Here is a 72,089-nt window from a genome sequence, read left to right on the forward strand (position 1 = left end):
AAGTGAGATGTTAATTATCCTAGGTCCATGTGTTGGTATGAAAACTAAATATAGTAGACGGGCTAAACTGAGTTAGTAGTGGCCCGTAGTTTGGAAACTCTTCCATGTGATAGAAAGGTTAGCCCTTAATCTATATTAGAGTTGGCAGCGAACTAAATATAATGGATGAAAGTTAAGCTTGAACTACTTTAATGAGGTTAATGAGAATGATAATAGTTTGTGCACACAGGTTTGGCGAGTATATTTTCTTAGGAGCACGTCTTCTTCTTGTTAATTTTTTTTATATTATGTCGTGGGTATCGGGTTGATCAATGATGCTTATCAGTATGTGTTATTTGTACTTATACTATTTTTGCTATGCCACTTTGCATAGTCTGGTTGCAGGGTCAATGATATTTCTTTGGTGAAGAAGAAGATGATTCTCCAGCAACTTCTACTCTTCCTTCCTTATGGTGGGAGCTGTGTTATTACCTTATTTATACTTTGTATATTTAGAAGCTCTTATACCTAATTAGGTTATTATCCTTGGGGGTGTTAGTATATTTTTGGTAATAAATCTTAGAGTTCTAAAAATTAAATTATGGTATATTCCTAACTTTTAGGCTGGTATTTGGTAATTATTAAACTTTTGCAAGATATTTCTGTAAGGGTTGTCCTATCTAGGTGTTAGAGTAGGTGCCCGCATGACCTGGTGTGTTGGGTCATAAAAAATTGATATCAGATCCCAGGTTACTGGTATTCCAGTACAAAATCAAGTGTGTATTAGTGTGTTGACGTCCACATCTAATCTTCACGAAGCTATGAAACATTCTAGGAAGTTATTCCATTTCTTCTCTCCTTTTGTGCGGGTTGTCACTTGTGGTATAGGTTGAGTTCAATTGGTATCTTTGAATTCCAACTGGTATCTCAACGAAGTAAACTTGATGTTGTTGTCGTGGTTGAAGGGACACAAGCAAGAAAAATTAGAACCAAGAAGGTTCCAATTGGTATCTAGCCATAGAGGCTATGTAAGTGTATGATGATCAATGAATAGTCATCCAAAAAGCGAATTAAGTTAATGAGTTTGACTTGCTTGTGTTATGTAGTACTAGATTTTTGTAATTTTATGCATAGTGATATTTTCCTGATGGACGATGCGTGAATTATGCTTACATGAATAATATGATGTGTGAATTGTGCTTGCACGGATAATATGATGTGTTATGAATTTTATGTTGCCTGAGATAAATATCTATGTGTGAAAGGTACTTTCCTGAATGGTTGAAATTATGTGAGATATGATTGCTTGGATTTTTGTGAACTTATTATCAAAAAAAGGGTCACAACTTGGTTACGTGTAATGGTTTAGTGATAAACTGTAATGTGATTAATGAATGAATTTCTGATGTGTTACATTATATACTTGTATAAGGGAATGTAACTCTTAATTGTGTGTGGACTTACCATTGATAAAGATGGTTAGGGAAAATAATGATTTATGACTTTGGAGAAACTTTGGTTTCAGGACAGTCGGGATTGGTTGGGAACCATGTGAGAAAAAGGCTATTGTTGCATAATAGCGAAATTTGTTGTCATGAAATATTTCCTTAACATGGTTCATAACTGATTTCAAACAATATGATGCTGAAAGTTTGTCTATGCATTGTTTGGGTTGATCTTGAAATTATGTTAAGGGCCTTAATGTGATGTCATGTGTTTATTAAGTCAAGACTTGAGACTGAGAGTCTGGGCTATGTTGTACTTGTGATGATGATTGTTTTAACTATTGGATTGAGTTTATGGGGACTCAATGCTTTAGTTTTTGCTAAATTCTGTGTCTATCTTTCATAATTGTTTTAACTATTGGATTGAGTTTATGGAAACTCAATGCTTTAGTTATTTTTTTAAAATGGTGTTCCTATTTATCACAATGTTATTTGTTTAAGGTGGGTGATGAACAAATATTTGTAGTGTATATATTTTGTTTATTCTAAGACAATGGGGAAAATTCTTAAGTATGTGACTGGTTATGGTTGTCTAGAGTTTTTAGAACCTAGTTGATAATGGGCATAAAGGTTATCGATTTAATATGGGTAATGTTGTCAGGTTGAAGTGATAGTTTGTTTCCCGAATGTGATTCATGTACCTACTAAAGTACTCCGCTATATGCATATTTGTATAAGAATGAAATGATCTATGTGAAATGACTACTTGCTGACCATGACCTGTGATGAACCTATTCTTGGTAGGTATATAAATGTGACTATTCATTGTGATTTTAGCTGAATTGTATGCTTAGATCGCGTGTCACATTCTGACACACATTTGAATTGGGTGTCACATTCCAACACAAATCTTAGATCAGGTGTCACGTTCCAACATATACTAAGTTCTTGTAGGTCCCATAAGAGGACCCTTATGTTAAAATGCTTGATATTGACATTGATGTGAAACTTATGATATGCTTTGATAGTCCCATGATTGTAAATTGCTTGAACTTGTTGTTTTCTCATTATTGTGTGAACTTACCGAATTATATTTTTTTCTTGGACATTGTGATGATATGGAAAGTGTGTTGCCGAGGTCATTTTCGACGAGAGTATAATGCCGAGGTCATTGCCGGCGAATGTGATTGATGCTCGATTATTGATTTTGAATGAGCATACTTGCATACTTATTTGAGGTGTTTTGATTCTTTTGTTTGATTCGTGAGATAATTTGCAGTTATTACTCTTTGGGTGGGGATGATGTGCTCGTTATAACATTTGTCAGGGTGTAAGTGCTCGGGTAAAGTTCCCCTAAGTATGAAAGTTGACAAGATTTTAGTTAGAGTAGATTCTAATGAACTTTATGAATTGTGGGATTTAGAAATATTTGGTGACTCAAGGTATAGTGTTTGAGAAAAATTAAGAAGGAATCATGATATATGAGGGACATAATATCCCATAAAAACTTCTGAAATGGATTTCAGATTAGTAGAACTTTGCATATAGCAATTGACGTAAGAGTGGCTAATCTGGGATGTGATTTTTCGTAAATCATAATGTGTCTCATCATTGGTTTTGAAAGATTCGTAGATCGGCTTGTGCCCTCTCATCCATGTTATCGTTCGGGGATGAACGAATGGGTAAATTAGTATCTATTGTAACGACCTAGCCCATCGTTACTAAAAACATCTATTGTAAAGGTATACAAATCTCTTTCATCATAAGACTATGTCAGACCCCAAAAGTTGGAAAGTTGGAAACCAAAGAGAAATCTTCAAAATGATCACTGGAACCAAGTTTTCGATCTTCTCTACGATCCATAAAAGTTTCTACGACTCATAAAAATAAGTCGTAGAGGAAGTGTTGGTAGTTGAACTTGGACAACCTCAGAGAAAGGTCCTACGACCCAGGTGGATGACCCGTAAACTCCTAGACGGCCCATAGACACAACTCATAGATAGACCTCAGAGACCATGTTTCAGAAGTCCCTCAAGGTCAAATCTATGACTGATAGAATGGTCTGTAGATGTTGTTATGGGTCGTCGGAACGACTTGTAACTAAAGATTAGTGGCTCTCAAAGTTACAAGTTTTGGGACCTACTGTCACGCCCTGGGAGGGTACCCTAGACGTAACTGGCACCCGAAGGCCATTTCTGACCTCCGAGCGAACCACTTGGTACGGTCATTCATTCTCTCAAGCACATTCTCTTAACGGAAACTCAATTAAGGAAATACTTCTCATAACATAAGGGCCGAAGGCCAAACATTTCAATCCAACAAGAGTAGTAAATTAAGACTCATCAAAATATCAGTTCAATCTCCCACACTCCAGTCTATGAAGCCTCTATTCAAGTCTAATAGGTTCCAATGACAAGCCCATGGCTACCGTCAATCTAAATAACAAAAGGACAATCAAAAGCTGTACAAGAAAGCCCAATATCCTCTGGGAACTAGGAGGACTCACCGACTGGATGGGGGAGTAGTGGATCTTCAACGGAGTGCCGGTTGATGATCTCTAGTACCTGTCTCTGCATCATGAAATGATGCAGGCCAAATAGCGTCAGTACATGGAATGTACGAGTATGTAAAATGGCCGAATACAACGAACATCAAGAAAGAATCAATCAACTCGGGATCTCAATCTAAAAAGGGTGACAACTCAATCAAATGTCCTAAGTCTAAACAAGGATATGATTTAGACGGGACCAATCATACACAATCAACTCAATCCGACTCAGAGTACTATCAACACCTATTTGGGAGTTTCTCTTAACCGACAACCATCACTTATTAGCCAGTGAAAGTACAACAAACCGACGTTGTTGCCGCGACCGCTCATACCTTGCCAGGGCATGAACGAGTCATCAAATCATGGATCCAATCCAACCAAGTCCTATAATGTCAGGATAAATCTCTCGAGGAAGCATCCGACTTTAACGGTTCCATCCCCCTACATTTGGCGACGCAGTTATTGGGTTCGAGTATGGACTATACTCTTGCCCAATTCGGTGCTCGATACTTCTCCCAAGACTCAATGCTCATAAAACTCCATCCAATCAATTGAATCAAATCACATCAACAAGTTTCATTACAACCTTGTCGACTCATCAACTCTATCACAATCAAGTCTCAATCTCAATGCTCAATTTCAATCATATATTCAAGGAAGTGTTAAAATGCATATATACACATCATCTAGATATAAAATCAATCATTACCTCCATCCATTTGAGAAAAATCTTTATGACTCATCACATCTTCAAGACTTCAAATCAACACTCTTATAATAGGCAACATGCTTAAGAAGATAATATACTCTATCAAATCTACATAATTAATAAGACCAACAAAATTATTTATCAACTCATTCCTTCATCATCTCATACTCATATAAGGGCTCATTTTAGGGACCTCTTAGCTCAACAACATTAACACATCAATAATTAAATGAAATGGGAACAATACTCATTCAAACATGTACCATGCCAAGAAACTCCATTTTCATGGAGTATCTAACCTCAAAACAAGAATAGGGCACATGGGTGGACTCAACCCATGTTTTGGTTAGCCTTACATACCTTAGTGAAGACTTGAAGAAAACCTTGAGGTTGGGTCTTCAATGGAGAACCCTAATCTTGAAGCTCCTTGGACTCCTTTGTTGGAAATGGAGAAGAAGAGTAGAGAGAAGGGAGAGGAGCTCTTAGGGCTTTTTAGAGAGAGAGTGAGGGCTGACAAAATGAGTTCCCAAAAGGCCAAGGGCTACATATATATAATTGGGTAAGTTCCCAAATTGCCCCTCCTTAAAATGTTCTGAAAATAGGCTAAAACGCCCTTGGCGCGATAGTGGCGCGTCGCGCCCTTACAGCGCCAAGGCCAATTACGCCTAAAACCTGCACAACTTTTAGTGGCGTGTCGCGCTAGGGGCCAAACTACTGAGGCATGTTCCTGGCTCGATAGTGGCGCGTCGCGCCCTTACAGCGCCAAGCTTATTATTCCAAATTCTGGGAAATTGGCCCCAAAAACCCTGCACACTTTTAGTGGCGCGTCGCGCCAGGGGCCAAACTACTGCGGCATGTTCCTGGCGCGATAGTGGCACGTCGCGCCCTTACGGATCCAAGGCCATTTCCCCAGCAGTTGCAACCCAGGCCAAAGTGAAATCCCTGTCGTGCTAGTTCATCTTCGGATCGTCATATCTTTTGGTCCCGAACTCCAAAATTTACATTCTTGGTGGCGTTGGAAAGAAGAATCGACGACCCTTAATTTGATAGGTCGTGGGCCACCCAGACTGACGTCTTTCAAACGATAGGGTCATTGAAAGTCGACCCTTACGTGGACTCATCCTAAACTTAGCCACGACGGATCTTTTGGACCTAGCTCGGTTCTAGGGGTCCTCAATGACCCCACCTCACCTCCAACGCTCTTAAACTCCTCAGGGACTCATCTTAACTCAAGCACGTACTTCGAAATAAATACGATGGGCCCCACACGTGTACAAAAAGGGCCCGAATCTTAGGAAAATTTTTGAGGGGTGTTACATTATCTCTCCCTTGGGATCATTCATCCTCGAATGACGAGAAAACAAGAATAGAATCGGGGTACAATTCACAATCAAAATTCAGTCATTCAATCAATCAAATTCTCAATCCAATATCAATCAAAACTCAAAAGGTACAAATGAATTCGAGTCAAAAGAATGGTCATTACCTTCAATATTCCCCTCGGTAGGCACGAATAGGTGTGGATATTTAGATTTCATGGCTTCCTCCGCTTCCCACGTGGCTTCCTCAACAAATTGATTTCTCCACAGAACCTTGACTGAGGCGACTTCTTTGTTCCTCAATTTGCGGGTTTGGCAATCAAGAATTTGGATTGGGACCTCCTCATAGGATAAGCTATCCCTAATTCCAACATTTCCAATAGGGACTACCAATGAGGGATCGCCCAAGCACTTTTTCAACATTGAAACGTGGAACACCGGATGAATAGAAGCTAGCTCCGAGGGTAGGTCCAACTCATAAGCAATACTTCCGACCCGCCTCAAAATTTGGTACGGGCCAATATATCGAGGACTAAGTTTCCCCTTCTTCCCAAACCTCATGACGCCCTTCATGGGTGACACTTTCAAATACACCCAATCATCCACCTCAAACTCTAAGTCTCTCCTCCTCACGTCGGTGTATGATTTTTGGCGACTTTGGGCTGTATTTAGCTTCTCTCGGATAACTTGTACCTTCTCCATGGCTTGGTGAACGAGGTCAGGCCCAATCAACTCGGCTTCACCAACTTCAAACCACCCAATGGGAGATCTACACCTCCTCTCATACAAGGCTTCATAAGGAGCCATGTGAATGCTTGCATGGTAGCTATTGTTATACGCAAACTCTATGAGAGGCAAGTGATCATCCCAATTTCCCTTGAAGTCAAGCACACACGCCCTCAACATATCCTCTACTGTTTGAATTGTGCGCTCTGCTTGGCTGTCTGTCTGGGGGTGGAAGGTTGTACTCAAGTTCACCCTCGAACCAAATCCCTTCTGAAAGGATTTCCAAAATTGGGAAGTAAATTGGGCTCCTCTGTCTGAGATGATAGACAAAGGGACCCCATGTAATCTGACGATCTCCTGTATATACAACTTTGCATAATCTTCTGCGGTGTCAGTAGTCTTAACCGCCAAGAAGTGAGCTGATTTCGTCATTCTATCCACAATCACCCAAATGGAATCATGTTGCTTTCGGGACTTCGGCAAGCCTGTAATAAAGTCCATGTTGATCATCTCCCACTTCCATTTTGGAAGTTCTATATTTTGGGCTAGACCACATGGTCTTTGATGCTCAACCTTCACTTGTTGACAATTCGGGTATTTGGAAACAAATTCCGCAATATCCCTCTTCATCCCACTCCACCAATAGATCTCCTTCAAATCATGGTACATTTTTGTGGAACCCGGATGAATAGAGTATCTAGAACTATGCGCTTCGGCCATAATCCTCTCTCGAACATCATCAACATCCGGCACGCATAATCTATTTTGGTACCGTAATACACCATCTCCCCCTTGGGTAAAAACCATTACCTCCTGTTTGTGAACGACTCCCTTTAATTGGAGAAGGACAGGATCTTGGTCTTGCTTCTCCTTCACCTCTGCTACAAGTGAGGATGTAGACCCATCCTGAACTGTAACTCTGCCTTCTTTTCTCTCTTCCAGATGAACTCCTAATCGGGCTAATCTGTGTACTTCTTTCGCCAATTCTCTCCTTCATTCCTCCACGTGGCTAGTGCTACCCATAGACAACCTGCTAAAAGCATCAGCAACAACATTAGCTTTACCTGGATGGTAGAGGATGCTCATGTCATAGTCCTTGAGTAGCTCAAGCCATCTCCTTTGCCTCAAGTTGAGTTCCTTCTGGCTAAATATGTATTGCAAGCTCTTGTGATCGGTGAATACATCAATATGCACTCCATACAGGTAGTGGCGCCAGATTTTAAACGCAAACACCACAGCTGCCAGCTCAAGGTCATGAGTTGGGTAATTCCTCTCATGAAGCTTAAGCTGTCTTGAAGCATAGGCCATCACCTTCCCCCTTTGCATCAACACACAAACCAAGCCAATTCTGGAGGCATCACAATAAATCACAAAACCCTCTATTCCATCGGGCAAGGTCAGAACAGGAGAAATGGTTAGCTTGGTCTTCAATTTCTGGAAACTCTCCTCACAAGCATCAGACCATTGGAACTTAGCCTTCTTTTGGGTCAGTTTAGTCAATGGTGATGATATGGATGAGAATCCCTCTACAAATCTTCGATAGTACCCGGCCAAGCCCAGAAAGCTCCTTATCTCTGTTGGGGATGTGGGTCTAGGCCAATTCTTCACAGCTTCAATTTTCTGAGCATCCACCTGAATACCATCTCCAGATACAATATGGCCTAAGAAGGCCACTGATGCAAGCCAAAATTCACATTTAGAGAACTTTGCATACAATACCTGGTCCCTCAAAGTTTGTAGAACGACTCTAAGATGATAGGCGTGTGCCTCTTCATTCTTGGAGTAAACCAGAATATTATCTATGAATACAATCACAAACATATCAAGGTACGGTTTGAATACTCGGTTCATGAGATCCATAAAAGCGGCGGGAGCATTAGTAAACCCAAAAGACATGACCAAAAATTCAAAGTGGCCATAACGAGTCCGGAAAGCAGTCTTCGGAACATCGCATTCTCTCACCTTCAACTGGTGGTAGCCGGATCTCAAGTCAATCTTTGAGAAATAAGTGGCACCTTGAAGTTGGTCGAATAAGTCATCTATTTTGGGGAGAGGGTATTTGTTTTTCACAGTGACTTTATTCAACTGCCTGTAGTCGATACACATCCTAAGGGACCCATCCTTCTTCCGCACAAATAGGACCGGAGCACCCCATAGCGAGACACTCGGCCTAATGAACCCCTTATCTAATAAGTCCTTCAGCTGCTCCTTCAACTCCTTCAACTCAGCCGGAGCCATTCTATATGGAGGAATTGAGATAGGCTGGATATTAGGAAGAACATCAATCCCGAAGTCGATCTCCCTATCAGGAGGGACTCCAGGCAGATCTTCAGGAAAGACATCCGGAAACTCGTTGACAATCGAGACCGACTCAAGGGATGGAGACTCAATGCTGTCATCTTTCACTCGGACAAGGTGATAGACACACCCTTTTGAGATTAGCTTCCTAGCCCTAAGGTATGAAATAAACTTACCCTTAGGCGCAATAGGACTACCCCTCCATTCTATGACAGCCTTATTCGGGAATCTAAATGTGACAATTTGAGTTCTACAATCAATAGAGGCATAGCAGACATAAAGCCAGTCCATACCAAGGATCACGTCGAAATCAACCATGTCTAACTCAACCAAGTCAGCCAAGGTGTCCCTGTGATGAATTGACATAGTGCAATCTCTATAGACTCTCTCAGCTAAGACAGGATCACCGACAGGAGTGGCCACACAAAAGGGCTCAAGAAGATGTTCAGGGATTTTATTAAATTTACTAGCCACATAAGGAGTCACAAAGGATAAGGTGGCACCTGGATCCATCAATACATAAAAATCAAAGGAAGAGACTCAAATCATACCCGTCACGACGTTTGGAGAGTTCTCCTGATCTTGGCGACTACCCATGGCATATAGGCGGTTCGTACCTCCACTCATACCTGGAGTAGTGCCCCTCTGATTTCCTCTAGCTGGTGGTGCGATGGCAGCAGATTGGGCCCTGTTCCCCCATGTTGGACACTTCCTCAGAAGATGGCCCATTTGGCCGCATTTATAGAAACCAACCCTTCCTGCTCTACATTCTCCCAAGTGGAGCCTACCACACTTGCCGCATGGTGGCTTTCCTTTCGACCCCTGACTTACACTGGCCGGGGATTGAGAAACCTGGGGTCTAAAATTCTGGCGACTTTGTCCCTACCGATCATACCTGTCCTGCGGCATCGGTGCGCTAGCGGTAGATGAGGCATAGGTGGGAGGCCTCTTCTGGAAGAAGGACTTGTTGCCCTTGCTTTGCCTCTGCTCATTCTCAAGCCTAGATGACCTTGCATTTTTGCTCAGGTGCTCTACTTTATCTTTCCTCTTCTCCTCCTCTACCTGTTGAGCATACACCATTAATCTGGAAAGGTCCATATCTGAGATCAACAATGCCGCCTTGCATTCCTTCTTCACATGCCTCCCTAATCCGGAGACGAACATCCTCATCTTCGACCTCACATCAGGAATCATTTCTGGAGCATACTTGGACAGCTGGATGAACCTTAGGCCATACTCCTTAACTGACATACCTTCCTACTTTAGATTAACAAATTCCTCCACCTTCACTTCCCTCAATTCTCGAGGAAAGAAGTGGTCAAGAAAAGCCCCCTCGAATTCATCCCATCTAGCAGGTTCAGCATCTTCACCCCTACTCTGCTCCCATTGGTTATACCAAATGTTTGCCACATCTTTGAGTTGATAAGACACCAACTCGACCCCTTCGATTTCTGTAGCGTGCATAGCTTTTAGAATCTTCCACATTTCATCAATAAAATTCTGGGGATCTTCATCAACCTTAGAACCCGTAAATACCGGTGGGTTCATCCTCAGAAAGTCTCTAATTCTAGTGGCAGCAGATGGCTCCTGGGAACTAGAGCTGAGAGTCGGCGAACTCTGATTACCGCTTCGAGCAGCCATTAGTTGAGTGAGCATTGCAATTGCCCCTCGAAATTCAGCTTCTGATGTGGGTGCAGGTGGAGTAGATGACACTTGAGGTGCCTCCGCATATCTCGCGGGTCGGCCTCTAGACCTTGCTGGGCGTGCGTCTGACTGCGGCATCCCTGCATTATCAACATTCCTCTGGCTAGCGGTACGTTTAGGAGGCATTATCTGTAACGTATACACGCACGAATTAGAAAGGAAATTTCACGGAGTTCAACTCCATCGCACGAATTCAGAGTATGAAAGAAGTGAAACAATTCCTAATGTCCTATAGCCTCCTGCTTATAAGTGTGGTGCACAACACACCCATAAGCAAGACTCTACTAGACACGGCTTCATAGACTCCCTAGGACACTTGAACTCTGGGCTCTAATACCATATTTATCACACTCCGGGAGGGTACCCTAGACGTAACCGGCACCCGAAGGCCATTTCTGACCTCCGAGCGAACCACTTGGTACGGTCATTCATTCTCTCAAGCACATTCTCTTAACGGAAACTCAATTAAGGAAATACTTCTCATAACATAAGGGCCGAAGGCCAAACATTTCAATCCAACAAGAGTAGTAAATTAAGACTCATCAAAATATCAGTTCAATCTCCCACACTCCAGTCTATGAAGCCTCTATTCAAGTCTAATAGGTTCCAATGACAAGCCCATGGCTACCGTCAATCTAAATAACAAAAGGACAATCAAAAGCTGTACAAGAAAGCCCAATATCCTCTGGGAACTAGGAGGACTCACCGACTGGATGGGGGAGTAGTGGATCTTCAACGGAGTGCCGGTTGATGATCTCTAGTACCTGTCTCTGCATCATGAAATGATGCAGGCCAAATAGCGTCAGTACATGGAATGTACGAGTATGTAAAATGGCCGAATACAACGAACATCAAGAAAGAATCAATCAACTCGGGATCTCAATCTAAAAAGGGTGACAACTCAATCAAATGTCCTAAGTCTAAACAAGGATATGATTTAGACGGGACCAATCATACACAATCAACTCAATCCGACTCAGAGTACTATCAACACCTATTTGGGAGTTTCTCTTAACCGACAACCATCACTTATTAGCCAGTGAAAGTACAACAAACCGACGTTGTTGCCGCGACCGCTCATACCTTGCCAGGGCATGAACGAGTCATCAAATCATGGATCCAATCCAACCAAGTCCTATAATGTCAGGATAAATCTCTCGAGGAAGCATCCGACTTTAACGGTTCCATCCCCCTACATTTGGCGACGCAGTTATTGGGTTCGAGTATGGACTATACTCTTGCCCAATTCGGTGCTCGATACTTCTCCCAAGACTCAATGCTCATAAAACTCCATCCAATCAATTGAATCAAATCACATCAACAAGTTTCATTACAACCTTGTCGACTCATCAACTCTATCACAATCAAGTCTCAATCTCAATGCTCAATTTCAATCATATATTCAAGGAAGTGTTAAAATGCATATATACACATCATCTAGATATAAAATCAATCATTACCTCCATCCATTTGAGAAAAATCTTTATGACTCATCACATCTTCAAGACTTCAAATCAACACTCTTATAATAGGCAACATGCTTAAGAAGATAATATACTCTATCAAATCTACATAATTAATAAGACCAACAAAATTATTTATCAACTCATTCCTTCATCATCTCATACTCATATAAGGGCTCATTTTAGGGACCTCTTAGCTCAACAACATTAACACATCAATAATTAAATGAAATGGGAACAATACTCATTCAAACATGTACCATGCCAAGAAACTCCATTTTCATGGAGTATCTAACCTCAAAACAAGAATAGGGCACATGGGTGGACTCAACCCATGTTTTGGTTAGCCTTACATACCTTAGTGAAGACTTGAAGAAAACCTTGAGGTTGGGTCTTCAATGGAGAACCCTAATCTTGAAGCTCCTTGGACTCCTTTGTTAGAAATGGAGAAGAAGAGTAGAGAGAAGGGAGAGGAGCTCTTAGGGCTTTTTAGAGAGAGAGTGAGGGCTGACAAAATGAGTTCCCAAAAGGCCAAGGGCTACATATATATAATTGGGTAAGTTCCCAAATTGCCCCTCCTTAAAATGTTCTGAAAATAGGCTAAAACGCCCTTGGCGCGATAGTGGCGCGTCGCGCCCTTACAGCGCCAAGGCCAATTACACCTAAAACCTGCACAACTTTTAGTGGCGCATCGCGCCAGGGTCCAAACTACTGAGGAATGTTCCTGGCACGATAGTGGCGCGTCGCGCCCATACAGCGCCAAGCCTATTATTCCAAATTCTGGGAAATTGGCCCCAAAAACCCTGCACACTTTTAGTGGCGCGTCGCGCCAGGGGCCAAACTACTGAGGCATGTTCCTGGCGCGATAGTGGCACGTCGCGCCCTTACGGATCCAAGGCCATTTCCCCAGCAGTTGCAACCCAGGCCAAAGTGAAATCCCTGTCGTGCTAGTTCATCTTCGGATCGTCATATCTTTTGGTCCCGAACTCCAAAATTTACATTCTTGGTGGCGTTGGAAAGAAGAATCGACGACCCTTAATTTGATAGGTCGTGGGCCACCCAGACTGACGTCTTTCAAACGATAGGGTCATTGAAAGTCGACCCTTACGTGGACTCATCCTAAACTTAGCCACGACGGATCTTTTGGACCTAGCTCGGTTCTAGGGGTCCTCAATGACCCCACCTCACCTCCAACGCTCTTAAACTCCTCAGGGACTCATCTTAACTCAAGCACGTACTTCGAAATAAATACGATGGGCCCCACACGTGTACAAAAAGGGCCTGAATCTTAGGAAAATTTTTAAGGGGTATTACACCTACAGAACAGAAAGAGTCTACGACTCGTAGACAAGTTGACAGATCATAATAATGACCCATTCTAAAACTTTAGAGGCTTGATTTCTAGCCTATTTCTCATACCTATAGGACGAGTCATTTTGACAACTCGTCAATACTTGTACAACCCGTAGAAAGGGTCCCGTCGGTCTAAGATCCGAATTTTAGTAAGGGATAATTGTGTATTTTCCAAAGTTCGATTCAATAAGCCTATACACATTTATGGTGAAGTTCAAAGCCTATATATATATATATATTCAATTATTCAAATTCCCTTCCTATTCAATTCATTCTCCTAAAATTTCTCTTAGGCAAAAACAAAGTCTCTCAAGGTTTCTTCTTCAATCCACTAGGTAGGGTTCCAGATTTCTTCAAGGTTCTTCATCAATTCTAAGTGTATTCAACCAAGGTATGTGGAGATTGATTCAAGGGTTCCTTTCACCTATGGAGTCCCAATTTTTCTCAAGTTTTCATTCAATTTCATTTAAATTATAAACCCTAGTTTTGGTGAATTGCATTGGGCTGATTTAATTCCATTTTTAGATGTTATCAAGGATCATAATATGCATGTTTTTATATGAATTGCATGATTTTAAGTTAAATTAGGAATTCCCATGCATAAAACTACTTTAAAGTTACTATTATGAAAGTTACAGATGATTTTATGAGTTGATCATGAGTTTAATGATTTTCAAGCAAAGCTTATATGATTCAAAGTTGAGATTACGATTTTATGATGAAAATTATGATGAAAATCAAAGTTAAGATCAAAGAACTTATTATGGTGTGATAAGTCCAATTCTCACATAATCTGTTTAAAGATAGTGATAAGTATAATTTTCACTAAAGTTATAAATTCTTATGAATCACTAAGTTAATGAGCTATTCCTAATATTTTAAAAATTGATTGATAAGCAGTTACTATCTTTCCCTATTATGATATGATCATGTTTTATGAGTTTCCATTGGGATATTGACTAAACACCGAGAGGAATTCTAGGTGGGGTTTGGTCCAGTAACGCAGTTAATTCCCTAGTAGCAACCTAAAGTCCTAAACTACGTTGCCTGCATAGGTTGCCGTTATGGCTTAGCTAGTGGATCCATATATAGAACAGTTGAGTTGAGTTTAGATGAGTACCATGACAAAGTATACCCTATCAAGGTAGCCTCCCCCTTCTCGATGAGGGTTTCATAGGATTCCATGTAATAGCTGGCATGGTCTTAGATGTTGGTTAAATTTCTTATCCCACCCAAGTTGAAGTTAAGTTATGAGTTTATGATGAAGTTTTATGATATACATTGACCATGAGTTTCATATGTTTTCAAATTTGTTTAAGCTCTATTCATGTTTATTATGATTGGTCATGCATCTTATGGCATATTGTTCATGTTTCTTTACTTGTTCATGCATATATCACATACTTAGTATATTCAAACATACTAACACATATTTTATTTATATTGTCTCATAATGTAGGGATGGATGACACCCATCTTATTCGTGACTAGAGTTGAGTAGATATCAAGAGTTGGTGAATCCTCATCTTATAGAGGGCAATGAATTTGTTTCATATTTCTATTACTTGAGTTAATTCTCTCGTTCGGGTGATCTAGGATCTTGTCCTAAGCCCCCATCAAAGACTAGACTACATGCATGGCTAGACAGATTATGATGTAGTCCGGTTTGGGCATCTATTGAGTTGATTTCCCTTAGTCTCATTCCCTTGTGATGATTACTTCCGCTTAGCTTTATCACGATCTTTACCTTATGTATGCTATATATGATAAGATGGGTTATGGTTGGGGTCCCTCACATCTCAATCGCCATCTCACGGCTTGGACCTATTTCGGGTCGTGACAAACTTAGTATTAGAGAATAAGGTTTAGGAGAGTCCTAGGGAGTCTAACATTTTGCGTTAAGTAGAGTCTTATTCATTGGTATGAAGCAATCCACATCCATGAATAAGGGGCTAGAAAATTCCTTTGGAAAAGTCCACTTCTTTCATGATCTTTGTCGTGCGGTAGAGTGGTTAAGTATTTTCCTCTAACGCTTGTTCTTTGCGATTTTCAAAATATGCCTCCACGAAGATACCCCAGTTGAAGAAATGTGGTTGAGAAGGAGCAACAACCACCAAATGATCCTATGACTGATCAAGTTTCCAATGCCGAGTTCGAAAGGGCCTTCTAAGTACTTGAACCAACCATTATGGATCAAGTTAACCGTGAGGTAGTGGCCATCGTGAACCCAAATATGGGTACGATGGCGATAAGAGTTTGTGATTTCCTGAGGATAAATCCTCTAGATTTTTGGGGTTCTAAAGTTGGCGAGAATCCACAAGAGTTCATTGATAGAATCCAAGAGATTGTAGACATCATGGGGGTTATCCCAACTAAGAGGGCGGAGTTGGCCACGTATCAATTGAGGGGTGTTTCTCAAATTTGGTTTGATCAATGAAAAAGTGAGAGGCCTAGAGGTGTAGATCCCATGACTTGGGATGAGTTCTAAGGAGTATTTCTTGACCGCTTTTTCCCATTGGAGTTGAGAGAGGCCAAAGTGCAAAAGTTCATAAACCTTAAGCAAGGTGGTATGAGTGTAAGGGAGTATTCCCTCAAGTTTACTCAATTGTCAAAATATGCTCCGTTCATGGTTGCCGACTCAATAGCTCATATGACATAGTTTGTATCGGTGTATTAGATATGGTCTAAAAGAAGTGAAAAACGGTTACGTTGATTCAAGAAATGGATATATCTAGACTCATGACCTATGCGGAGAAAATAGAGAGTGAGAAGTTAAAGGTGAAGAATAAAGGGTATAAGAGGCCAAGGACCTATAGTGGTGAATTCTCTCATGCTAAGTCCGGAAGTGGTGAACCTTCTCGTTTTTGCCAAAAGTACTCCGACCATGTACTTCTAAACACACTACTCCAAGGTTTGACAAAAATAGGGTGCCCAACCCTAAGCCTCAAGGAGGTTGTCACAACCCGACCTAGGGCCTAGTCGTAACACGACGATCAAAATCCCAAAGGACTCCAACCAAGCCTCTTGTACATATCATAAGCATACATAAAGGTAAAATATAAAAGCGAAAACATCATAAGAGAGTCTAAAATATGAATAGAAATCTGAAAATGTCTTATGACAACATAGACTCAAACATATGTCCAACTAGATGCCTCTAAACATGAGTATGGGAAGGCGCTAAGACATGTCCTTAGCTCACCTTCAATACACAACATAAGCAAAAGTCTTTTGACAGGAAAATAGTAAGTAACTTTAAACTAGTCCCTGGGCAATGAGGACTCACCACAACACCTTCAAATAGGAATGCCTACTAGTTACGTGGACGATTAGGATCTTCAACCTCAACCCCTACATTATGAGACAATGTAGGCAAAAAGTATGCATTAGTACATTGGAATGTACTAAGTATGAGGGCGTGACATGCAACATAAATTATGGAATACAAAGGTCAAGTAAAATACATGATAAGATGGAATATGTAAATTCATGAGAAAATCATATTGACCAACAACAACAACAACAACAACAACAACCCAGTGAAATCCCATAACGTGGGGTCTGGGGAGGGTAGATTGTACGCAGACCTTACTCCTACCAAGGTAGGACGGCTATTTCCGAGAGACCCTCGGCTAAAAAAAAAGCATAAAAGAGGGTCAGATAAAGTTAAAAAAAATTCAAAGCGCTATAGAAAAATAAATAACGAAGGCATCACAGATAAAATAGAGTAATCAAAAGTACTGAAAGCAATAAATAGTAACAGAAATAGCAGAAATGAGAGTACAAGGAATTGTAATGTGCTAGTGCGCCTATGAATAGGGAAGAATAACGAGACTATGTACTAGCCTTCTATCCTAATGTGGGTCCTCCACAGCCTCCTATCTAAGGTCATGTCCTCGGTAAGCTGTAACTGAGCCATGTCCTGTCTAATCACCTCTCCCCAATACTTCTTCGGCCTACCTCTACCTCTTCTGTAGCCATCCATGGCCAACCTCTCACACTTTCTCACTGGGTCATCTGTGTCTCTCCTCTTCACATGCCCAAACCATCTTAGTCGCATTTCCCGTATCTTGTCTTCCACCGAGGCCACTCCTACCTTGTCCCGAATAGCCTCATTTCTAATCCTGTCGCTCCTGGTGTGACCACACATCCATCTCAACATTCTCATCTCGGCAAATTTCATCTTTTGAATGTGAGAGATCTTAACTGTCCAACACTCTGCCCCATACAACATAGCCGGTCTAACCACCACTTTGTAGAACTTGCCCTTAAGTTGTGGTGGCACCTTCTTATCGCATAGTACTCCGGAAGCGAGCCTCCATTTCATCCACGCTGCCCCAATACAATGTGTGACATCATCGTCAATCTCCCCGCTGCCTTGCATGATAGACCCAAGATACTTGAAACTACTTCTCTTTTGAATAGCTTGGGCACCAAGCTTAACTTCCACGCCAACCTCCTGAGGTGTCTCACTAAACTTGCACTCTAAGTACTCTGTCTTGGTCATACTCTGCTTAAACCCTTTAGACTCCAAGGTATGTCTCCAATCCTCTATCTTAGCATTAACTCCACTACGAGTCTCATCAATCAGGACTATGTCATCCGCGAAAAGCATACACCATGGCACCTCACCTTGAATTTGTCGCGTCAATGCATCCATTACCAAGGCAAATAAAAATGGACTTAGAGCTGATCCTTGATGCAACCCCATCCCAACTGGGAAATGCTCTGAGTCCCCTCATACTGTCCTTACCCTGGTTTTGGCTCCCTCATACATGTCCTTGATCACCCTAATGTATACCACAGGTACATCTTTAGCCTCCAAACAATTCCATAGTATCTCTCTTGGAACTTTATCGTAGGCCTTTTCTAAGTCGATGAATACCATATGCAAGTCCCTCTTCCTCTCCCTATATTGCTCCACTAGTCTCCTCATAAGACGGATGGCTTCTGTAGTTGAGCGTCCCGGCATAAATCCGAACTGGTTCTCTGAAATAGACACGCCTCTCCTCACCCTTATCTCCACCACTCTTTCCCACACTTTCATAGTGTGGCTTAGTAACTTGATACCTCTATAGTTGTTGCAACTCTGGATATCCCCTTTGTTTTTGTATAGAGGGATCATTACACTTGACCTCCATTCTTCGGGCATCGTTGCCATTTTAAAAATGACATTAAATAACCTAGTCAGCCACTCCAAACCTACCAAGCTGGCACTCTTCCAAAATTCCCCAGGAATCTCGTCAGGTCCGGTTGCTCTTCCCCAGCGCATCCTACGAACAGCACCCTTAACCTCTTCGACCTTAATACTCCTGCAATATCCAAAATTGCGACGCCTCTCTGTATGTTCCAAATCTCCCAACACAAAGTCTCTGTCCCCTACGTCATTCAAGAGTTTATGGAAGTATGACTGCCACCTCTGTTTAATGAGAGTCTCTTCTACCAATACTTTTCCATGCTCATCCTTAATACACTTCACTTGATCCACATCGCGTTCCCTTCTCTCCCGCGCCCTGGCTAGCTTGAACAATTTCTTATCCCCACCTTTTTCTTCTAGTTCAGCATAGAGGCGTTCAAAAGCTATCGTTTTTGCCGTCGAAACAGCCGACTTCGCCTCCTTCTTCGCCATCTTATAAAGTTCCTTATTCGTCCACTTCTCCACCTCATCCGTGCTTTCTATCAACTTCGCGTACGCCATTTTCTTTGCTTCCACCTTCCCTTGCACTTCTACATTCCACCACCAGTCCCCTTGATGTCGACTACGACTGCCTGTCGAGACTCCCAACACTTCCCTTGTTACAACCCTAATACAACTAGTCGTCCTATTCCACATACTGTTCGCATCCCCACTATTATTCCAGGCCCCCATGTACTTCAGTTTCTCTCCCATCTCTAGAGCACTAGCCGTGGTCAAACTCCCCCATCTGATCCTAGGTCGATCATTCCCGACCCTCTTCTTCCTCGTCATCTTGATCCCTAAATCCATTACCAAGAGCTTATGTCGGGTTGTAAGGTTGTCTATCGGAATGACCTTGCAGTCTTTGCACAGACCTTTATCATCCTTCCCAAGGAGTAAAAAGTCTATTTGAGTCTTAGCCACCGAACTACTGAAGGTTACCAAATGGTCCTCTTTTTTTGGGAAATTCGAATTAACTATCACCAACCCAAAAGCTCTTGCGAACTCCAAAAGTGAAACTCCTCCTCCATTTCTGTCCCCAAAGCCAAAGCCTCCATGCACATCGTCATACCCTCCCGAAATAGACCCGATGTGCCCATTGAAGTCACCTCCCACGAAAAGCTTCTCAATAGGCGGTATGCTTCCCACTAACTCGTCCAAATCCTCCCAAAAGCTCCTCTTCTCCTCCTCTGCTAAGCCCGCTTGCGGTGCATAAGCACTAATAATGTTCAAAGTGGTCCCTTCAATGACCACCTTAATCGATATCATCCTATTAGTGGTTCTCCTAACCTCCACCACCTGATCCCTTAGATCACTGTCTACTAAAATGCCTACCCCATTCCTATACTTTGATCTACCAGAGAACCAAAGCTTATACCCGTCTACCTCCTTAGCTTTAGTACCTACCCATTTGGTCTCTTGGACACAAGCTATATTAATCTTCCTTTTCTTAAGAATCTTAACTAGCTCTATTGACTTTCCTGTTAACGTCCCAATGTTCCAAGAACCTACTCTTAGTCTAGAATCTCCTTTAACCCATTTACCCCTCCTTACCCTCGTTCCCGACCCTAAATGAGAACATGACCCTAATCCACCATCACTATCCAAAGCCACGAAAACGCGTATGAACTACTAAAGTATTCAATGGTCTAAAGTCAGCAAAATATAACGACAAGTGTATGAACAAAGAATATTTGGAAACTGGAGGTACCAACTCCAGTTGAAAAGAACCTGGTTCACGCCGGAAATATTGTTCGCGTGCTGAAAATATTGTTCACGTGCCGGAAACACTGTTCACGCGCCAGAAACACTGTTCACTCGCCGGAAATACTGTTCACTCGCCGGAAATACCGAAATACCTGTGCAAAAACTGCCTGAAAATCTACTGGTGGAGGATTTTCGATCGCAGTCAAAGAGGAAAAAGGAAAAGAAGAAAAAAAAATACAAAGAAGAAGGAAGGAAGAGATGAAGAGAGAGAACAGAAGGGGGGGAGATCTGGCCGGAAATAGTCTTCGCCGGTGGCCGCTAGGGGAGGTGTTGGCCTGGGTGTAGGTGGGATGGAGGTGGGGGGGTCAGGGGGGTCAGGGGTGGGGGTGGGGGAGTCACTTACCGTTGGAAGATGAGAGGAGAGAGAAGAGAGCAGAAGAAAGAAAAAAAGAAGTTACTTTATAAATTTCTCAATAATTCAAAGGATATTATTATCGACATATCCTGGATGACAATGGTGCTTCTCTGAAATTTACACAAATACAAAACGACAAAAGACAATATAAAAGGAGAAATAAATACAAAAGCTTACAGAAAAAGAAGTATGAACTATGAACAAAAGTGTGTTTTATTGTTTAAACATATCGATGGAGCTTCAACGCATAAATTCATATTGACCAAAGTATTTAAACACATAAATTCAAGTCATAACATACTTAAGAAATCATACCTATGTGGGATAGGAACCATAATCGACAATAAGACCATATGAGCTATAACATGGAATCCGATGATATCCACATCGAGAAGGAGGAGACTACTTTGCCAAGGTAGACTCCTAATCATGGACATGTGCTATTTGTGGATCCACTAGCTAGGCCATAAAGGCAACCTATGGTGGCACATAATTTATATGACATGAGGCTGCTATTAAGGCTTTTGGTAGGGCCCCCACCTCAAGTCCACTCGGTGCTAAGTCAAATCTCATGAAATACATATATAACATAAGATCATATTATCATATATCATCATAGTCATGATCATAGGCTTGAAATCATAGAGTAGCTCATTTTCATAACATACTTGTAATGTGAGAATTGTCATTTCATCATTACAATCATTTTTGCATAATTCATATCAATAGGCCTTAGGTAACCACATAGGATCCTAAGTCACCTTACTTCATAACTTGCATGAAATTCATACCTTGAAACATACTTATAATTCATGATCATCATGGAAACACATAGTCATAATTAATACTTTGAAAATTCATGACCATAACTTATACTTGAAATTTGGGTATGACATGAATGCATGATCAATTGACTTGAAAATCATGAAATTTACTTGAATCCTAGAAATCAAACTAGAAGAATTTACAGAAAAACTCTTCAATTTAATTCAATAACCATCAATTTATATCAAAATAGTCTCATGATCATATTTTAAATCAAAATTCATGCAATTGGAATAGAGATAAAAAACTATAAAATACCATACTTTAATTTGATAGAAAACCTTGAAAAATTGATTGGGCTTCATGAATGAAAGGATCCATAAATCAATACCCACATACCTTGAATGAGAGCACCAATTAATTTGGAAGAACTTGAGAATTTTGATGGAGAAATTGAGTGAATTTGCTTGAAGTTTTCAATGGAAACCCTTGAGAGCTTTTTTGTAGAGAGAGAAATATTTGATAGATGAATTGTAGAAGAATGAATAGAATTAGAGGTTTAGGTTAATTTATAGAGTAGAATTACGTCCTAAAAACGTCTAGGTTCATTAACTAATAATTTAGGAAAAGGCTAAAACGCCCTTAAAAACTTATATTCGGCCAGAACTACTTTCCAGGTCCGCGATGCGGTCCTATCGCAGACCACTCATCCAAAAAACTGTCTCCAGGTTCACGACGTGGTTCTGTCGCGGAGCACACTATTGTGTGGGTTCTTCAAAAATCTTTCTTTCATTCTACGGGTCCTAAAAATCCACCGAGACCATTTTATCGCAGATTTTGATCCCTGATTGATATTCCGAACTCAAAATTTTCAAAAAGATTAAGGATAATGCATTACATGAGCGGCCTATTTCCAAGGTATTCTTAAGGTATTTTTGTGGGCTTTTTTAGGGATGTTACAATAACTCCCCCTTGGGAACATTCCTCCTTGAATGATATTCAATTAATAAAGGAAAGACATGAAAAATGAATTTAGAAACACGACATGGACATGAGGACACTTTAAAAAATGCATAGAATATGTAAACTTTGTACTTAAAATAAAACATAGTCCTTTAGAGAAATCTTTTTTAATGAAGCATGCATGCATATGAGTGACATATAGAACTGAAGCATAGAATTTTAATCAATTTGATCATGAGAAACTTAGTACCTTTAGGATTGAGTGAAAGGAAAGAGATAAGGATATCTCTTCATCATGTCCGATTCTGCTTCCCACGTAGCACTCTGTACTTGTTGATTCCTCCATAACACTTTGACAGATGCAAAGTCTTTATTTCTCAGCCTCTTTACTTGGCGGTATAAAATCTCAATTGGGATCTCCTCATAACTCAAATTCTCTTCAATACTCGCGTTCTCCCTTGGTACAATAGAATTTGGATCACCCATAAATTTTCTCAACATCGACACATGAATTATCGGATGAACCAAAGCCAACTCAAGTGGCAAGTCTAACTCATATGCTACCTTGCCAATGGTCTTCAATATCCTATACGGTTCTATATATCTAGGGCTCAACTTCCCTTTCTTACCAAAGAGAATTACCCCTTTTATAGGTGAAATCTTCAAATACACCATATCAAGCTCTCTCCTTCTAGTGTACGAATAGGACTATAACGACTTTGAGTCGTTTTTCAACCTTTCTCTTATGAGCCTTACTTTGTCCATTGCATCAATTACCAAATCTGGACCAATCAACGCCATCTCACTAACTTCAAACCACCCCACCGGAGACCTACATCTTCTCCTATACAAGGCTTCAAAAAGAGCCATTTGGATGCTAGAGTGATAACTATTATTATAAGCGAACTCAATAAATGGAAAATGGTCATCCCAACTTCCTCTAAGGTCAATCACACATGCCCTTAACATATCCTTCAAGGTTTGAATTGTTCTCTCAGCCTGCCCATCGGTTTGAAGATGAAAGGCGGTACTTAGCTTGACTTTAGTGCCAAGACCTTTTTGAAATGACTTCCAAAAATGTGAACTAAATTGAGTACCTCTATCCGATATAATTTACAAAGGAACACCATGAAGTTTCACAAGTTCACGAATGTACAACTTAGCATTGTCTTTGGCACTATAAGAAGTTTTGACCGGTAAAAAATTCGCTAATTTGGTCATTCGGTCCACAATGACCCAAATGGAATCATGTTGTCTTCTAGTACGAGGCAAACCCATGAAAAAGTCCATATTCACATCTTCCCACTTCTATGTAGGAATTTTGATTTCTTGAGCTAGACCTCTCAGCCTTTGATGTTCAACTTTCACTTGTTGGCAATTAGGACACTTAGCCACAAATTCCGCTATATGCCATTCCACCAATACACTTTCCTCAAGTCATGATATATCTTGGTGGATCCTGGATGAATTGAATACCGAGAACTATGGGCCTCATTTAATATCAATTCTCTTACTCCATCAATATTTGGAACACATAACCGACCTTGGTAACATAGTACCCCATCTTCTACAAGGGAGAAAGCCTCAATGGACTTTTTGGCAACCAAATTTTTCAATTTGACCAAAGTTGGATCATTTTCTTGCTTGGCCTTGACTTCTACCGCAAGAGACGATTATGAAACATTATGTATAAGAATGCCTGTATCATTGGAATCAACCAAACGCACACCTAAATGTGCCAATCTATGGATCTCTTTTACCAATTCCCTTTTACCTTCCTCAATATGTGCTACACTACCCATAGACAACCAACTAAGAGCATCGACTACAATATTTGCCTTACCCAGATGGTAGAATTCACTCATGTCATAGTCTTTTAGGAGTTAAAGCCACCTCCTTTGCCTAAGGTTTAAAACCTTTTGACTAAAAAAATATTGCAAACTTCTGTGGTCGGTAAACACATCAACATGCACCCCATAAAGATAATGGCGCCAAATTTTCAATTCAAACATAACCGCCGCAAGTTCAAGATCATGGGTTGGATAGTTTCTTTCATGTACTTTAAGTTGCCTAGAGGTATAGGCTATAACCTTACCATGTTGCATCAAGACACAACCCAAACCAACACGTGAAGCATCACAATAAAAAACAAACCCATCTGAACCTTCTGACAATGTCAAAATTGAAGCTGACATAAGACGATATTTCAATATTTGGAAACTTTTCTCATATTCTTCTAACCATTGGAATTTTACCTTCTTTTGTGTTAACTTAGTTAAAGGCGAAGCAATAGATGAGAATCCTTCAACAAACCTTCTGTAGGATCCATCTAAGTCCAAAAAGTTTCTAATGTCTGAAGTAGATAATGGTCTAGGACAATTTTTAACTGCCTTCATTTTCTTTGGATCTACTTTAATCCCATCACCGGACACCACATGGCCAAGAAATGCAACCTCTCTTAGCCAAAATTTACACTTACTAAATTTAGCAAATTGTCCCATTTCCCTCAACGTTTGAAACACAATCCTCAAGTGACCCATATGATCTTCCTTATTTTCAGAATAAATCAAGATGTCATCAGTAAACACCACTAAAAACATATCCAGATATGACTTGAAAATGCGATTCATCAAATCCATAAATATAGAGGGAGCATTTGTCAACCCAAACGACATCACTAAAAATTCAAAATGACCATACCTTGTTTGAAAGGCCATCTTGGGAATATCACACTCCTTTACCCTCAATTGATGATAGTCAGAACGGAGGTCAATCTTAGAAAAATATATTGCTCCTTGTAATTGATCAAACAAATCATCTATCCTTGGGATTAGATATTTGTTCTTTATAGTGACCTTATTCAATTGCTGGTAGTCTATACATATTCGGAGTGACCCATCTTTCTTCCTAATAAATAACACAGGAGCACCCTAAGGTGAAATACTTGGTCTTATGAAACCCTTGTCCAACAAATCCTTCAATTGTTCTTTGAACTCCTTAGGCTCTGTCGAAGCCATATGGTAAGGAGGAATAGAGATAGGTTGGGTATCGGGAAGGAGATCTATGCCAAAGTCAATCTCTCTTTTGCGAGGAATACCAGGCAAATCATCGGAAAATACATCGGAAAACTCATTAACTATAGGGACTGACTCAAGAGTAGGAGTTTTGGAATCAATGTACCTAACTCGTACAATTAATAAATGCACCCTTTGAAAATCATTTTCTGGGCCTTAATACAAGAGATGAATCGACCCTTAACCACTGAATCATTACCCTTCCATTCAAAAATAGGCTCATTAGGGAAGTGAAACCTAACCACATGAGTTCTACAACATATAAATATGTAAGCGGCATGTAACCAATACATACCAAGAATGATATCGAAACCAGTCATATCAAGTTCAACAAGGTCACATGAAATAACTTTATGCAAGACCCATATGGGATAATTTCTATAAGCTCTCTTGGCTAACACCAAACCACCAACGGGATTATAGACCGAGAAAGGTTCTATTAACACTTTGGGGCACACATCAAACCTCATAGCAATATAAGGAGTAACAAAAGACAAGTTGGCACCCGGATCAAGCAATGCATATACATCAAAGTTAAAGACTCGTAACATACCCGTGACCACATCAGAAAACTCATCAACCTCTTGCCTAGCATGAAGGGCATAGACGTGGTTGTTGCATTGGCCATCCTTAGGTTGAGATTGGGCGTCTTATTTCACTTGGCCTCTTATAGAACGATCATATCCAACCTTGTGGACTACAAGAGGGAACTCAGATCGCTTATGGACTATTTTTCCATATCCATAGCAAGCACCCATTTTGATCAAGCACTTTCCTCTATGATTCCTTCCATACTTTGCACATATTTTGGAGGTGAAGGATTACTAGATTTTACACCTCCTTCACCTTGAGCTTTAGGGTATGGCACCCTATCCTTAGCAAACTTCTTCCCCAATCTTTGGCCTTGATGAGAGCATCCACTTCTACTAACAATCCTAGAATTAGGGAACCCACCTTCATATCGGGCCCTCTTAGAATCCCTCATCCTCATTTTTTTGAGCTTTTCTCCTTCAATTTATTTGGAAAAAGTCGTAAGATGAGATATACCCATATATTTAACAAGCATAGAGGTGCAACATTCTTAGCAACCAAGTTGGACACCCCTGATATGAATTTACTCATTCGGGCATGTGGATCGGCAACCATTGAAGGAGCATACTTAGATAGCTTAGTGTACTTGAGGGAATAGTCCCTCATCCCCATATTGCCTTGTTGAAGATTTATAAACTCCAACACTTTAGCCTCCCTTAACTTAAGAGGGAAAAAGTGGTCAAGGAAAGCAAGTTTGAAAGCTTCCCATTCAATAGGACCTTTATCCACCCTCTCCGACTTCCATTGAGTGTACCATAGTTGAGCAACACCTTTGAGTTGGTAATCCACCAACTCTGATTTTTCTTCTGAAGTCACCCCCATAATACTCACTATCTTATAGACCTCATCATTGAACTCTTGAGGATCCTCATCAACCTTTGAGCCACGAAACTCCAGGGATTTATTCGTGCAAAGTCCCTTACTCTTGAGATTGGAGTAGGAACATTAGAAGAAGCCACGACACATTGGTTGGTCACCACTCTAGCTATCATAGTGATAGTGGTTTGGAACTCTGCATTAGTCACTTGGTCCGGTAGAGGACCGTTGTCTTGAGGAGCTGAGGGAGTTTGGGCTTCATTAACATTCTCTTCCCTTGGAAATGGTGGTCTTCTTGGTGCCATTGTTTTTTGAAAATTGCAAAGAAAGACCGTTAGGAAAAAGAAGTCTTAATATAAACTTTATAGCACGACATGAATCATGAAAGAGGTGACAATTCCTTAAATGTCTCATAGCCTCCTATTCATAAGTGTGGTGCACTTTACACCCATGAATAAGACTCAATTTGATATGGCTTGTTGGACACCCAAGGATACTTAAAAAACCTTGTGCTCTGATACCAAGTTTATCACAACCCAACCTAGGGCCTAGTCATAACATGACAAAGAAACCCTGAAGGGCTCCAACCAAGCCTCTTGTACATATCATAAGTATTCATAAGGTAAAATATAAACTAAAAACATCATAAGAGAATCTAAAACATAAATAGAAATCTCAAAATATCTTATGACAATATAGACTCAAACATATATCCAACTAGATGTCTCTAAAAATGAGTATGAGAAGGGTCTAAGACATGTCCCTAGCTCACCCTCAATATACAACATAAACAAAGTGTTTTGAAAAGAAAACAGTAACCAACTTGAAACTAGTCCCTGGGCAATGAGGACTCACCACAACACCTTCAAATAGGAACGCCTACTAGTTACGTGGACGATTAGGATCTTCAACCTCAACCCCTACATTATGAGACAATATAGGCAAAAAGTATGCATTAGTACATTGGAATGTACTAAGTATGAGGGTGTGACATGCAACATAAATTATGGAATAAAAAGGTCAAGTAAAATACATGATAAGATGGAATATGTAAATTCATGAGAAAATCATATTGACCAAAGTATTTAAACACATAAATTCAAGTCATAACATACTTAAGAAATCATACCTATGTGAGATAGGAACCATAATCGACAATAAGACCATATGAGCTATAACATGGAATCCGATGATATCCACATCGAGAAGGAGGAGACTACTTTGCCAAGGTAGACTCCTAATCATGGACATGTGCTATTTGTGGATCCACTAGCTAGGCCATAAAGGCAACCTATGGTGGCACATAATTTATATGACATGAGGCTGCTATTAAGGCTTTTGGTAGGGCCCCCACCTCAAGTCCACTCGCTGCTAAGTCAAATCTCATGAAATACATACATAACATAAGATCATATTATCATATATTATCATAGTCATGATCATAGGCTTGAAATCATAGAGTAGCTCATTTTCATAACATACTTGTAATGTGAGAATTTTCATTTCATCATTACAATCATTTTTGCATAATTCATATCAATAGGCCTTAGGTAACCACATAGGATCCTAAGTCACCTTACTTCATAACTTGCATGAAATTCATACCTTGAAACATACTTATAATTCATGATCATCATGGAAACACATAGTCATAATTAATACTTTGAAAATTCATGACCATAACTTATACTTGAAATTTGGGTATGACATGAATGCATGATCAATTGACTTGAAAATCATGAAATTTACTTGAAGATATGCATGATCATAAACTTTATATCAGTCCATATATAATTCATATAGATAATATTATTTAGAAGTATGAATCAAAATACTCATAATTTACGTAATGAACCCTAGAAATCAAACTAGAAGAATTTATAGAAAAACTCTTCAATTTAATTCAATAACCATTAATTTATATTAAAATAGTTTCATGATCATGTTTTAAATAAAAATTCATGCAATTGGAATAGAGATCACAAAACCCATAAAATACCATACTTTAATTTGACAGAAAATCTTGAGAAATTAATTGGGCTTCATGGATGAAAGGATCCATGAATCAATATCCACTTACCTTGAGTGAGAGAACCAATTAATTTGGAAGAAATTGAGAATTTTGATGGAGAAATTGAGTGAATTTACTTGAAGTCTTCAATGGAAACCCTTGAGAGCTTTTTTATAGAGAGAGAAATATTTGATATATGAATTATAAGAGTGAATAGAATTAGAGGTTTAGAGTAATTTTTAGAGTGGAATTAGGTCCTAAAAACATCTAGGTGCATTAACTAATAATTTGGGAAAAGTCTAAAATACCCTTAAAAACTTAAATTTGGCCAGAACTGCTTTCTAGGTCTGCGACGCGGTCCTGCCGCAGACCACTCAACCAAAAAAATTTCCCCAGGTCCATGACACTGTCCTTTCACGGACCACACTATTTTGTGGATTCTTCGAAAATCTTTCTTCTATTCTACGAATCCTAAAAATCCACTAAGACTATTTTCTCGTTGGTTTTGACCTCCTGATCGATATTCTGAACTCAGATTTTCCAAAAAGATTAAGGATAATGTGTTACATGAGCGGCCTATTTTTAAGACATTCTTAAGGTTTTTTTATGGGCTTTTTGATGGATGTTACAGAGGTGCTCCTGTTGGCCAAGTTACTCTCGCATGTAAGAAGTGTGGTAAGAACTATAAGGGTGAATATCTAGCTGGGTTGAATGTGTGCTACCGGTATGGTAATCCATGTCATCATGCTAAGGAATGTAAGGTCAAAGATGATCTTTCTCAAGGACAAGTTGCACAAGATGCTCATGCACAACCAAAGGGTGGTCAGTACAATAATAGGTTGTATGGTCTCCATGGTAGGCAAGAGGTGGAGGAGGCTCCCAATGTGGTTATTGGTATACTATAGGTCTTTCACTATGATGTTTAAGCCTTACTTGATCTGGGTATAAATTTGTCTTTTGTTTCCCTTTATGTGCCCATGAGATTTGATGTAAGCCCCAAATGGTTCAAAGATATCTCCAATGATGGAGGTGTTGTTGTTCACAATGGTTTGGAATCATCTTTTGTGATGGATATTAAGGCCAAACAAGACCATTATCTAGTATTAGTTGAGTTGAAGAAGTCCATTGTCAAAAAACCAATTGAGGCTTTCTCCCAAGGGGGAGATAGTGTGCTTTGTTATCATGGTCGGTTGTTTGTACCCAATTTTGATGGGTTAAAAGATTTGATATTGAATGAGACTCATAGTTGTCAATATTCGATTCATCTGGGTTCCACCAAGATGTACCATTACTTGAAGGAAATGTATTGGTGGACTGACATGAAGAAGGACATAACAGAGTTTGTAGCTAAGTGTCCAAATTTCCAATAAGTTAAAGTTGAGCATCAAAGGCCGGGAGATTTAGCCCAAGATATTGAAATTACTACTTAGAAGTGGGAATATGTGAATATGAATTTTGTAATAGTTTCCCTTGTACTAAGAAGCAATATAATTCCATTTGGGATTTTGTAGATCGGATGACTAAGTCGGCTCATTTTCTACCAGTTAAGACTAATTATGGTGCCGAAGATTATGCTAAGTTGTATGTTCGTGAGTTGATAAGACTTCATGGTGTGCCCTTATCCATCATATCAGATTGAGGTACATAATTCACTTCATACTTTTGGAAGTCATTCCAAAAGAGTCTTGGTATAAAGGTTAACTTAAGTGTTGTTTTTCATCCTCAAACCGACGGTCAAGCTAAAAGAACAATCCAAACTTTAGAAGATATAATGAGGGCGTGTGTTATTTATTTGAAAGGAAGTTGGGATGAATATTCTCCATTGATTGAGTTTGCCTATAATAATATTTATCACTCTAGCATCCAAATGGCTCCTTTTGAAGCATTGTATGAGAGATGATGTAGGTCCCCAGTGGGATGGTTTGAAGTAGGTGAAATGATCTTGATTGGTCCATATTTGGTGATAGATGCTATGGAGAAGGTAAGACTCATAAGGGAGAGGTTGAAGATGGCTCAAAGTCATCAAAAATCCTATTCCGATGTTAGGAAAAGAGACCTTAAATTTGAGGTGGATGATTGGGTCTATTTGAAGGTTCCACCTATGAAAGGTGTAATGCATTTATAAAGAAAAAAAATTGAGTCCTAGATACATTAGACCTTATAAGATATTGCGACGTGTTGTCAAGGTGGTTTATGAGTTATATTTTCTACTTGAGTTAGCTATGGCTCACCCGGTGTTTCATGTATCTATATTGAGGAAGTTTGTGGGTGATCCAAACTCCACAGTGCCATTGAAAGATGTAAGTGTTGAAGAGGATTTGACTTATTAAGATTTGCCGGTACAAATCTTAGACCGGCAAGTTAAGAAGTTAAGAAACACAAAAGTTGTATCCATCAAGGTATTTTGGAGGAATCAATAACTAGAAAGTGCTACTTGGGAAGTGGAGACGAATGTAGTAAGTTGTTATTATCTAAAGTTAATAGAAATATTAGGTATTCAGTTCCTCTTATGTCATTCATATTCATGCATGTTAATGAAAATTTCATTTTAAGTCATAATTTTATGTTAAGTTGAAGTTTTCATGTTTCATGCATTTTAAGGTGTCATCATTATCTTGTTAGGTTGCTAGTCCTCTTTCCATGTCCTCCCTATGATAAGTTAATCTCAATCGAGGATAAATGTTACTAAGGGGGAGATATTGTAAGACCCAAAAGTTGGAAAGTTGGAAACTAAAGATAAATCTTCAAAATGATGACTATACCCAAGTTTACAATAGCCTCTATGAGCTGTCAAGGTTTCTACAACCCATAGAAACAAGTTGTAGAGGGAGTCTTGGTAGTTGAACATGGACAACCTCAGAGGAATGTCCTACGACCTAGGTGGATGACCTATCACTCCTAGACAGCCTGTAGACACAACTCGTAGATAGAACTCAAGGAACATGTTTCAGAAGTCCCTCAAGGTCAAGTCTACGACTTGAAAGGACGGTCTGTAGAAGTTGTTACGGGTCATAGGAATGACTCATAACTAAAGATTAGAGTCTCTCAAAGTTGCAGGTTTTAGGACCTGCAAAACGTACCAAGTCTATGACTCGTAGACAAGTTGACGGATTGTAATAATGACTCATTCTAAAACTTCAGAGGCTTGATTTCTAGCCTATTTCTCATGCCTGCAGGATGAGTCATTTTGACGACTCGTCATTACTTCTATGACCTGTAAAAAGGGTCTCATAGGATAAAGATCCAAAGTTCAATGAGGGGTAATTGTGTCTTTTCCAAAGTTTGGTTCAATGAACCTAGAAACTTTTATGAACAAGTTCAAAGCCTATATACATATATTCAATTCTTCAAATTCCCCTCCTACTCAAATCATTCTCCTAAAATTCTCTACGACAAGAATAAAGTCATTCAAGGTTTCTTCTTCAATCCATAAGCTAGGGTTCCAGATTTCTTCGAGGTTCTTCTTCAATTCTAAGTAGATTTAGACAAGGTATGTGGGGATTAATCCAAGGGTCCTTTCACCCATGGAGTCCCAATGTTTATGAAGTTTTCTTTCAATTTCAATTAAATTATGAACCCTAATTTTGATGAATTGTATTGGGCTGATTTAATTCCATTTTTAGATGTTATAAAGGATCATTATATGCGTGTTTCCACATGAATTGAATTATTTTAAGTTGAATTATTAATGCCCATGCATAAAGCTACTTTCAAGTTATGATTATGGAAATTAAAGATGATTTTATGAGTTGGTCACAAATTTAATGATTTTCAAGCAAAGTTTATATGATTCAATATGATTTTATAATGAAAGCTATGATGATGATCAAAGTTAAGATCAAAGAAGTTATTATGGTGTGATAAGTCTAATTCTCACACAATTATGTTAATGATGGTGATAAGTACAATTCTCTCCGAAGTTATGGATTCTTATAAATCAATAAATTAATGAGTTATTCCTAATATTTTAAAGATGGATTGATATGGAGTTACTATCTTTCCTATTATGCTATGATCATGTTTTATGAGATTTTGTTGGGATATTGACTAAGCACAGAGAGGACTTCTAGGTAGGGTTCAGTTCGGTAATGTAGTTAGTTACCCAAGGGAATCCTAGTAGCAACATAAAGTTTCAAACTACATTGCCTACGTAAGTTGCCTTCATGACCTAGCTAGTGGATCCATATATAGAACAGTTGACTTGAGTTGATATGAGTACCATAAGGAGTATACCTTGGCAAGGTATCCTCCCCCTTCTCGATGAAGATTCCATCATATTCCATGGAATAGCTCGCATGATCTTAGATGTCAGTTAGATGTCTTATCCCATACAAGTTGAAGTTAAGTTATGAGTTTATGATGAAGTTTTATGCTATGCATTGACCATGAGTTTCATATGTTTTTAAATGTTTTTAAGCAATATTCATGTTTATTATGATTGGGCATTCATCTTATGGTATATTGTTCATTTTCCTTTATTTGTTCATTCATACCTCACATACTTAGTACATTCAAACATACTAACGCATATTTTGCCTACATTGTCTCATAATGTAGGGATGGACGACACTCACGACCATCTTATTCGTGACTAGAGTTGACTAGATATCAAGAGTTGGTGATTCCTCATCTTATCGAGGGCAATGATTTTGTTTCATGTTTCTATTACTTGACTTACTTATATTGTTTGGGTGAACTAAGAGCTTGTCCTAATCCCCACTCAAAGACTAGACTAGAGGCATGGTTAGACCGCTTATGATATAGTTCAGTTTGGACATCTATTGAGTTGATTCCCCTTAGTCTTATTGCATTGTGAGTATTACTTTCGCTTATATTTAACATATTCTTTACCATATATATATGATGTATGCTAAGATGTCTTATGGTTGGGGTCCCTCACATCCCAATCGACGTGTCTCGGCTTGTCCCTAGTTCGAGTTGTGATAGACTAGGATCAATTCCTAGGTATGCAAGTACACTAGTTGTGAATTAAGGTCATACTATGCTCCTATCTCAAAGTTAAGTTGAAAGTATCTTTTCGATTTTGATTTGGACTTTAGTTCAAACTAGGGTCAAATTCAGAAAACCATATCTCTAAGTCTATAAATAGTTAGTTGTCCCATGACCTATCCAATTAAATATCTATGTATCTTCTTTTCAAAGCCACTAAGTTTTCCTTACTTGGAGTTGGAGTAAACAGTTATGCCTATTTTACTGAGCATTGTCCATGATGGACCGCCAAAGTAGGATTTAGGCTGCTAGAACAGGATCCGACAGGCCAGAAGCTAAAGAGGACATCTTTTTATTAACTATTTCTTCCCCTAAGTGTTAAAATAGATAAAGGATACCCTATAAACTCCAAAGAAGCTGTTCTAGGCTTGGAGAGAAGGGAAGAAAAGTTTCTAGCGCAAGAAAGGCTACAACCCATGGATTTCAAGTCCATCTCCATAGTTTTTCCCTTCAGAAGTCAAGGATTGTGCTTTAAGCCTTCTATAATAGCTTAGCACCCAGGTAGGCTAGCTTTTTTTAATTGAGTAGTTATAAATTAGTTACCATTGATGAATATAATGTAGATTGACGGGAGATTTCATGTCTAGGCCTTTGAGCACAAAGCTTGGATGGTTAAATAATTATCAATTGTTGTTTAGAGTGAGAATGTATGTTGTGGATCATGATTATTATGTGACTAGTGATAAAGGTCTAATATTTGAATGTTAATCTTGGTGAAATTGTTTAGAAGGCCAATGATTCTTGTAAGATTAAGTGTAGACAATAGCTAGGTTATAACAAAATTTTGAGACCTGGGGATTATGGGTTATCGATGTATATAGAGGGATGTGTTTATTCAATAACTATATCTGTTTATGCTGATTATTCCCTTTGAATTACTTGAGTAATGTGAATAATGAAATAAAGGATGAATGTGAATGACTTAGTGTTGATTGTCTCTTGGCATGAACCTATTTGACTACCTGTGGTTGTAGGTTATGGTTTAAACTATATCATAGAGAGACTCTTAATAGTATTTGAGTAATATTGTGATGTCAACCATACATTTAATTATTGTGGTTGAGTGATTGATATATTGTGATTGGTCTATAATTTCAAGACCGTGAAATCTATAATCTTGAACTTGCTCAACTAAAAGTGATGCTTTAAATAAAGAAGGTTTGATGAAATATTGTAAATGAAGGGAAAGAATGAAACCAATGGAATGACTATTTATGAACAATTGCATGCAATGAACCTATTACTTGATTGTGCAAGTATGTGAACTATTCGTTGTGGACTGTAATTGTAACACCCCAATTTTCTTTTTATGGTTTTTTCTAAAAGATTGTCAGGTGATCTACATTATCTATGAATTTCTACGTGAGTAGTGACAGTTGGAGATCGGTCTAGAGAGATTTGGAAGGAGTTGAAGGCCAAGTAATGAGTCGTGGTAATCAACCTAGTTGCATAAGCTACTGATTGAGATGTCTCCATAACAAAGCTACTTGAGTATACGTCGAGCTTAAGTAGAAAGAATTAGATAGGTTCTTAAGGTGAGATACGATTACGAACCCACAGAAGAGGGAAAATAAGGCGTAGCACCTACTTAAAAAACGTAGGTGATGCACCTACTTGGGGTGGACCCCACGCTGCAATGTGGCAGCTTTGGATTGGGAGCATGGATGAGGTGGTTCCCTAGGGGCTGGACACATGTCACTCCTAGGGCCTGCTACATGTCACACTTTAAAGGGGTATATATATACATGTAAAGATGACTAATCTTTCATCTAGACCTCATTCTACAACTTAGAAAGTGAGAAAAGTTTAGAGAAAACGTAGAGAATCAAGAAAGGCAGCCACGAGTTTGGCTTGAAGTAAGGTAAGTCCTTCGATTTCATTCTGTAAATTAATTGTGTAAGGTATTCTTCGGTTAAGTAACGGTGTTTAACAACATAAAATTTATAGTTGGGGCAGTGAGAAGGTTCTTTTTCTTGGTAACAAACCCATTTTTTTAATGGGATTGTTGTTAGTAATATTAGTATAACTCCTTGTGTAAAGCTTCGTTTTGAGTGATCCAAGATGTTTTGGAAATATATTTCATAGGGCTATAACTTTTATTTAGGCTCTAAAATCCAGATGTTTTTCTATCGGCTCGAAAAAGGGTGATAAAGTATAGGGGAGGTGCTTTTCAGATTTTGTTTTAGAAATCCTACATGGAATGCTATTGGTATTTTGGGCATATCGTTTTGTACATAATTGCTGTAGAGGTGATTCAAAATTATATACGACCCTAAGAAATATGTCTATAACTTTTATTGAGTCCACAAAGCTTGTTTCCCCTTTAAAATGGAATAACAATACATGACAGTAGGATGTCCAGAATTCTTGTTTTGATAGTTTGGGCTGATTTTATTTATTTTATGTTTAGTTTCAATATGATGAGACTCTTAAACTTAAGTAGATATTTTATTATGTATTGATGGTGTATATGCGCTTATACTAGCTAAGAGGAACTGTTTGACAAAGTGAATTTTGGTTGGTCTATGGCGTAGAGGAATTGAGATCCTCAAGTGGTGGGTGAACTTGTTATGTGCTAAAACGCCAAGGTTTGTGTATAAACTTGAACTTGGAATATTTTATTTTATTTTAAATTTGAAGTATTTTGATGGGTTATTTCCTTACTCCTTGTCATGTATTATGGTATGACTATTATCTTAAGTATTGTAAAACTTTCGCTAAACCGCCCACTTATATGAATTGCTTGATTATTTTGCATTCTTGTTGGGACTTTGTCCTTATTGTTAGGACTTTGTCCTTCTTGTTATGGTGACTTTTCATCGATATTGGCATGCCTCTCAATTCGGATCTTGCCCATCTTGACTTTGAATTTATATTTTGTCTTGACGATGGGGTTTCGTCCATTCTCGAGTACTAGTGGAAAGCCACTTTCAACATGGTTCTTGATTATCTCGATATTGGGTGATGACCCTTCTTGATTTCGGGGCTTCAGTCCGTCTTTATATTGATTGTGCTTAGTGTGAAGGCATGACGTACCTATTGGGAAAAATTGATTATTTGACAACTCTTTCGAATTGAATTATAAGTTTCTTGATAATTGAGCCTTCGAATATTGATATTGATTTTGAAACTCTTCAAGATTTGTGTTCGATACTTTGATACACTTGTTGACTCGGGCTTGCTTTTACCTTATTGATCCACCTGCGACGAACCAGGGATTTAAAGAATTTAATGTCTCTAAGCCCAATGTCTGTACACCACTAAGCTTTATGCTTAGTGATAGTTGTTTTCTATCATAGGTAATATGTGGGACGAGATATGAAGATGGCAATTTGTAGTAGACTTTTTGGAGCCCTTGTGAAGATCACATCTGCATATGCATCTAGTTTTGTAAATATTTTGGGGACTTGTACAGGATACATGTGGCACTTATGTATGAAATTTTGAAGGCTTGTGAAAACAAAACTAGATGCTTGTAACTTGAACAGGGTGACTAGTTTTGCTATTTTTGGAGTGTGCTTTTAACTCAAGTCATGCCATGTGTTGGGTTTATACTTTGACTTGTCATTATGCACAAAGGAAGATAATAGTTTTTTGATAATTATTAGTTTGAGTTTTATGTATTTTATGGACCCGCAATGGTGTTGAATTGGAAATGAAATTTCAAAATAAGTTTTCTAAATGTGTTGAATATTTGATATTATAAAAAAAACTATCTTTTGCTTCGTAAGTGGAATCCTCCCAAAGGGGATGCTATAGTAATCGTGGTTGTGATTGTGATATTGAATCGAATGTCATATTCTAACACATATATTGGATTGAGTGTCATGTTTTGACATATATATTGGATAGGGTGTCACGTTCTGACATATATAGTTTGGGCATGGGTTTCATGAGAGAACCATTGTGTGGCTATCATCTGTGAATTGATCTTGACTATATAAGTAATGATAGAGAAATTAAACCTAATATAATCTCTGAATTATTTCCAATTCCCCCATTTATCATATGTACCAACAGGACACCATCAATATCTAACTCTAAGTCACCAGTACCACTAAAAAACACATCAACGACTCTCCACTTGTTTACCCATGACCTCATACCTATGATGTAGACACATCTAGAACCCCTAACATAATCTGAACAGGCATATACAGAAACACATTATCAATTTTCCATATTGACTGTTGTATTTGAGATTTACCATGTGAAATTGTATATTTCTCCTTAAATGGTAAATAGATAATGTGTTTTTGTATATGCCTGTTCAGATTATGTTAGGAGTTCTAGATGTGTCGACATCATAAGTATGAGGTCATGGGTAAACAAGTGGAGAGTCGTTGATGTGTTGTTTAGTGGGACTGGTGACTTAGAGTTAGATATTGATGATGTCCTATTGGTACATATGATAAATGGGGGAATTGGAAATAATTCAGAGATTCTGTCTCCAGGTAGGCCACCTTAGCGGGAGGAATCCCGCTATGGCAAGGCCACCAAAGTGGGATAGGTCCCGCCACAGCGGGCCAGTATAGACCAGAGAGAAGCTTAGATCCCTTATATGTTTACCTCTTCCAAGTGAGATGTTAATTATCCTAGGTCCATGTGCTGATGTAAAAACTAAATATAGTAGATGGGTTAGACAGAGTTAGTAGTGGCCCGTAGTTTGGAAACTCTTCTATATGATAGAAAGATTAGGCCTATATCTATATTAGAGCTGGCAGCGGACCAACTAGAAGGGATGAAAGTTAGGTTTGAACTACTTTAATGAGGTTAATAGGATTGATAATAATTTCTGCACAAAGGTTTGACGAGTTTATTTTCTTAAGAGCATGTCTTCTTCTTGTTAATTTCTTTATATTATGCGGTGGATATCAGGTACCTACCAGTATGTGTTGTTTGTACTAATACTACTCTTGTATGATGGCATAGTCTGGTTGCAGAGTCAGTGATGTTTCTTAGGTGTAGACGAATATGATTCTCCAACAGCTTCTACTCGTCCTTCCTTATGGTGGGAGTTTTTTCATTACCTTATTTATATTTTGTATCTTTAGAAGCTCTTGTACCTGTTTAGACTAGTATTCTTGGGGTGTTAGTATGTTTCTGGTAATAAATCTTAGAGTATTAAAAATTCAATTATGGTGTATTCCTGATTTTTATGCTAGTATTTGGTAATTATTAAACTTCCGCATGATATTTCTGTAAGGGTTCTCCTATCGAAGTGTTAGAGTAGGTGTCTGCACGGCCCGATGTATTAGGTCATGACAATTCAAGTGTGTGATAAATGTATTATCTATAATAAAACTTGTATTATATGTGCTTTATAAATTATTTTACTAATATGTATTAAAGTTGTATTATAAATATATTATAAGTGTCTAGTAAAAAAATATTATTATTATAAATGATAAATATTTTCTTAATATAATTTATCTATGTAAATTTCCCTTTTCAAAATTTCCAATGACCTTCAATCAACAATTTGTCAAAAATTTCAACAAATCACAAAATCCTATTTGTAAGTATTAAAGCTTTTAAAAAACTCAACAACTGAGTTTTAAATTTTTCACGTTAATTGACCCATCAATGTTTGAATTTGTGATGATAAATACAGTTATCACTCTCAATCAATTTTTAAGCATTAAAAATGGAAATCATGATTACAAATTAAAAAAGAAGAAAAATATTTCAAACATTGATTACAAAATGTGAGCTAAACAAAGGAAAATCTGAAAATATGTACTCAATAGATCAAAATCCTTCCGAACATGGAAAGCTTAATTTAGTGCACACCTAAACTTTACATTAGTCTAGTTACTCTCTTGAACATGGTAATTTGATAGCCTCGACCTTCTTAGACGCTGATGTGGGAAAGAGTTTGAATTCACTCTCTTTTAGGCACGTGGGAGTGAAGAAAAATTGAAAACTTGATTTTTAAGTAGGATATTCTTCAACCCTTAGTTGTCATATAATTAATATAAATATTTATTCTTATTGTATTACTCTTTGTTTTTTATATACATTGTGTATTTTATCCCCTTTTTTAAATAAAATAACTATTTTCGTTTATCTATATATATATGGATCCAAATTTACGTAACTTAGTTAACACTGTATTTATTTTATCCAAATAAAAAAGGAAATTTAACAAAAGTAATGAAGCTCAAACAACGTATTATTATATATATAAAAAACAATTATGTATTCTTTCAGTGAGTATTTATTTTAACTATGCATTAGTATTATTTTGGGTCAAATTCATAAAATATTTATTTGGAAATTCATTTTTTCTATGTAATTTTTTGTTAGATGCGTTGATTATTCTTTTAAAAGGTGTATTTCTTCTTTTCTTGGCCAAATATGTAAAAAGAACTTGATTATAATATCATTATCTTTATACAAATTAAAAAATTATAATCAGAATACTTATTTCAATTTATGGTTCCATATTTGTCCCAAAAAAAGATGATTTAAATAATTGGTGAACCTGAAAAAGGTTAAAATATATATTTTAAAATGCATTTATTATTTTTTTAAAGGTGTATTTCTTATTTTTCGTGGCCAAATATGTAAAAAAGAACTTGATTATAATATCATTATTTTTAAACAATTTTTTTTTAAAAATCAATCAAAATATTTATTTCAATTTATTTTTCCATATTTGTCCCGAAAAAGATTTGAATAATTGGTGAACCTAAAAAGGTTAAAATATATATTTTATTCCAAAAGATGCCATATGGACAGAAAATTCATGTTGCAGCATGTCTATTACACTTCTATGGGTTGTCACCGTCTAGGGGAGTGTGACTATTAAATTGTCAAGTTGAAAAAGGTAATTAAGCCAATGTAAAATTTGGGTGTGCATTGAATAAAAATAATCAAGTTTGGAGGGGGAATTGAATCTTAAACTTTCGTGGCATAAGTGAAAAAAATGACACTGAAAAAGGTTCTATATTAGTAAAAACTACATACACTTGTTGCAATCCCTTATCCAGCACAACCCACAACCCGTGTACTGTAATGACCCTATAGGTCATTACTTCTATTTCATGGTAATTTAAGCATTTAGAGGTTTTTTTATAGAGAACCCAAGTCATTTATGACTTATTGGGATTGAAAGTTCAGTCTCCTGGTCATTCGTTTGAGTTTTGTGCAAGTTTCTGTGTTTTGGAGCTCTTGGAGTTTGAAGGGTTGACTTCGATCAAAAATCTAGAAAAAAGGCCTCAGAATAGAATTCTGTCAGTTTCAGCATCTCCAAATGGGTCAATTTAGGCTAGGAGCATGGTCGACTCGAATTCCGAGACTTTTGGTGCGAGTTTGTGCCATTAGGCGTTTTAGCTTTTACATTTTGACCTAAATTTGACCTTGGTCAATATTTTTGGTAAACTTTATCAAAGGATGATAATGTCAATGCAGTTAACTCTGAAACATGGAATATGTCTAGAAAGACCTTTAGTTCAGGTCCAGAGGCTTCCGGTTTGAGTTTGAGCACTTAAACGAGATGTTGGAAAGCTTAAATGCCTAGAGTTGACTTTGATCAACATTTAGAGAATTAGTTGTTCTATGAGAATTTTGTTAGTGCCATTAGATCTGGAATGTTGAATTTGGTCTAGTAGTACATTTGGTTTGGGTCTCGAGGTCTTAATTTTTATTTTGGGTGTTTAGGCGAAAAGTTGAGTTTTAGGTCTCAAAGGATTCCGATGGGGTATTTTTTTCATAAATCATTTTTTCAAAACTTTGACGATTCCATTGAGTCCAGAATGTCGAATTTAGTGGGCTTAAATATTTAATTTGTTTTTATCGAGTTCCGAATGAATCTCGGAGGTCCATTCGGAGACTTTGAAAAATAGCAAATCTAGTGTTGCTGATGCAGACTTTTAGCGACAACAATTTAGGGTTTTTAGCAACCAGAATCATCTTTTAGCAACCAAAATTTCTAGTGTTTTAACTCCAAAAATCAGCTTCAGTCCTATTTTCAAATTGTGATATCTTGATCTAGGAAGCTCCATTTTAGATGATTCAAAGTCCAGCGTGGTCGTATTATTTGTGGCTGCAGATTTAAGTCTAAGGATTGTTGGGAACTATTCATTTGAGGTAATTTTAGCCCTGAAGGGGCTTCCCAACTCTCTTTCTTCACCAAGTTGAGATTATACCTATTTTAAAGAGAAGAGATGAGTTGGGATGAGTTGAGTTTTGAGCTCAGTCCAAAAGAGACTAAATGAGTTAATTGAGTATTTTATTCATTATATGAGCATAATAAAGTATTTTGGGAGTAGTATTGATATCCAATTTGGGTAAGAGTAGAGGTAACTAAAACCCCATAAACTACATAGCCAGTGTAGGGTAGAGGTTATACCTCTCTAACTCCCAAAACGATGGACTTTGATTGATTTTGGATCCAGTGAGGATGAGCTTCCCTTACCCTAGAAGGTAATGGACGGCTGCAGCAGCGATAGTTCTTAAGCGTTGTATTATCACTAGCTCATAAATGATGGTCGTCAGTTAGAAAAACTTCCCAAGAGAAAAATACAATACTTTTATATATTGAGTTGCATATCTTATTGTATATCTACCATTCTCTAAGAAGGTACCCTAGGTGTGATCGGCACTCGAAGACCATTGCTGGTCTCCAAGCGACTCAATCATCTACAATCTCAATCTAACAATCCTATCATGCAAGATCATATTCTAATTATGAGTTTCTCTAACCAACAACCATCACCTATGAGCCGATGATGTACAACTAAGTGGGATCATTGCCACACTCATCCAATACCTTTCCAGGGTAAAGAAAGAATCACTATCATTAGATCTATAATCAATCAAAGTCTATCGTTTTAGTACTTAAGAGGTTTAACCCTCCATCCTACGCTGGCGACGCAGTTCATGGAAATTGAGTTATAACTACACTCTTACCCAAATCGGTGCTCAATACTCCTCCCAAAACTCAATATGCTCATAAGATTCAAATAAATTAGTTTATACAAATCAATCCATCTAGTCACATTGGACTCTAATCAACTCAATCATCACTTCTTTCAATTAGACATTTTTTTCAAGACCCATTCATGACTCATCAGAACTCCAATCAACAATCATTTAGACTTCTACTATCCAACTCAAGTTCGACTCGTGCTCATTCAACATTTACCAATCAAACTTTTAGACTCAATCATTGTGTAATATATTGAAAGTTAATACTCAAATAGGGTTCATGTAGGGAGAAATAAAATCATCTATATTAAGTGTTTAATTCATGAAAACTATCAATCATGCAAAGTTATGTCAAAATATACTAGGATTTAAAGAGATCTTTCAAAGATTCATTCGTAAGAGACCTATATCACTTACTACTCAATCAATCGTATACTTAGGGGGAACATGGAAGAACTTAAACCATGATTTATTTAGCCTTACATACCTGGACTCGAAGAACAATCAAGAGTTCGAAGACCTCGCTTAAAGAACTTGAACACTAGCCTTTCTTGTCTTCTCAAATCCTCGCTTCCAAATAATCTAAGTGTTAATGAGATGGTTATGCATTTAGGGGATTGTTAAGGGACTTAATTTAGTCCTAAAACATTAGGGTTTTAGTTGGAGAAGAGTGGGAAAAGACACGAATACCCTTCATAAAATTGACTTTGGCCATCTACGGATCCATTCTTCAACTGTAAACACTTCTACGAGTCATAGGAGACCAGCCATAGAACTGGGTTGCAATATAGAAACGTTTCTATGAGTCAAGTGCCCTTCTCGTCTTGTCAACATGCTCAGACTCTGAATTTCTGATTCTTTGAATCTCTTAAAAATGACTCGTAGACTCTTTGATGAGTCATGAACTTCACTCATAGAAGTGACTTGGAGTCTTGAATTTTTGGTTGTGTTAAGGGTCTCTACAAGTTGTTTCTACGACTCATGATCCTTTCTACAGTTCTTCCTATCAACTCGTAGTTAAAGTTCTGAAGCTTATATTTTACAGAAGTTAGACCTTGACCCCATGACTTATTGTTATGGGTCATCGACTTCTCTACAAGTCGTCATTAGACTCGTTGACTCACTTCTAGACTTGACCAGATTTCAAACCTCAATTGCATCATTACGAGTTCCTCCTACGATCCGTAGGAGTTCCTACGACTCATAGGTTGACTCGCACATATAGGCACAACTCACTTTTCTCAATCTTTCTTATGATCCTCAAACTTAGTTTAGGTTAGAATAACACGGAGTATTAGAATATCTCCCCCTTGAGATCATTTGTCCTCGAATGAAGACTAAGCTATGGGTTTACTCAAGTCATGAATACAATTAAGACTCAAATACTCAATTAATCAAACAATCACTACTCGAATTCAAGGATACACATCATATACTCAAACTCTTAGGAAACTTTAAATCGAATATAGGAAAAGGGAATATTACCATCGATATCATCATTAGGAGGCATAAATAGATGGGGTATCTATCTTTCATATCCTCTTTAGCTTCCCAGGTAGCTTCCTCACTAAATTGATTTCTCCATAGAACTTTAACTGAAGTAACCTCTTTGGTCCTCAATTTGCGAACCGGTCGATCAATAATTTGGAAAGGAATATCCTCATAGGATAAACTATCTTTAACTCCAATATTTTCTGTAGGAATAATGAGTGAAGTATATCCCAGTCATTTCGTAAGCATAGAAATATGGAACACCGGATGAACGACATCTAACTCTAGCATAAGTTCTAACTCATAGGCGACATTGCTAACTCTCTTTATAATCTGGTAAGAACCAATGTATCGTGGACTCAATTTTCCTTTTCTCCCAAATCTCATAACTCCTTTCATGGGCAAAACTTTTAGGTACACCCAATCATTTACCTCAACTCCAAGTCTCTCCTCCTAATATCAGTGTAGGACTTCTGACGACTTTCCGCAGTCTTTAACCTTTCTTAGATAATCTTTAATTTTTCCATAGCTTGACCAACCAATTCTTGTCCAATTAACCCAGCTTCGCCAACCTAGAACCAACCAATTGGTGATCTACACCTCCTCACATAAAGAGCCTCATATAAAACCATTTGAATGCTCGAACGAAAGCTATTATTGTAAGCAAACTCAATAAGTGGTAAGTGGTCATCTCAATTACCTTTGAAGTCGATAATACAAGCTCTCAACATATCCTTAAGGGTCTAAATATTACGCTCTACCTGACCAACTGTCTGAGGATGAAAAGTGATACTAAGATTCACCTTCGAATCCAAACCTTTCTAGACGACTTCCAAAATTGAGTAGTGAATTAAGCTCCCCTACTGAGATGATAGACAATGGGATCCCATGAAGTCTGAAAATTGCTCGAAGGTACAATCGGTCATAGTCCTCTGTAGTGTCCGTAGTCTTAACAGGTAAGAAATGGGCTGATTTGGTCATCCTGTCTACAATCACCCAAATAGAGGCATGTTGCCTGTGGGATCACAGTAAACCTATAATGAAGTCCATATTTATCATCTCCCACTTCCATTCTGGAATCTTAATGTTCTGAGCCATACCACAAGGCCTTTGGTGTTCAACTTTAACTTGTTAGCAATTCACGCACTTGGACACAAACTCTGCTATATCCCTCTTCATCGCACTCCACTAATATACTTCTCTAAAGTCGTGGTACATCTTTGTAGAACCTAGATGGATGGAATAACTAGAGCTATGGGCCTTTTCCATAATTCTTTCTCAAAGGCTATCAACACTAGGAACACACAACGTCCCTTGATACCTCAATACTCCATCTCCCTCTTTGGCAAAAGCCACTACATTCTGCTTGTGGAAATCATCTTTTAATTTGAGGAGAATGGGGTCTTGATCTTTCTTTGCTTTTACCTCTGAAACTAAAGATGATTCTGCCCTATTCCTAACAATGGTACCACCATCACTAGCATCAATAAGTTGAACTCCCAAACGTGTAAGGCTATGCACTTCTTCAGCCAACTCCCTTCTTCCCTCTTCCACATAGGCAGTGCTCCCCATAGATAACATGCTAAGAGCATCAGCAATAACATTAGCTTTACCTGGGTGGTAGAAAATACTCATATCATAGTTCTTGAGCAGCTCAAGCCATCTCTTCTGCCTCAGGTTCATCTCTTTCTGAGTAAACACATACAGTAGGCTCTTTTGGTCTGTAAACACGTCAATATGCACGCCATAGAGATAATTACGCCAAATCTTGAGAGCAAATACTATGGTTGCCAAATTAAGATCGTGAGTCAGGTAGTTCCTCTCATGAATTTTAAGTTGCGTGGAAGTATAGGCAATAACCTTACCCTTATCCATTAATACACAACCCAGTCCAACTCTAAAAGCAACACAATAGATAACAAATTCCCCTCAGGTAGGGATAAAACTGGAGCAGTAGTCAACCTCATTTCTTGCTCTTGAAAACTTTTCTCACAAACTTCTGACCATTAGAACAAAGCCTTCTTAGTCAATGGATATGATATAGATGAAAAACCTTCAATAAACCTCTAATAATAACCAGCCAAACCCAAGAAACTTCTTATGTTAGTTAGGTATGTAGTGGGCCTAGGCCAGTTTCTTACTGCTTTAATCTTTTGTGAATCAACTCATATACCCTCACCAGATATAACATGGCCCAACAATTCCACAAAACCAATCAAAAATTCACACTTTGAAAATTTAGCATGCAACTCCCTATCTTTGAGAGTCTGAAGAATAATTTTGAGATAATTGGCATGCTCCTCCTCATTTATAGAATAGACCAGTATGTCGTCGATGAATACAACCACAAACATGTCCAAGTACTGTTTGAAAACTCAATTCATCAAGTCCATAAATATTGTTGGAGCGTTATTGAAACCAAAAGACATAAAAAGAAACTAGAAATGACCATACCGAGTTTGAAAATAGGTCTTTGGGATGTCACATTCTCTCACTTTCAACTAGTGGTATCCTGATCTAAGGTCTACCTTTGAGAATCAAGTAGCACCCTAAAGCTGGTCAAATAAATCATCTATCCTATGAAAGGGATACTTGTTCTTTATGGTGACCTTGTTTAGTTGACGATAGTCAATGGAAATTCTCAATGATCCATCTTTCTTTCCCACAAAGAGGATAAGAGAACCCCAAGGTGAGATACTCAGCCTAATGAATCCCTTATCTAGGAGATCTTTCAGTTGTTCTTTCAATTTTTTCAACTTAGCAGGAGCCATTATATTTGGCAGAATAAAGATAGGTTATATATCAGGAAGGATATCAATCCCAAAGTCAATATCCCTATCAAGAGGGACTCCGGGAAGATCTTCAGAAAACACTTCAAGAAACTCATTTACAATTGGCTCTGAATCGAGAGTAGGGGACTCAACACTATCATCTTTGACTCTAACGATGTGATAGATACACCCTTTAGAGATTAACTTTTTGGCCCTAATGTATGAGATAAACTTACCCTTAGGCACAATAAGACTACCCTTCCTTTCTAAGGCAGGTTCATTTAGGAAGTGGAACTTAACAATCTGAGTTCTATAATCAACAAAGGCATAACAGGAATAAATTCAATCCATGCCAAGAATCATATCAAAATCAACCATGTCCAATTCAACTAAGTCAGTCATTGTATCCTTGTGATAGATTGACACAGTACAATCTCTATAGACCATCTCATCTAAAATAAATTCAATAACAGGGTAGACACACTAAAAGGGTCAAGAAGACACTCGGGTATTCTATAAAACTTATTAGCCACATAAGGGGTCACGAATGAGAAGGTGTCACCTGAGTCAAGCAAAACATAACAATTGAAAGAGAATACTCAAAGCATACCAGTGACAACATCGGGTGAATTCTCCTGATCCTGGCGATTATCCATAGCATATAGGCGGTTTGAACCTCCGCTCGTACCTATAGTGGTACCTCTCTGATTACCTTGATTTAGGGGTGCTATAGCAGAAGATTGGGCTCTGTCTCCCCATATCGGACATTTCCACTGAAAATGGCCTATATTACCATATTTGTAGCAACCATTACTTCCATATCAGTATTCTCTCAAGTGGAGTTTGCCATATTTTCTATAAGGTGGCTTCCCCTTCGAATATGGAGCCACACTAACTTGGGAGTGAAAACCTTAAGCTCTGAAGCTCTAGTGGCAATGTGCCTTCTGGTTGTACCTGTGGCTAAGAGCAGGTGCACTTGCTGTCAACCAAGCATAGTTAGAAGACCTTTTCTAGAAAAGGACCTGTTGTCATTACCTTGTCTCTGCTTATTCTTATGCCTAGTTGATTTGGCCTTCTTGCTCAAGTTCTCTTCTCCGTCTTTATTCTTATCATTCTTAACTTGCTGGGCATACACCATCAATATACAAATATCCATATAAAAAATCAGTAATGATGCCTTACACTTTCTTTCACGTGCTTCCCCAAGCCAGAGACAAACTTCTTCATCTTTGATCTCATATCTGGGATCATATTCGGAGTATATCTGGATAGCTGGATAAACTTTAGACTTATACTCCTTAACTTTCATAACCTCTTGCTTCAAATTCACAAACTCTTCTACTTTCACTTTCCTCAATTCTTTGGGAAAGGAGTGATCAAGGAATGCTCCCTCAAACTCATCCCAAATAGCAAGCTCGACATCATCACCATGACTCTCCTTCCATTAGTTATACCAAACATTAGGAACATCCTTGAGCTGATAATAAACGAACTCAACCCCCCTTAATCTTAGTAGTGTGCATTGTTTTCAATATTTTCCACATCTCATCAATAAAGTTCTAGGGGTCCTCCTCAGCCTTAGAACCAGTGAAAACTGGTGGGTTCATTCTCAAGAAATCTCTAGTCCTTGTGGCAGCAGATGGCTCTTGAGAACTACATCTAGGAGATGGTGAACTCTAGCTACTATTCCGGGAAGCTACCAGTTGAGTGAGCATAGCAATCGCTCTTTGAAAATCAGCCTCTAAAATCGGTATAGGCTGAGTAGTAGGCACTTGGATTTCCTCCTCTAATCAGCCAGGTCGACCCCTAGTTCTCATTCTAGAAGGTGGAGGCATCTCAATACTGGTGGTGTTCCATTGATTGGCAGTACATTTTGGAGGCATTATCTGCGTATGCATAATGCGCGGATTAGGAAGGGACTTTTAGAGTTAAACTCTTTCGTACGAACTCAAAATATGAAGAAGTGAAACAATTCTAATGTCCTATATCCTCTTGATTATAAGTGTGGTGCACAACACACCCATAAGCAAGACTCTACTAGATACGACTTTATAGACTCCCTAGGACTCTTAAACTTTATACTCTGATACCAAGTTTGTCAAGCCCCGAGAGGGTACCCTAGGCGTAGCGACACTCGAAGACCATTGCTGGTCTCTAAGAAAACCACTTGGTCCAATAACACATTCATTCATTCAGTAAAAGACTTAAAAGACAAAAAGAGGGCGGGGAAATCATGTAGGAAAATCAAATCAACAACTCATCAAAGAATAAAATATTTAACCAAATCCCAACTCAACTCCATGTTAAAGAATAGTTTTGAAAACCAAAACAATGAATCAACACTATCACTATCTGTCTATAAAGCCTCTAATACTATCTAGAAGGTGCCAATGACAAGTCTATGTCTACCCAAAAAGAAATACTCAAAGAAAAGATAACACATCTAGAGTGCCTCCGGATGCAAGAAGGACTCACCCAAATCTGAGAGTAGAAGTGATCTGCAATAATGCGCCTGTTGAGGATCTCTAACACCTGTATCATTTATATAAAATGATGAAAGCCAAATGGCGTCAGTACATGGAATGTACAAGTATGTAAAATAGCAGGAAGGAGAAACAATGAACAAATACTTACCTCAGGCTCATCAATCAACTCAAAGGATATGCAAAAATTTAAAATTAGCAAATGTTTCTCAAATCAACTCAATCATCTACAATCTTAGTCTAAAAATCCTATTATGTAAGATCATATCCTCATTGGGAGTTTCTATAACCAACAACCATCACCTATGAGCTGGTGATGTATAATGAAGTGGTGTCGTTGTCACACCCGTCCAATACCTTGCAAGGGTAAATGACGAATCACTATCATTGGATTCACAATCAATCAAATTCTATCATTTTGAGACTTACCAGGCTTAAACCTTCATCCTATGCTGGAAATATAGTTCATGGAAATTGAGTTATTACTACACTCTTATCTAAATCGATGCTCAATAATCCAACCAAGACTCAATATGCTCATAAGACTCAAATCAATCAGTTTATATAAATCAATCCATCTAGTCACATTGGACTCTAATCAACTCAATCATCAATTCTTTCAATTAGACATTCTCTTCATGACTCATCAGAACTCCAATCAATAATCATTTAGACTTCTACTATCCAACTCAAGTTCGACTCGTGCTCATTCAACATTCACCAGTCAAACTTTTAGACTCAATAATTGTGTAATACATTGAATACTCAAATAGGGTTCATGTAGGGAGAAACAAAACTATCTGTATTAAATATTTAATTCATGATAACTATCAATCATGCAAATTTATGCCAAAATATACTAGGATTTAAAGAGAATTTTCAAAGATTTATTCGTAGGAGACCTATATCACTTACTACTCAACCAATCGTATACTTAGGGGAACATGGAAGAACTTAAACCATGATTTAGCTAGCCTTACATACCTGGACTTGAAGAATAACCAAGTGTTCGAAGACCTCGCTTGAAGAACTTGAACCCTAGCCTTTCTCCTCTTCTCAATTCCTCGCTTCCAAATAATCTAAGTGTTAATGAGAGGGTTATGCATTTAGGGTACTATTAAGGGCCTTAATTTAGTCCTAAAACATCAGGGTTTTAGTTGGCGAAGGGTAGGAAAACACACGAATACCTTTCATAAAAATCAACTTTGGCCGTCTACGGATCCGTTCTACGACTCGTAGACACTTTTACGGGTTGTAGGAGACCAGTCATAAAACTGGGTTGTAATCTATAAATATTTCTACGAGTCAAGTCTACAGTTTATAGAAAGTGTTACAGGTCGTAGACCCTTCTCGTCCTGTTGGTATTCTGAGACTCTGAATTTCTGAGTCTTATGGGTTCTATCCCATACATAGGCACAACTCACTTTTTTCAATCTTTCTTATATCCTCAAACTTAGTCTAGGTTAGTATAACATGGGTTGTTATAATATCATATATAGCATTGTATTATTTTACTTCATATTTTATTGAGCTGAGTCATTTTGGAGTGAGTCCCTTGAGTTGAGTTACATGAGATTGAGTATTATTGATTATATTCCTTTCAAACTATTTTACATACTCTACATTCCATATACTGATGTGGTTTCGCCTGCATCATTTTATGATGGAGACACAGGTATTAAAAATTATCAACAGGCGTATCGTTGAGGTTCTGCTTCTCTAGTGTTGGTGAGACCTATTTGTATTCAGAGAAGGTCTTTTCTTTCTGGTCATTCCTTTCTTATTTAGTAGTTCTTTGAGGTACCCGAGGACTTGTCTCAGCTCCTTCTTATGAGCAAATTAAAGGATTCATAGACAGAGTAGAGTTGAGTAGAAGGATTCTTTCAGAGTCTATTTTTTAAACCATAATTTCATTATTAAGTTTATGATGTTGAGTTACATTATACTTTGAGTATTTTTAACCTATTATTTATTTATTGATGATGTTTCTAAATGCCCACTTGAGTTAATTATGTATTGAGTCAAGTCTTTTGCTGAATTATTGAATGAGTGATTAGACCAGGTGGTTCGCTTGGGGCCAACGATGATCTCCGAATATTGGCCACACCTTGGGTACTCTCTCGAGGAATGACTCCACTATACAGATAAAGGATCGCCATAGCGGGATACAGTTTTTCATAGCACAGAAAAATCTATTTTGTCTGTTATGTTTCAAATCTTTTCATCTTGGTATATCGACGAGGCCTTAGATTAATTGGGCACTCGAGGAAAGGGTTTCTATACGAAGCTTCATGTGACTCAAAAGAAGGTAAATTCCTTGACTAAGCGGAGTAGTAACAATCTTGGCTAGATTTTTTATACCTCGAGGGGAACATAAATTTAGTGGTTTGTGTAAGGCCAAATTTTCTTTGTCATAATAAGGGTGTTAACATTCAAGATTCTGGATGCTTCTTTCCCTCCATAATAGTGATCATTTACGGATGAACGATAGTTAAATTAATATCTATTGTAATAACCTGAACACTCATTAGTTAAAAGGGGATTTGGGTGAAAATAATTAGTATGACATGGCAAGAACTTCATAAAATTAGTCATTTTCCAACCAAGGTTTCCCACCATAGTGGGCATAACCCGCCACTGCGGCACCAGTATAGAGGGATCTGGGCATCCATAGCAGGGTCGTTGGGGACAGAAATTTTGAAATGTGAATTCTTTATTCTCCTTCTCCTCTTTAGTGGTAAAATAGATGAGTGTCATCCTAAAAACTCTAAAAAATATTCTATAGGCTTGAGAAGAAGGGAGAGAAAGTATCTTAGTGCAAGGAAGGCTACAACCCACAGATTTCAGGCCTACCTCCATAGTTTTGCCTCTCGGAAGTTAGAAATTATGTCAGAGTTCTTTAGCAGCTATTGGGCGCCCAGGTAGGCTAGGTTTTCTCAATTACGTATTTATATACCTAAATCCACTGTATAATAAATCATAGATTGAGGGCAGATTTCATGTCTAGGCCTTTAGGAATGGATTTTGGATGGCTAATGTACTGTTATTGTTGCCTAAAAAAGAGTGAGTTATGTTTGTATGACTTCTCGGTGTCTAGGAATAGGTGATTAGTTCTCTATTGATAACCTAAATAACTCCTTCTAAAATTATTGGTAATTTTTTAGAACAAAAGTTTGTCTATAAAGGGTCCATTACTGGTATATGGCTATATGCAAACATATGGATACGCATACATGTGTGTATGTTTATGTGACTGCCCATGTGAATTATTTATGTAACGCATACTCAAGGAATATTTATTGAATGAGTATAACTTCATATTGACAATCTCATGCAATGAACCTATTAATTACTTGTGGCTTCAAGTGTTATTACATTGTGGTTATGATTGTGTTATATGTGCTTGTTAACTATTTCACTAGTATTGCATAAATAATATATGATGAGGGAGAAAAGGGAACATGAATTAAAATGACATATTGAGATCAAATTGCATGCAATGAATAATGCATTACTGGCTTGTGAAAATGTGTGTGCCTAATCATTGTGATTGTGATTGTGATATGTGAATTCATGTTAGATCGGGTACCATGCTGATATAATTGGATCAGGTATTACTGATCTTGGGTGCATGTATGCATCCAATAGCCAAAATAACCCATGTTCATAGTAGGGTTTGAGAGGAATTTCTTATAGTTTAATTTATTTTTAGAATCTTTGGGTATGAATATAGCTAACCAATATGATTAGACACATTCAAGGCTAAGTGTGGAACAATAGACATTCAAAAGATGATGGCATTGAAAGTGGATCTTAAAGGAGAAGTTGGGAATAAATGTTAAGAAAATGCACCATATTAGAATATATCCGCGTCGCGCATTAAGCTTCAGAAATTTAATTTCAACACTTGGAATTTATTGGACATAACAGTGTAGTACGCGCCAGGTCCGCGCGACCTAGTTCTGGATAGAACAAATTCTACTGAAGAAGAAAATGAAAAATTACACTATGGAGAAACACCTCCACGTCTCGGACTTCACTACAGGGATTGCAACTTTGCATTTTTTGAGGCTATAAATAATCCACTTGTACTTTATTTTAAAACATTCCATTTTTAATTAAGGTTTTGATGAAGAAAGACGAAAGGAGAACTCTCATAGGGTTTTATTTCTTTCTCTTTCATTTTAAAGTTAATTTGTTATGCTATTAATTATTATATTTTGAATTCTTTCAAATATTATGAGTGGCTATAATCCCTTATTCTAGGGTTGTAACCATAAGATGAAGGTTTTAATATAGTTTGCGTTGGTTGAAAATAGTGTCTTTCATATAATTTCTCTTATATTCTCATTTATACTATTTTAATGCTTAATCACCATTAAAATAAATTAGTTGTCTATCTGTAACTCAGAAGACGGAAAGGAGATAGAATACTACAATATAAGGATTATGTTTGTTCTCGAATTTCCTAGGATAATTTGTGTATAGATTGTCTGTGACATATACCTATACACCATACTTTATTAACAAACAGGATGATAGAATGAAAGCATCTGTATTGATCCATGCCTATCCCTGCGAAACAACATAGTTAGGCTGTCAACAGAGGTAGGCAATTAGAGGTCGAGAGACCATGATTGTAAAATCAACTCTGTAAATCAGTAATTGAAAGAACCATTAAATGCCAGAATAAAGTATGTTAAACCTGAAATCTGCAAATGCTACTACCCTGGACTTACTTATTTGATCACAACTCACTTAATTTCTGAATTGTTTCTTAATAGTAGTTTTTATAACTTAATAGACAAAATAATTGAAATCAACTTTTTTTGGAACACAGGCGAATAATTCAGTTAATTAAAAATATCACTCAAGACTGATTAAATTCCTTTGAGTTCGACAATCCGGTTCTGAAAGGAGCCACTTTATTACTTGGTTGACAATAAGTTTTTGGTTCCATTGCCGTGGACTTTAAATTTGGCAATTTTTTCTTTTCAAAGTTCTTATTTGTTTATGTTAGTATTAACAACTTGATCTTAGCTGTGATTTCTTGCAGGGGGAGGCTCATTGGACAGAACTGGGAATATTGTAGAGCCGCTAGCTGAGCCTAAGAGATTTCTACAATAGCAAAGAAGGAGAGAAGCTGCTCTATGTCCATTACCATAGGTAAATCTGGGTGATACTAACGATGGGCCTATAGAGGTCCCTTTGGAAATGGCAGCTAGGAAAGTATGTGATGTGGTAGTCCCACTCACAGCGAATGTCACCTCCAGTATTTAAAAACAGCCAGCTGGAGGAAGATTTGAACTGAAATAGAATATGGTGCAGTTGTTTCACACTAATGGGCAATTCACGGGGTTGCCTCATTAAGATCCCCAAATCCACATTCAAAACTTTCTAGAAATTAGTGACACTTACACACCAACTAGAGTGTCTCTTAATTATGTGAGGTTGACCTTATTTACCTTCTCTCTATTGGGGGAGGCGAGAAGGTGGTTGAAGTTAGAACCACCAAATTCCATAACTACATGGAATGACTTGGCTCACAAATGCTTGATCAGGTTCTTTCCTTCAGGGAAGGCAGAAAAGCTACGAGCTGAAATCCTAAGCTTCAAACAGAAGTCGGGCAAAATTTTATACCAATGCTAGGATAGGTTCAAATCTTTATCATTAGATGTCCTCATCACCACCAAGCAAATGAGGTGTTGGTCCGTACCTTCATTGAAGGGTTGGAACCCAACATCAAAATTCTTCTTGATTCAACTGCAGATGGAAAGGCTTTGGAGAAGACATATGATAAGCTCTACACATTGTTGAACCGTATATCCCAAGGAAACCTAGAATGGAATGGAGGAAACTCTAAGCCTGTTGTTCCAATACAGGCAGGTATGCTTGAAGTTGATGTTATGACAGCTTTGACAACACAGATTACATTAATGAAAAATAGGATGTCTACTAACTTCAGCAACCTAGCTTTGGGGCAGCAATAGGCTCCAGTGAATATAATTCAACAGCAGCAAATGTGGTGTGAAGTGTGTGGAAGTAGTGAACAGACGTCATAATATTGTAGTGCAAATCCTGAATTAATGAATTTTGTAGGGAATGCACAGAGGGGTGGAGGCCAACAAAATTATGGCAACACTTATCACCCCAGTTGGAGGAACCATCTAAAATTCTCTTAGGGTGGAAACTATTTAACCAGCACCAAGGCCAAGGACAGTATAGACCACAAGGAGGAGGCCAACACTATAATCACCAAGGCCAGAGTAGATAATAATCAATTAGTGTAGGAAACATGAGCGTGGAAGACATGCTTAAAAAACTCATGGGTGACCAAGCTAACCTAGCTACAAACGTTTGTCAGTATCAAATCACCACTCATAACTTAGAGAAGTAGGTGGGAAAGCTAGCAAGTTCTCAAAATTCTCGCCCGTAAAGTGGTTTACTAGGTAACACCAATCCAAACCCAAAGCAAGTAAATACTATGAGCACATGTAGTAGAAGACCACTAGCTGAGCTGGTTGAAGCTAGTGAGCCTAGCTTACCACATATGGAGAAAGAGACAAAGACAAAACCACCTCCCCCATTCCCACAAAAATTTAAAAAGAAAGAAGAGGAGGAATGTTTTGAAAAATTCATAGATATGCTTAAACAGGTACAAATTAACTTGCCTTTGATTGATGTGTTGTAAGGCATTCCTTAATAAGTCGATTTTGTCAAAGATATTATGGCAAATAAGAGCAAGTTCGCTGAATTTGAAATTGTGGCACTCACTGAAGAGTGTAGGTCAAGGATCTTAAACAAAGTAAAGCTACCAGCTAGGCAAAAAGATCCAAGTAGTTTAACGTTACAGGTAACCATTGGTAAATGCAGTAATGCAAGAGGTCTCTATGATCTAGGTGCGAGTATAAACATGAAGCCTAAATCTATGCTTAAGAAATTAGCATTGAGAGAACCTAAACTAACCACCATTTTATTACAATTGGCTGATCATTTTGTAGCTAGACCTTATGGTATTATTGAGGATGTGTTATTCAAGTAAGATCCCTCATCTTTCCTGTTGATTTTATTATATTATATTTTGAGCCTGATCCAAAGGTTCCCTCTTATTTTGGGACGTCCCTTCTTAGCAATAAGAGGTTCACTTATTGATGTGGCTGCAGGTAAACTGACCATGAGAGAATATGACAAAGTTGAGGTGTTTGATGTACATCAAGCACTGAAACTGCCTGCAGTCTATGAAGAATTGTCTGCTATAACTGTCATTGATGAGGAAGTGGCAGCTCAGTGCATTTTAGCAAAGGACCCTTTAGAGAGAGTATTGATGGGTCAAGATATTGAAGGTGATAGGGAAGCTAAAGAGCTAGTTAGTGTACTTGACATCCCAAATGTCAGCATGTGGAAAAAGAACCTAGAACCATTGAACAGAGAATTAGACCCTTCACCCAAGCCATCTCTAGAAGAAGCTCCTAACTTAGAGTTAAAGAAACTTCCAGCTCATCTTAGGTATGCTTTTCTTAGAGTTAATAATACTTTACCTGTAATTATTTTGTCGTCTTTGTTTGAGATGTAGCTCACAGCAACACTTGAGGTATTAAAAAGGCACAAGAAGGCAGTAGGATGGCAAATGACTAATCTCCATGGCATCAACCCCACTTTGTGCAAGCATAGGGTTTTTATGGAAAAAGGGCATAAGGCTAGTGAATAACCACAATATCGGTTAAACCCTTTCATGAAAGAGGGGGTGAAGAAAGAGATAATTAGGTGGCTAAATATAGGCATGATATACCCAATTTATGATAATAAGTGGGTAAGCACAACTCGGTGTGTACCAAAGAAAGGAGGAATGACCGTGGTGACTAATGAAAAGAATGAGTGAATCCCCACCATAAAAGTGACTGGATGGTGTATCTGCAAAGATTACAGAAATTAAATGATGCCACAAGGAAATATCACTACCTAGTGCTATTTATTGACCAAATGCTCGATAGGTTAGAAGGCCAAGAGTATTATTGCTTCTTGGATGGATATTCGAGCTACAACCAGATTACCATTGCATCGGATGATCAGGAAAAGACAACGCTCATATGCCCTTATGGGACATATGAATTCAAGCGTATGCCATTTGGTCTTTGCAATGCTCTTGCCACTTTTCAGAGGTACATGATGGCTATCTTCCCTAATATGGTGGAAGAGTTTGTAGAAATCTCTATAGATGACTTTTTAGTGTTTGGAGAGTCTTTTGATCTCTGTTTGCATAATTTAGAGAAGGTATTAGTAAGGTGTGATGAAACGAATCTCATCCTAAACTGGGAAAAGTGTCACTTCTTGGTAAAGGAGGGGATTATATTGGGACACAAAGTTTCAAAATATGGATTGGAGTTATATAGTGCTAAAATCGAAGTAATCGAAAAGCTTCCACCACCTATTTCAGTAAAAGGTTTTCATAGTTTTCTAGGTCATGCTGGATTCTATTGGCGATTCATTAAGGATTTTTCAAAGATCGCCAGACCCACGTGCAGCTTGTTAGAAAAGGAAATAAAATTTATTTTTGATGATAATTTTTTGTACGCCTTTGAACTCTTGAAGAAGAGGCTGACAAAAGCCCCAATCCTGATAGCTCCTAACTGGGATCTACCGTTTGAGTTGATGTGCAATGCGAGTGACATAGTAGTAGGAGTAGTGTTGGGATAAAAGAAGGAGAAAATCTTCCACTCTATCTACTATGCCAGCAAGACTCTAGATTCAGATAAGGACAATTACACTGTGACAGAGAAGGAGATGCTTGCATTGTTCTATGCGTTTGATAAATTTTTCTCTTACCTGGTAGGTACGAAAGTGATTGTCTATACTGACCATGCAGCTCTCAGGTACTTGTTCAACAAGAAGGATGCAAAACTGAGATTAATCATATGGATCTTGTTGCTCCAAGAATTTGATATTAAAATCAAAGATAGAAGGGGATACGAAAATCAAATAGCAGACTACCTATCTAGATTAGAGGATTTGTCATATGTGGATGCACAAAGGTTGATATAGGAAGAGTTTTTGGATGAGAAGTTGTTGGCATTACAGGTCAAGAAACTCCCATGGTATGCAGATATTGTGAACTACATAGTGAGTGGAGTATTTCCCCCCGAAGCAAACTCCCAACAAAAGAAGATGCTAATATATAAAGCAAAGTTCTATATATAGGATTAACCTTCCTTGTTCAAAGGTGTTGATTGGATGATAAGGAGATGTGTGCCTGAATACAAGGTCCAACAAGTTATACAAAGTTGATATTCATCTGCATACAGTAGACATCATAGAGGCGAGCGCACAACTCATAAGGTATTGTAGTTTGGTTTTTTTTGGCCTAATTTATTTAAAGATGTTGCAGGTTTTGTCAAGAGTTATTACCAATGCCAAAGGATGGGCACCATTCAATAAGGCATGAGATGTCGTTGAACAACATCTTGGAAGTAGCAATCTTTGATGTGTAGGGAATAGACTTCATGGGTACCTTCCCATCGTCGTATGGAAATTAGTATATACAGGTGGAAGTTGATTACGTTTCTAAGTGGGTCGAGGCTATTGATTTATCAACCAATGAATCCAAAGTGGTAAGTTGCTTCCTCAAGAAGCACATTTTCATAAGGTTTGACACTCCAAGGGCCATCATCAATGATGGAGGTACGCATTTCATAAACCAAATGATAAAGAATCTATTACTAAGTTTGGTGTCAGGTACAAGGTCACCATAGTGTATCATCCTTAGACTAGAGGACAAGTTGAAGCCTCAAATTGTGAATTAAAGCAAATTCTTTAGAAAACCATCAGTGCTACAAGAAATAACTAGTCCATCAAGCTAGATGAAGTGCTATGGGCCTACTGTACTGCATACAAAATACCAGTTGGTACTTCAACATACCATATGGTATTCATAAAAACATATCACCTTCTAGTGGAGCTGGAGTACTAAGCATATTGGGACATAAAAAAGTTGAATCTAGACCCAGAGCTGGTAGGTAGAAAGTGTGTGGATCATCTCCATGAATTGGACAAATTCAGACTCAATGCTTATGAGAATGTAAAATTATATAAAGAAAACACAAAGTGATGGCATGAAAAGCATATAGTCACTCGCATATTTTAGCCAGGCCTAAAGGTATTGTTCTTTAACTCATGTTTGTGTCTTTTTTAAGGTAAGCTTTGATCCAAGTGGAGTGGACCATTTGAGGTGGTGCGAATTTCGACACATGGAGTTGTGGAACAATGAAATCATATCGAATCAACCACATTCGTGGTAAATGATGTCGATCATAAGGAGGAAGAAATTGAGGTCGAAAATGAATAAATCTAGAGCTAAGTTGTGCCGCGACTATAAATCAGGCGCTGCACGATAGGCAACCCATGAGGTAGTGTAACATCTTGTTTTCTTTCATAGGTTATAATTTGATTTTTCAAGTTTGGTAAAAAAACAATTTAGTGTATACGTAGGATATTATATTTTGTACACAAAAAATAAAATTAAAAAAAATAAGCTTGGACGACATCTGAACAGATGCGTCGCGGACCCACTCCCTCTACATTCAATTTTGGTGAGGTATGTCTCGCAAGTTTTTTTGGAAGAATTATTTCCAAATGAAGTTTATGTCAGGTCCGCATCGCGGAACTGGTTTATTCTTGTGTAATTTTAAATTTTAAATTTTTTGCTCTTTAAACAGTATGGCCCATACATGTCTGCATCGCGGACCTAGGAGGTTATTCGAACATCTTCAGTAAAAAAGAAGGGCTTGACCTATTTTTAATTGTTTTAACCCTACCCAGTCGATTTTAACCCTTAAGATTCACTTTTAACTTTAATATTTCAACCCCTACACCGCACTTCACTCTTTCAATTCTCCAATTTCTCTCTTCTCAAGCCAAATCTGCGATGCCTTAGTGCAATTCAAGCAAGAATTTTTGAGTTTCTTTTTCAACCACACAAGGCATGTCTTGCTGAACTAGTTTTATGATATGGGTGGTTGAAATTTACATAGGTAAGTTCATGGGCTTTAAGTTTTCCCTCCATAACATTAATTCTTGTTTTGTTCTTTGATTATAATTATCATAGGTATGTAAAGTTTGTTAAAAGCTTGCTTATTGTGGTTAATTATTTATGGGTAAAGTCTTGAACTGAAACCTTAGTTCTAATATTGTGGGGAGTGGGTATTTGTGGTTATGATTGACCATGTATGTTGAATTCTTTTGTAAGCATGCATACTATATTGTGTTAAATTTGGTGTGCTTTAGGAGTTAAATGTGGGGTAAGAACCTATTGTCTTTATGTTTGGAGTGAAGGTGTGTTTAATGTATGGGGTATTCACTTGGGATGAGGCATTATTATTCAATTATGTATATTCTGTGTGGCATATTAGCATAATCCTGTATACATTCGTATTATATTGGGTTCGACTGTTTGGTTGATTGAAGTATGGATTGGTGTGGAAGCATTTCTTATTGTTCGAATAAAACAAAAGTCTAAGTACATTCATATAACTTGCATACTTTTATAAGGTTTGAGTGTGGGGTTGTAGGACTCAGTTTACAAATGAACATATAGGCGCTTATATGTTTTCTCTTTTGTGGTTCACTTGCAGGCAACTATGTCATCCAGTCGAAGGCATGGTAAAGAACCAACAGCTTCTAGTAGCAAAAAATGGGAACAAGGTGTGCCCTCAATACCACACATACCTTCCATGCATCGAGGTCAATCTTATAGGTTTGGTTTGGAGGCAGTAAATCAGGCAAGAAAGAATTGATATAAATGACACATAGAATCTCTCTATCTCTCATATATATCTATTGATGATGAAAAGTTGACCTGAGACTACCCATATGTCATGAGGAGACTAATGGAGCTCAATATGATCTTTTTGTTCGCTGACCAAAAGTCGTGCAATTTTCACATGGTTAGGGAATTCTATGCGAATTATCAGCCAAATATGCGCACTCAATACATCACAGTGTAGGGGGTTGATATTCCTCTATCTCCTATGGTCATCAATGAGATATTGGGAACTCCTGTGTTGCCTACCACCACCCTGACGGAGCTGAATATTCAACCACCCTATCAAAATGTTCATCATACTTTATGTGGGCCCAATTCAATATCTAAGTGGGTCCGCCATAGACTATGAGGCTACTATAGCATATTTCCATATGCCCATATGAATAATAAAGCCCGTGTATGGGTATAAATTATGATGTATATCCTTATTCCAAGCCTACATTAAACTGAGATAATGAGGGAAAAGGTGTGTTTGGTATATTCCCTTATGAAGGGTATGGAGGTAAATGTTGGTCTTGTGATCAAGTCGAGCATCCATAATTGAAGAGCACATCGCGGTAGAGGGTACGCCTTTAGAGGCCTCATTATTGAGATATATTGAAAGGCCAGGGTCCTCGAGGACCCACATGATTATATGGACCCCCTTACCTCTGAGACTTATGATATTACCAATATTAAAGGGCCAGACACCACTTATGGCCCAGTCCTCACTTCACTAGAGAACATAAAGCGCAATGATAGATCATGGCCTGCATGTTTGGAATGGAGATGCTCTGACACCTCACCGGAGGCCGCCCATTACTGAAGCAAAACTATGTGAGGTGGATACCCAATATCCACTAAATGAGTATGCTATGTCTATACTAGGACTTGAGCCTGATTTCTATGAGCTTATGGAGGATGATATCCCTACTGATGAGGAAACAAGGAGGACACGTTCAGATATGGAGTCGGCTATGGAGGCTGCGGAGTTTCACCCATTAACGATTGATAATCCAGCTGTCAAAGGAAATATGGATGAGTAGACAGAGAAGTCTCCTACCTCATTTGCTTTAGATGTTTATGTGCTACGACATTGAGGGCAGTGTCAATTCTTAAAGTGTGGAGTGGGGGATTGAGTGTCTATTTTTATATGTATGTGTTATTTTATGAAACTGCTTTAGTTATTTTTATCCTAGTTGAATTGTTTAGTTGTTTTATTTTGGGTTTCACGGCATTTGTTTTTGATTCTTTGGCCGTGGATAGTCCTCTTAAACCGTACAGAAAAAATGTGTTATTTATATATGATATTTCCTTTCATTATGGTAATGTGTATGTGAAGTGTTGTGCTAAACCAAGGGATTGCATAAATAGCTAGCAAATTAGTTGAAAAGCATGTATTCTAAGAAAGTATTGACTGAGTGGTACAAAACTGAAATAAAATCTTGTGTTAGGTAAGAAAAGCATGTGAAATTAAAAATAAAGCCAACTACATTGTGGTTGTGAAGGAAAAAAAGAAAAAAAAGGCATTCCCTACATAGATAAGTGAGCTGAAAAGAGCAAGGGTAAGCTAGAGAAAGAATTAAGTGTTGAAAATGAGGTTATGAAGAACTTACATGAAATGAATAAATGTAGTGTATTAAAAGCGCTTGGGAACCTAGTCACTATACATGTCCAAATAAATAACTACCTGTCCCCTAGCCTACATTACAACCCAAAAAAGTCCTAAGTGATTTCTAAGTCTTAGCTACATTAATTGAGATGCGTAGTACACTAAGGGAAAGCCTATGGTTTATCTCAATTAACTTGTGACTTCATTTGAGAGAGTGAGCGAATTTTGCTTAATACCATTGTTATTGGAATTAGATGTAACTGCGAGAATATATGGGTAATTCTTTGTCTGTGAAGGCACTTGTTTAGTAGAAGAATGATCATCTTGATTGATTTTTGATTAAGAAATTCATGTAAGTTTGTTGCATGTCAGAGTCAACTCTGGAGGTTAGGTTGTTTTGGGTCAGTCAATTGTTTGAATGAAGTTGACATGCTATGAAAGAAAAAACTATTTTTGAAATTACTATGGTGTGGTAGGACTGCTTTACATGCATAATGTGTGTTTTTGTACATTTAGGATTGAGAGTTTGTTCGAGGACGAACAAAACTATAAGCGTGGGGTGATGATCTTGGGTGAATTTATGCATCCAGTAGCCAAAATAACCCATGTTCATAGTAGAGTTTGAGAATAAATTCTTATAATTTAATTCACTTTTAGAAGACTTGTGTATGAATATAGCTAACCAACATGATTAGACACTTTGAGGGCTAAATATGGAAGAATGAATATTTAAAAGATGATGGGATTAAAAGTGAAGCTTAAAGGAGAATTTGGGAACAAATGTGATGAAAATGCACTATATTGGAGAGTGTCTGCGTCGCGCATTAAGCTTCAGCAATTTAATTTCAACACTTTAAATTTTTGGATGTAACAGTGTATTCTACTCCAGATCCGCGATGTGGACTTGGTTCTAGATAGAACAAATTCTGTCGAAGAAGAAAATGAAAAATTACACTATGGAGAAACACCTCTGAATTGCGGACTTCACTACAAGAATTGCAACTTTGTACTTTTTGAGGCTATAAATAGTCCACTTGTATTTTATTTTAATACATTCAGTTTTTAATTAAGGTTTTGACGAAGGAAGACGAAAGAAGAACTATCCGAGGGTTTTATTTCTTCTTCTCTTTCATTTGTAAGTTGAATATTTATGATGTTAATTATGTTTTGGATTCTTTCAAACATTATGAGTGGCTAGAATCCCTTGTTCTAGGGTTGTAGCATAAGATGAAGGTTTTAATATAGTTTGCTTTGGTTGAAAATGATGTTTTTCATATAATTGCTCTTATATTCTCATTTATACTATTTTAATACTAAATCACCATTAAAATACATTAGATGTCTACTCAGAACTCAGAAGACGGAAAGGAGATAGAATACTAGAATATGAGGAGTATGTTTGTTCTATAATTGCCTAGGATAATTCATGTATATGATGTCTATTACACATACCTATAAATTATACTTGATTAACAAACAGGGTGATAGAATTAAAGCATCTGTGTTGGTTTATGCCTATCCCCGCTCAACAATGTAGTTAGGCTGTCAATAGAGGTCGGGCGATCATGATTGTAAAATCAACCCTGTAAATTAGTAATTGAAAGACCCATTAAATGCCAGAGTGAAGTATGTTAGACCTGAAACCTGCAAATGCTACAACCCTAGACATACTTACTCATTTGATCACAACTAACTAAATTTCTGAACTATTTCTTAATAGTAGTTTTTATAACTTAATAGACAATATAATTAAAATCAACTTTTTTACAACACACGCGAACAATTCAGTTAATTGGAAATATTACTTAAGCCAGATTAAAGTCCTTTGGGTTCGACAATCCAATTCTAAAAAGAGCTACTTTAATATTTGAAAATATTACTTACGTGTGCTTTTGTGGCAACAATCACGCTGGTGCACTAACTTGGATCGAGTGCCACACCACCATAATTTGATCGAGTACCACATCAATATATTTAGAATGGGTGCCACACCACCATAATGGGATTGACTACCACACCGATATAATAATTATGTTTGGGATCCGGTACAACGTCGGTATACTAACAGTTTTGGGGGTGGATTTCAAATTAGAACCACATTGATTGTGGTAATTATGATTAATTGTGGTCATTGTGTAAACTGATTCAATTTTAGGATTGGAAGTCTGAGTATGCTATATTCATGGTGTGCTTATGTATAATTTGTGTTACTAAGTTGTGGTTATTTGTTCATACTTCAAATAATCAGGTATGCAATTGTGTGTGATCATGTGGAGAGTAGTTGATTGTGTTGTTAAATTAGGATTTGGTGACTTAGAGTCTAATTATGTTGTAGTCCTATTATTGCATGTGATAACGGGGGGTCAGGGGGTATAATTATCGAGGTTTTGACTTCGTGCGACCGCTATGAAGGAGCTTATATAATGGGTCATGAGACATTATAGCGGGACATTACAGATGCAATACAAAAAGGTCTTAAATAAATTTTTTGTCTACAGTCTTGCTAGTGGTTTACTGAATAGTCAAGGGCCGGCATATTGGCATGACAGCTTGAGAAAAAGTGGTAGGCTAGTTAGACAGAGTTAGTGATGACCTATATTTCAAAAATTCCTTTATGTGATAGAAGAGCTAGGCTATGATCAGATAAGTGCTAGGAATGACAAGCAATGGAAGGTTAAGGGGGTGGTACGATAAATATCAGAGGAGAACAACGGAATGAGAGAAGGGTTGAGTTCAAGTGTTCAGGCGGTAGATAGTGTAGTTTGAGTGGTACATTTTCTTATTGCATATTTTCTTCTGATTATTTGCCTTATATTATATGGTGGGTGATCTTAGGGGTATTTATACGCCTAATAGCCAAGTTTAGCCTATGGTTTTAGCTAACTTTGAGAGAAATTCCCATGTTATTGATACTATTTTGGTTATATTTATGTGTTTGTACTAACCAACATGATAAGTAGCTTGTAGGTTGGAAATGTGCAAAATAAACATGAGAAAGGTCAAAAATGAAAGTTGGGCGATGAAACGGGAGCTAAAAACTTAAGGATGGAGCGTTATTTTTGCTAAGAACACTATTCTGGAGCAGCTCTGCAACGCGGAGATTGTCATTGGATTTTGGCACAAGACATAAGCTCCAACCACTAAAGTCCATAGAGGTGGCATGTTTCAGACCTGGAGGCATATTTTTGGTCACGTCTTTCCAACTCTATAAATAGATACGTTTTATTATGTTTAGGGGAGTCTTTTCTAATTTTTTGGGGAGATACTATTGGACGACTAGGAAGGCCCTTTTTAGGGTTCTTCCTTGCTTCTTTTCATTACTTTAATTTGGGTAAGAATTCTTAAATCCATACAAGTATTATTATAATTATTAGCGGCTAAATCCTTGTTCTAGGGTTGTATCTACGAGTGATGCTTTAATGTATATTTCCATGGATAAAGATGAGTTATCATTTAAGGTTGTTCTTGTATCCTTGATTTTACCATTTTAATGCTTAGCTACCACTAGAATATATCTATTGTAAACTCTTGAACACGGGAGAGGAATAGGGAGATAGAACGTGGGATGCAAGGAGCATGTTTATTCTAGGTCAAAACTTAGCCTAATTTGTATCTAGGATAGAGATATACCTAATATACCGAGTTTGGTTATGAAACAAGATGATAGCTTTATGCTCTATGATTAATTCATGTCTATCTCTGCTCAATGATGTAGTTAGACTGTCAACTATGGTAGTTGATTAGAGGTTGGGAGATCTTGATCGTATAATTAACCTTATAAATCAATAGCTTGATAACCTATCGGATTCTAAAAGAAAAAGATTTCATGCCAGAACTCGTGCTACGCTGCATCCCTGGGATTTTCCCCAATCATTGTAATTCTATTTCATTATTTACTTCTTGCACTTGTTAGCTTAGAATTAACAATCGCACTCATTTAGCACACTTAAATAAATAATTAGATTTAGTATAATTTAGTAGGATAGTTAATCGACAAGTCCCTGTTGGTTTGACATCCGACTCCTACAAAGAGTCGCTTAATTAGTTGCACGATCACGTACACTTGCTTGTGCATTTGGATGCAACAGTGGGTTTCAGATCGACCAATGATGTCTACCACTACATGTTGTTTGTACTGATACTACTCTTGCAGTTTCACTTGGCATAGTTTGGTTACAGGATCAGTGATGTTTCATAGGTAAAGACGATGATGATCTCTAACAGCTTCTACTCTTCTTTTCCTTGTGGTGAGAGTTGTGCCTTATATTCTTTCATAAATTGTATTCTTAGAAGTTCTTGTATCTTTTTAGATTAGTTTCTTGAGAGGTTTTTTAGTGTATTTCATAACTGTTTTTAATTGTCAAATAGATTTCCCATGTTTTCTTAACTATGCATTGACCTGTTTTCAAAGTTGGTGTAAGGTTTATCCTATCCAGTTATTAGAGTAGGTGCCCACACGGCCTGGTGGGTTGGGTCGTGACAATGAAAGTCTATAAGAAATCATAAGTAGAATTTAACCTAGTCTCTATTTCTTCATGCATTAATATTGGTCCAAGATCATTTTCCTCACATTTTCTTATCAATTCTTTAAGTCTAGCATTTCTATTCATTCCTTGAACAAAATCAATTGCATGTCTAATTTTATCAATTACATTCTAAAAAAATAAAGATTATTTTTTATAATTAAATTATATTTATGGCAAGCAAACCTATATAAAAATGTCATTATAAGGGGGAGAAAGCTCATTCTCTTTAGAATCAATAGCAGTAGTGTTGTTAGATTCCTTATCAAAAGATATTTTCACGACCCGACCTAGGGCCTAGCTGTAATGGCAATTAGAATCCCAGAGGACTCCAACGAAGCCTCTTAGCATAACATTCAAGAGCATACATAAGGTAATAAAATAATAAAAGCAAGGATCAAAGATACGGAAGCATAATCTCAATATAGAACACAAGTCTCAAAATGCAGAATAAGAGACAACATAGACTTCATGAACATCTAACATGCCTCTACTAGTCCAGATGGGGGGTGTAAGACAATCTCTAGGCTTAACCAATATAAAAAGGTAAAAAAAAGTCATATACTCATAAGAAATAAAATAGCTTATCCTCGGAATATGAAGACTCACCAATTGTACAATAGTGTTAACTCTAGCCACGAGTGAAAGAAAGATGAACGTGATCGTTGGTCCCTACATTATTATACAATGTAGGAAAAAAGTATGAGTTAGTACATGGAATGCACTAAGTATGTGAGAATATGCATGATCAATAATGTAGGACATAATCAATATGAATTATAGGATGCAAGACAAATATCTTTAAAACATGAGTAAAGTCATAAAAACATTTAATATATTTATCAAAATTGGTCATTGCATCAAAACTCAAAACTATCATAAGAACACATAACTCAACTGAAACTAGTGTGGGATAGGACCTTTAACCAACATATAAGACCATACGAGAAAATACATGAAATCCGATGACTTCTGCATCGAGACAGGGGAGGCTACCTTATCAGTGCATACTCCAATAGATTTCATCTAACTAGGCTATGTTGATCCACTAGTTTTGCCATATAGGCATCTATAAACCTATAAAGGCAACGTATTATGTTACAATGGGATCTAACTACGGGTATCTTTCCCTAACTATGGGAGTGAATGCCTAAATCATAATTAAAACTAGGATATATCTTGGGTCATGAAAATTTAACTTGAAATCATACAATATGATGTTAATTATGCATAATTACGCTAATGGCAATGATACATAACATAATCATAAACACCCAATGAAGATCATGAAATTAGGGCTTTTAATTGATGAACTCATAAGAGAATTTGAGAAGAAATCTTTGGGATTCCATGGTTGAAAGGTACCCATGGATAAAGTCCCACATAACTTAATCTTTATGAGCCCTAAGTTGAAAAGAATGGAAGCTTGACCTTAAAGGTATCCCTTGAATTACTTGAGAAGAAGAAGAAGACCTTTCAGAGAAAACTAGGGAGAGAAGGTTTCGGATTTTGGGACTTTTGTTGAGAATGAGAGGGTTAGAAGACTTTAGGGTAGTTAATAGGTAAGAATCCAGTCCTAAAAATCTTCCATATTCATTAATGAAAATATAAGGAATGAACAAAATACCCTTCATTAAAATTGAAAAATGCGGCTGCACGGAGGACATAACACAGTTCTGAACTTCACTACGACCCATGGTGGTATCCGTAGTTATTTTCTTAAACTTGGGGGAAAAGGAAATTTTCAGGACCTCTTCACGGAGACCATGACGGTTCGTAAAGGTGTCACCACGGCCTGTGGTGAGGAACTTGATAAGGGGGTATGCAAAGGTGTATACCACGAAACCCACCATGGTTTGTGATGTCAATACAACCCATAGTGGTTGGGACGTAGTCCCTACCTTAGAGTGGAATCTGAAGATCTTAGAGGAGAGGTCACCATAGAGGACACCACGGCACGTGGTGCTCATCCCATCCTTTGGTCTCTGTCGTGGACCCTTTCCTGTAGGGTATAGGTTTATGAATCACCACCACGGTGGTACACCACGAACCGTGGTGTTGGGTACGGCCCGTGATAGCCTTCATGGTCATCAACTGGTACCAAAAGCTGTATTTTTTGGGGAAATTCATCTTTTGATCCTCATCTTAGGACTTTTCAACTTTTAGGGTCTTACAATATCTCCCCCTTGAGATTTTTCGTTCTTGAATGGAACTCAAACTAGCATGAATGGAATAGGAAAGGAACATAGTAGCCCATCATGAATGCAAAACATCTTGAATATACATAAAACATGAAATCATTAATCTCAAGAAAAAACATGACTTTAAAACTCATTTAATGAACATGAATGCATATGAAACCATGAGAACAATTGAAACATATAATTTGGGATGATTGGACCAAGAAGGAACTAAATACCTTAACTAGGCACGGAAGAAAAGAGATGAGGATGTCGGGACATCATATCAGCTTCGGTGTTACGACTCAAATCTGGGTGTGATGGCACTTATCTCAACCCACCGAGACAAGTCAACCTAATACCCAATGAAAAGTAGATGCAGAAGAAAACAAATAAATCAAATTTAACTTAACCGAAAACATGTAACACAAACTCAAACTCCCCCAAAATTGGTTGTCATATGTACAAGCCACAAATACATTAACGAAGTATGAAAGGAAAATACAGTCACAATGTCTTTGTCTCTAGAATAGGACTAAAACATATTAAAAGAGTAAGAGGTGTCCGCTAGATGGATGTAACAGCTACCTCAACACTCGAAATGATAGCCTCAGACGTGGTAGAGAATACTAAGAGATCAAGCAGGTCCGGGCTCATAACCTACACAAGTGTAGAATCAAGGGGTGAGTACCAAACAACACGGTACTCAATAAGTGGATAACTAAAACGAAACAAATCTCAATAGATATAAGTACTCATGTCCTCCCAACCGAACTTCTTTAACTACAACCTGCATAAAACTAGCCTAACTCTCCAGTTGTACAATAATAACAGTAATATAGTCCACGAATACTCATCAATAGTCTTATCAATAAATCATATCAAGTCAAGTTCAGGATATACAGAGCAATAAAGGGGTAAACACGAATTCACAAATATCAACAAAATGCGATGCAATGCAAAGAGATGATGCATGTCTGTCCTATCGGTACACATCCACTGAATTACAGTCCGAAACCCATAGGGGACATTTCTGTCCATGTAACCTACCACGGAGCATGTGGCCCATCCCCTCAATATACATATCCTACCACAGAGCGTGTGGCCCGACCCCTTCTATTTCATATTATTTTCAATCTCAACACAATATGTCAAAACCAATGCAATCAATTCATGTTCATATAATTCATGATAATAACATGAAAACAACAATAATTTTTCCTATATCACATCAACATAGTCATTTCAAATGTCCAAAATAAACCCATAATCACAACATATCAATTGCACCAATTAATGTCATTAGATCACCATTTTATACCCCTCATCTCCATTTTTAGGGTCAATCATACAGTCAATAACCCAATACAATTCTCATTACTCCCCAGTACACATAACACAGAAATACAAGCATCTACAAGCTTAAACTGATGTTCAGAAATTTACTTGCCTTAATTAATCAAGCAATCACTCCGGGACTTGAGCCTTCTCTTTTCGTTGGGCCTCTAAATCAACGTAATCTAGTCAAATAAATAATCACAATAAGATTTTCGAAACTAACAACACCCTTATTACCATATGTCTAGCCTAGAACCAAAAATTTAAGCAAATCTATAAATACGTTCCTAATCTTGATGCCACTTAACATGTCAACTCCCATATTTTCTGAATTTCAAAACTAGGGTTAAACCTCAATTAAATTGCATAATCACTTTAAAACTTGAGCCTTTTGTAACTCTTTTGAATGATCAAAATCTGTTCTAATACTTAATTTTCATAAGAATACGAATCCAATGACACCCATATTGCTATATTTATTTTCAGATCAAAAAATTGGGTCAAAAAGTTATTCCGAGTCATTGAAGTGAAATATGAAATTTTCTTTTCGATTATATTCACTCATGATAAAATAAACTCACAGTCAAATTTTAGCTAAAACGGATCGTTATTCGACCCCCAAATCAAGATTTTATGTGAAGAACCCTAGGGACATATTTTCTTATTTCAGCGTTATTTCTCCACAAATATACCCTAAAAATATATTCATAATCACATAAAGATTTAATGAAAATAATGAGAATAATTAGCTTGACGCTTTGGAATAAAAATCTCTATTTTTCTCTTCTCCTTTATTTTTCTTTTTCCCTTTTTTTTCTTTCTTCCTCCGTATTTTTTTTCCAATTTCTGCATTTTTTTCTTGTTTACGCTGCCGCTGCACATCTTATG

Source organism: Solanum dulcamara, chromosome 1 (genome assembly GCF_947179165.1).
Source record: "Solanum dulcamara chromosome 1, daSolDulc1.2, whole genome shotgun sequence".
NCBI lineage: Eukaryota > Viridiplantae > Streptophyta > Magnoliopsida > Solanales > Solanaceae > Solanum > Solanum dulcamara.